Genomic DNA, 64,635 nt, shown 5'->3' with positions numbered 1-64,635 from the left:
GGGGGGGGGGGGGGGGGGGGGGGGGGGGGGGGGTAATCCTATGACCGGGTAAGGCTGCAGGTTTGATGCGGAATGACCTAAGGCAGGGGCCCTGGCAGAGCAAAAGCACTCCCTGACTTGCTACATTTGGCCTTCCCTTTTAACTAAAACAAAAGGGGGAGATGTGGGGAGTGGTGGAGCTGGAAAGGCATTCACCATGGCAAGATGGCGCCTACTTCCACTGTCGACTCCTAGTAAACAACTGTTTGCGCATGTGCGTAGAGTGAAAAAGATGCCATGTCACGGCCCATCCTGGGGTGTTAAGTAGGGTAATGAGTGAACAGCCAATCATGGGCAGACACGCCGCGCTGTGGGTAGACACGCTGGCCGCGCTGTGGGCAGACACGCCGCACTGTGGTGTATATATGCAGTGCGGATTATTTGGCTCGACCCTTTTTTTCCCTATGGATGAGGACAATAAACGTTGCTGCAGAAGGAACCTAGTGCCCGCGTGTCTTCTTGCTGGCTAGACGACTGCGCGGGCTACAGGTAGTGGATCCAATAAGCATTTATCAATATCCAGAATATATAAAGAGTTCACGTAACTCCACAACTCTAAACCCAAACAAATCAGCTAAGAGATGGGTCAAGGAGAGCTGGGGTTGGGGGGATGATTACACATTGGCTGCTCTTATAGAAGATTAGGTTGGCTCACATCCACCTATTATTCCAATTCCAGGGGACCTGATGCCCTCTTCTGGCCACCTTGGGCACTACACACATGGTGCGCATACATACATACATGCGGTTAAAACATACACATAAAATAGTAAGTAAAATAGCCAAAGAAATCAAATAGAAATTCCTCCGAAAGAGACATACATAATGGTGTTTAAAAAAAAAACAAAACAACAACAACAACAAACACAGTTTCCACAGAACAAAATACAAATGTGTTTATGTTTGACTCAAAAATTCCACTTCTAAGTATAACATATCCTAAGATTCTCTGGTACATGGCCTCTGAGATCTGTGTTCCCGAGTAAAATGATGGCTCTATGATGCTAGGCAATGAGGACTCTGAACTCCTCAAGTTCACAAGTTTGTAAAGATGCAGCTATGGGGCTGGAGAGATGGCTCAGCTGCTAAAGGCTAGGCTCACAACCAAAAATATAAGATGCGGCTATGGTTAAGCACAAAGGACTTCACAAACTGTGAGGACACACCTTGTTCAAGAGGAATCTTTTAGGGCAGTGGTTCTCAGCCTACCTCAATACAACCTTTAATACAGTTCCTCATGTTGTGGTGACCACCCCAACCATAAAGTTATTTTCGTTACTATTTCACAATTGTAATTTTGCTACTGTTAAGAACTGCAATGTAAGTATCTGTGCTTTCTGCTGTTCTTAGTTGGCTCTGTGTAAAAGATCAGGGGTCGCAGCATACAGGCTGAGAACCAATGCTTTAGGCTTTGCTGGAGATGGAAGCAGTTCCAGTCATTTGGTCTATGTCATACAGTCACTAACGGAAAACATCGTGTGAGTACACTCATACAAGAAAACACTACCAGAGAAATGCCCACCCAGAATATACTTAAAGACAGACACTTCCAAGGGATAAAGGAGAAAGACAAACTCACACACCCACCTCACATTGCCATGCCCCCCCTCTCTTCCTCTCTCTCTCTCTCTGTCTCTCTCTCTCTCCCTCTCTCTCTCTCTCTCTCTCTCTCTCTCTCTCTCTCTCTCTCTCTCTCTCTCTCTCAGAAGCCGGCAAAGGTGGACAAATGTCAATGTAATCCAGCAGATCACTGCCCACTGGACCTAATTTATGCAGCGCTGCATTCCTTTTTGGAACTCATGTCCATGCACAAAGAATCAACAAAGCTGTTATGGTTGGAATGCAAAGCCCCCATGGATCAGGTGGTCCCCAGTTGGTGGAGATACTTTGGGGGGTTGCTGGAAACTTTAGGAGGTAGGACCTAACTGGAGAAAGTGGCTCACCTGGGGGATGTGACCCTAGGGACACCATATTAGTCCAGTCCCTTCCCGCCTGTCTCTTTGCTTCCTGGACACAGGGCATGCAACTTTACTCTCCCTCACCACCACCCAGAGATCACAAAGAAACCCACCTTGTATTGAAACCTCTAAACCTGTAGAATAAGATCAAATCTTCCTTTCTTTTAAATTGTTACTCTCTGGTATTTATTCCAGTGAAAAACGAACGAACGAAAAACAAAAACAAATAAGCAAGCAAACAAAACCAATCCACAGGTGTCTTAGGAAGAATTTAATCTCACTGTGGTTTCTGCCCTTCCTTTGATCAGTTCCCAGATAAAAGACACACAACTTTTATATTTATAATTGGCCTTAACCAGCACTAGAGCTGGGCTGATTATCCCTCTATGCTATTATGTCTACTTCCCTATCAATAACCTGGAGTTATAACTTGCCGTATTCCACCTGGGCTGCTCTTAACTCTAGCCAGCCCTCATGGCCATGTTTTCATGACTCACCTGCCCCTTGGCATCTTCTCCTCCCTCCACTTTCCTCTCACCTCATGATCCTCCTCGGCCTCCCAAGCCCGGGAATCAAAACTCCACCTATCTCCTTTCTGCCCAGCTATAAGCTGTTGACATCTTTATTCACCAATCAGGGATAAATCAAAGAACAAGATCACATAGCATTACTTGATTTATGTGTGGATCCTTTCATGGGAGGGGGCAGCCGGCCTTGGGGACCAGTATTTAGCATTACAATACATAGCAAAAGGCCAAACCTCAACACACAAGCACTTGTAAAGTCTGAACAAATACGGTCCCAAGACTTCTTACAGAGTTTATCTTATGATCACTGCATACCTTGACCCCGAGAGGGCAGCAGAAACCTCCCGCCATTCCCACACGCTCAGCCAGTCACCTTTTAAGCCCAACAGAGCATTCACACAGCTCCAGTTTCAGGTTTTTATAATTTTTGTTTTGTTTTTTTGGGTTTTTGTTTGTTTGGTTGGTTGATTGGTTGGTTGGTTAGTTGGTTGGTTGGTTGGTTGGTTGGTTGGTTGGTTGGTTGGTTAGTTGGTTTGATTTGGTTTGGTTTCCCCTTTATCGAACTAAACACTCGCTGTTATCAAGGGAAACCTTCCCTAACTGTTGGCCAAGGAATCTGAGATGCCTAGCACAGAGTCTGACTCAAGTAGAGTGCTCAAGTCTGCTCTGTAAGTCAACAGTATTGATGGGAACAGTCTAATCACAAAGGAAAGAGAATGTCCCAAGCAATGAGGACCCATATGCATGGACCATCTGGCCGTATTTGACTGATAAAAGAAAGCCAGGTGCACTGACAGGGGAAGAAAGGAGTCCCAGTCCCTGTAGCGGAAAAGTCTAGAGTTAGCGCCACCTTCAGGAATAGTGCACGGCGCACATGGAGCTATTTATTTCTGTCTCCCTCCATCTCATAGGGCTTTGGGGGCTTCTGTCCTATGCAGAGCATGAGCACTTCTCATAAAACCCAAGAGGACCTCTCCAGCGCAGAGGTGACCATTTCACAGACAAAGGGAACTGTGAGAGAGCCTCCTATGGCTTTCGCAGGTCTAAGTGGGGTTGTGCAGGTTCTGTGGCATCTGCAAAGGGCATGGGCGATTACACCAGAGAAACGCAAGATGAAGACTGATCCTCTACAATTCTCATGATGACACCACTCCACCGCTGCACAAGCTCTTCTCGTTATATGCCAACTGCGAACTCTAAAAAGATAAGAAAGCAGCCACGTCCCTGAGCTGGCATGGGCGGGCGAGTGGGTGGTGTGCAAGGCCAGGATGCAAAGGGAGTGGAGACCCCTGGGGAGAGAGTCAAGGAGATAAGTGATCATGATGGGATTACAGTGGAGAGAGGATGGGGAACACCTAAGGGTTGGCGTAATGTCAGTAGGATGCAGAACAGTAAAGAGGGCGCACCAGAACATCTCCAGGCAGCGACCAAATCCAGGGATGCTGGGAACCTTTACCAGTGTTCTGAAGGCCACAGAGTGAGTTACTTGAAGGATTTGCCTTAGGGTTTCTCTTGGGGAAGAAAGAGCTCGTTCCATATAACGTTCAGTATCACAGTTTATCCTCAAAGGAAGTCAAGACAGAAGCTCAAGGTAGGATCCTGGAGGCAAGAGATGAAGTAGAAGCCATGGAGGGATGCTGCTGCCTCCTGGCTTGCTCAGGATGGCTTTTCACTGGGCTTTCCTATAGTTTTCAGGACTATCTACCTAGGGGTGGCACTGCCCACAGTGACCCACACCAACCCACACCAACCATCAACTAAGAATATGTACCACAGGCTAGTCTGAGGGGGGCACTTTCACAGTTGTGGTTCTTTCTTCCAAAATGACTCTAATTTGTGTTTACTCGATGTAAAACTGCCCAGCAAAGGGGTCTCTGAGGTAATGGGAGAAAGAGTTGCTTTTCAGTGTCAGTGTTGGCTTTATTTCTGTGTTATTTGCATGTTCATTTGCATATTGTTTGCAACTGTGAACAGCCACACCTGAGGGCGGGGGTGGGGGGAGGGTGGGGGGGTAGGGCCTGCACAGCTGCATCTTGGATAGGAGTTCAGCGAGGTCCTCCAGAATGTGTAGGCTGGAAGCATTGATTCCAGTGTGGTATTGCAGAGTTCCTGGAGCCTAGTGAAAAGGGATTAGGTCACTTGGAGCAGCACCTCAGAAGGAATGAATACTGTTCTCTTGGAATGAGTTTGTTCTCAGAGAGTATATTGTTGTGGCCAAGTCTGACCCCTGTGACCCTCCTTTGCTTCTTGTCTCACCAGGCCTGTCAGTCTGCAACACATGCCCTCTCTGATTCTCCAACTGGTCTAGATAGCCATGGAGGCTATCACCAGAAACCAAATGGATGAGGTTAGATATCTTGGACTTTTGGTTTTAGCTCTCTAAAACCATGAACTAAATTAACCTCTTTTCTTTATGAAGTACCCAGCTTCAGGTATCTTGTTACAGCAACAGAAAACTAAGTGAAACAGAAAATGTCTGTAAACGGTATCTGGTGTCTGACTTGCATCTATTCCCCTTAAGTTTTCTGGAGAGCCACTTTCCAAAGTGGGAGGGGTCCTGTAAGGTTGATGACAGCCAGACCCCATGGTGTACATAAGATAAATCCTTAAAAGTATAGTTTCATATTCCTGCCACAATGATTGGTGGACCAAGCCAATGAAAGACTTTCCTAAGATTTCTGTTGAGTCTGATATGAGAGAGAGAGAGCGAGACAGAGACAGAGAAACAGAGAGAGATAGAGAGAATATGAAAGAGAGGGAAGGGTGGAGGAGGAGGGAGGGAGAAAGGAAAAAAGAAGGAAGGAAAGAAGGAAAAAGGAAAGAAAAAAAGAAGAATGGAACTGAGTTTCTCTTTTCTGGTAGGAATGTTCACATGCATCAATCTGTGGGGAATCCTCCCGACAGTGGGCTGCAGAGTGAGCCAGTGAGGGAGAGAGATGGACAGAGACAGAGATCAGTGGGGTGCTTAATGCACCAGTACCCTCTGTATCCAGCTACTCCTGAATTCAGAACCCACCCTTTGGGGTGTTGGGTATAGTCTACAGGATACCCTGCATCCAGAGTGAAGAGCAGCAGGTCTGTGTACCCTCCCTCCCACAGCAAGGGGGAAGCACTGCTGCACATGCTGCCTTCTGTTAAGAAACTGAGTTAAAAGCTTTGCAAGCATGAACAGCCACAACTGAGGACAGAGGGCAGGGGGCAGGGCCTGCACAGAAATCTGACATGCGGTCACCACATTTCTCAGGGCACTGGCTAATTCAGAGAACAACAGAGAGTGTAAAACGTTAGACTTCCCCTGGGCAGAGCTCACCACTGAGGGATAAGAGGCACTGGATTCTGAAAACAGGAAGAAAGCCTTGTGGAGATAGATATGTTCTCTGAAGTCTCCCAGAACTTGAAGAGGAAGCTGGCGTCGGGCAAGCAAGGCAGAGCCCCTCAGGATCTCTCCACGCTGACCTCTTAGATGAGGTTGAGGCAATAGACCGCCATATGACCCGTTATAGAAAAAGAATTAATGAGCGGCTATAGAAGAAGATAACATCTCTTAGAGACTTGATAACTGTTTTATAAATAATGTCTGATACCTTGAAGCAAAAATTCCTAAGCGTGCCAAGAGATAAGACCATATAACTAAAAAATGAGATAATGAAACAACATGGGCCCCTGATAATTCTCTTTCTGTTTAACCCATGGGAGGATGGAATTCTACTATCCATGACTGATACCTTGCTGACACCCTCAAAGCCCTTTCCCACCCACTCCAGCCATCCCAGCTCCACAGCAGACCCTCAGACAGCTCCCTTCCATTCCCACCCATATTCGAGGCAGACCACCTCAAGTAACACTGCCTTTTGCTAAAAAGCCATCGAGGGGAAAGCAATGTCATATTTGCACTTACTCTTGTTACAACTCATTCTAGTTGTTATAACAAAATACCCCATGCGAGAAAGCCCATGGAAACGGGAAGCCATCTTCTATAGTTCCGTAGGCTGAGAAATCCAAGCTGCAAGCCTGGGCAGAGCCTGTGTCTGCTGGGGGCTGCTCGGCAAAATGGACGCCACCTTCCTGCAGAAAGCAAAATAACCTCCCACGGGACTTCGATAAGGGCACTGAGCCCTTGTCACCCAGTCACCTCTCAAAGGCTCTGTGCTTTAAGAGCGTCAGCTGTAAAGGCCATTAGTGATCACCAAGTCCAGGGCACTGGGCATGGGCTTCATCTGGAGGATTTTGAAGGTAACAAATGCCCAGGCCTGGGGTCTACAGAGTGAGTTCTAGGATAGTCAGGGCTGCATAGAGAAACCCTGTCTTGAAAAACAAAAACAAACAAACAAACAAGCGGGCTGGTGAGATGGCTCAGCAGGTAAGAGCACTGACTGCTCTTCCAAAGGTCCTGAGTTCAAATCCCAGCAACCACATGGTGGCTCACAACCACCCATAATGAGATCTGACGCCCTCTTCTAGTGTGTCTGAAGACAGCTACAGTGTACTTATTTATAATAATAATAAAACAAACAAACAAACTAGAAAACAAGCCTGGAGCATGAAGGCTTTTTCAGCAGTATTTTGTTCAAGTTTTGGAACTACAAATTGCACACAGTTTAAGATACTTATAGGAAACGCTCAGTGTTGGCCCTCTGACACAGAGGAATGGCTGACCTGTCTGGGTGACAAAAAAGAAAGTTAAAGATTAGGAAAAGAAAATGCCCAGGCAAGTCAAGAGACATGTTCAGGTTTATGCAAAAGAGGCAGAGTGGCGTCTAGAGGCCAGGCTTCTTGACTCTACTAGACCAGGATCTGTAAGCCCTAAGTTCTGGTTCTCCCCCCAATTCCTTGACTCTGTGACCTTGAGATAGTCAAGCTGCCTCTGTAGGCCTCCACACACTCATCCACCTGCCAAGGCTGGCTCACTGCCCTTGATCTTTCTTGACTGTTCAGAATGTCCCCTATGTGAGATTTTCTTAATCTGAAGTCCCTGGTTGCCCATTTCCATGACTCCATGAACATCGAGTAAGTTGTAATGATCGTGTGAAGGTTGGGCTGTGCATTTCTGTGGCCTGTATCAGTCACAAGGGATTCCATGATGTCCCCTGAATACTTAAGAGCCACCTTAGAGTTATGCTAGGTTAGCAACCATCTCAACAGGCTTCCTTTCTGGTAGGACTGCATTTGAACCTGAATGTTCAAAGTTTAACCCAAGGCGACAATAGTGATTTTAGACACCAGGAAAGGGCCAATGCAGAGGACAGCTTGTCATGCTGACGTTTTTCTTCCTTCAGAGACGGGCTGTATTGATCATGGTGATCAGTATGTCCTTTACAGCTGATGCTCTAGGGAGATGCTTCCACATGGCGTGGTCCCAAGTTGTCTGACCATCATCAAAGTTAGATAGCTAGTACCTCTTCTTAACCTCTTCTTCGAAGAGCTGGACTTGAGATTAGGAATTTCCGAATATTGTCTGTGTGGGTCAGTAGTGTAGACAGCACAGTTGGGGAGGGGCAGTGTCCTATGCACATCTTTTCCTTGTCTGCTGTGCCAGTCAATCTGCCTTCTACATCCTACTTTCTGCAGGCAGTCCATCATAGCACCCCTCCAAGATGATCTCAGTCACAGAGGAGCAGCAGAAGGAGCCAGAGCCAGAGTGTGGCATTAACAAATCATATTTACTCAATAACATGCCCTCCCTCAGTCACATGCATGTTAGCAGGCATGCTGGGGAATCTCTAATCAAGTGCAGCTGTCCTCACATGGATTGCTAGGACACACGCACGCATGCACATGTAGATACACACACACACACACACACACACACACACACACACACACACACACACACTTACAAATGCTTGCTGCCAGCTTCTTGCCTGGCAAACCAGAAACATTTTAGTGGTTTATAAATATGGTCCAAACTCGTCTTGGGACACTTCTCAGGTTCAAGCCCATCTGTGTCAGGTGCTCCCAAGATTGCAAGACTTTTTCCATCCACACCCACCCTCCATCCCACCAGCCTTCCATGTCCCATAATGCATAGCAAAGTCCGAAGCCCCAAATATGTGTGCTGGGCAGTGTCACAGGCTGCATCCTCCTCCTGTCTTGATCTGTTTTTTTTTTAACCTCCTGTGTTATTGAAATATTATTTTTTCCATTTGTAAGCCACCACCTCACACCCCTCCCAAACTGGCCTGCTGGAAAAGATGTTTATTTTGCTTTTGCCTTGGCATAATTTAATATCAGACAAGTGCATCCTTGAGGCAGACAGTATATTCTTGGGGCATATATTTGCGATTCTGGTTGATTTGGAATTACAAATTTGTCATGCAATCCCAGCCAATTTGGAATTTGGCTTCCTGACATCATGTTTACGCTCTCTTGCCTCGACAGTGGTTGCAAAGACTGTTGGAGGAGCTTTTTTTTTTTTTTTCCAGCAATAACTTAGGATTTCATATATCATTGGCAGAGCTCTCAAAGATGCCTGCTCTTTAACATGGACTAACGTATGTTTTCTTTCTTCTTACTGAGTGCGGGCCATATTGGGTGTCACCCAAGTCCACTTTTAAATCATTTCTCCGAATGCCAGACACGGCTTTTGAAGTCGTCTGCACCAGCCCACAAGGAAGCCAGCGCCCTGGCCTCTACCCGTGGCCCCACTGTGTGCCCCACCGCCCATAACAGGAAGCGTGTCAGAGCAGGGTGGGTTGAACAGACCCACGGGGCTCAGTTACACTGAGCGGAAAATCTTCTGACGTGTCCTCCGTGGATGCGTCTGGAGCAAGAGCAGGTCAGATGTCACCCTGGCCTCCAAGTCTCAACACGCCTTTCTAGTCTGCCCTGCTGGCCTTCAGACGCCGCACATGGCGGAGCGGGAGGCTTTCAAAGCCCAGGCCACAGGAAATCGCATTTGAAGTGCCTGGCTTGGAGGGTATTTTTATACCATTCGCTTTTTCCCTTTTCTTTTCATCTGTTTTCTGTATTTTTTTTTCAGATTGCTTTTTCTTCTTGATTTATTGTTGTATTATTCTATTTTTAAACCAAGACATACTTTCCCATCAGACTCTTTAATATAAGTCATATGAAAATTAGAGATGGGTGGACCTCAGCGGGGCAGGGGCTGGGTTCTGTAGAAATCACCTTCCTGAAGTAGCATGTTTATCCCACCCGAATCTGCTGCCGTCTAGGGGCAGTGAGCAAGAGACAGCAATCTCCCCTCCTCCCCTTCACTTCTAGTCATAAAGTGAGTCCCTGAGCCGACCACTTGAGTAGGTTAACAGATGGCCCACTGCCCATCTATGGCTTGGAAACACAGATGATCCAGTCAGGGTCCCAGAACATCCAAGACTCAAGAAGCTCAGAGTTGCCCAGTCCCGCCCGACCACCTGACTACCAACTTCACCGGAGCCAGTTTCCCAAGCAGGATAGATGGGTTCAGGTACACACAGTGACAGTTCCAGAGCCAGCTCATCTCTGAAGCCAGAAAGCTTTGGCAAGCCTCTAGTGACCGTGTGGGCCAGAATGAGTCTCTAACTCCCTGTGGTTTGGGTGTCTGTAAACTGAATGAATTGTCAACTGCCTGAATCTACAAATCCAAACCCATAAACTCAACCAGCTATGGGCTCAAAATATTCAGGAAAAAAGGTTTGCCATAAGAATCAGAACAAAATGTTTTCCATTGTCGATATCCCCCAAGTGATTTGTTGTGATGGATATTTAAGTCACATCTGAGGGCGTTAGGTAAGGAAGCCATCTGGAAGGGACTTGAAGGATGTGGAAGATTGTGCGAACATTCTAAACAAATATCAGTTTATCTTATACAATGAACTTGAGTATCTGACGATTTGGGCATTTGGAGGTGGGACAGGCTCCTGGAAATAGCTATCCATGACCCTCCATGGTTCCTAAGAGGTGACCACTTTTGCTCTAGCATTGAAAAATAAGAAACTATGGCTTGGTAGTATACTGTCTAGTATGAGTGAGGGCATGATTGCATCTCAAGCAACACACATACACACACAAGCACACACAAAGAGTTGTTTGATAAACTAACAGCAAGTACTCAGTAAAGTGGTGTCTGGTCTTCTACAACCTCCTTCATTCTTCTCTTGTCCCCTAAACTTCTAGACACAGACTTGTCAGGGCAACATCCCCCTCTACCTCCCCTTCTTCCTGCAGCCCCAGCATCAGATGGATGGATGTAGCTTAAGTTTGCAGCAGGAATGTACCCAGTGTCACATTCTGCTCTTGTCCCAGAAACATAGGGACCAAGCGGGAACTTCTACAGATGAATGTGGAAGTGTGTACCACTGATACTCCCCAGAGCTGTCCTCCCCTGGTGTCCTCCAGTGGGTGACAGCTGGCAGGTCATTCTTTTGCAGACACGGGAGCTATCCCCAGGAGTTCCCCTTGTCTGCCTCTCTGCTTTCCAAAGTTTCAAGGCAGCAGTTTTACAATTGCCAGGAATTAACAGATCTAGCACTGGCAACAATATAGCAGCTCTGCATCCCCATGAGAGTTGCTCTCACCTCTTCCCTTGCCAAAGAGCTTGAACCGGAATCTGGACAGTCTCTTCCAGCTGCCAGTGCAGAAAACAAGGGAAGAGAGAAACACGGTACCCAGCCCTCTCGGAATACAGACAGCAGACCCCAAGTGAGAGAGAACACACATGTCAATTGAATCAGGTTCATGACCATAACACAGAACAAAGAAAAGGACATGGAGGTAGGAGAGATGGCTCAGAGTTTACCAGTACTGGCTGTTCTTCTAGAGAACCCAGGTTCAGTTCCCAGTGACTACATATGATTCCCAATTGTCTACAACTTCAGTCTCAAGGGATCCAACACCCTCTTCTGGATTCTTCAGACACTGTGTGCATGTGATGCATAGACATATTTACAAACAAAACATCCATACACATAAAATAAAAAGATATGAGGAAATGTTGCAGATCTAAAGAGATTTTAAAATATACCATTTTTAAAAATGAGTAAAACTAATGAAACTCAGTGTACATTTTCTGTCACTATAACAAAATAACCGAAATTGGGTAGTATATAAAGAATGCTTGGCTCACAGTTTGGAGGTCCCAAAACATAAGACCAGCATCTCTCAAGCATGTGACAAGGGCTTTCCTCTATATCCAAGCATGACAGAAGACATTGCACAGTGAGACAGAGCAAATGTGTTCCAAGTCTTCCCTCCCTTTCTTATAAAGCCACAAATGTCAACATGAGTATGATTCTCTAACGATCTCATCTAACCCTTACCTCACAAAAGGCCACTTCCAAACAGAATTAACTTGTGACTTTAGGGGTCCAATTTCTAACACATGAACTTTTGGGGGACTTGTTTGAAACTGTAGCGAGAATCTCACATTTGGGGTATAACTATGCACTAAAACACGTTTGTCTTGGGCAATTTTTAAAGTCTATATCTTTACAATTTAAAAGTCTGAAAAGGGAAAGGTTGGATGCATTTTCTGTCACTGTCAACTACCTACAGGAAGCAATCTTAAGTGAGGGAAGGTATGCCTGGGCTCATGGTCTTAGAGACTGCAGTCTAAGGCTGACTGGCGCCATTGCTTTGGAAGTAGGATGAGTCAGAAAGTCAGGGCAGGACAGAGCTAGCTGCTCACTCTGACAGGAAGCAGAAAGAGCAGGGAAGGGGGTGGGGATGAGAGACAGACTTCCAGGTCACAGCCCATGATTTACTACTCCAACTGGGTTCTTCCTCCTATAGCATCTATCTGTCTCCACTAATGTCATCAGATGGGGCACAATAACACCATGAATAGGTTACTCCCTTAATGTCATATACAGCGTTAGTAGGTTACTCCACTGGGAAGTGCCCTTACTTTCCAGAGCTCATAGTCTGGTAGCCATGCCTTCAGCACTCTAGCCTTTGGAGAAGCATTTCACATCCTAGCCTTTCCGTGGTGATCCTGTTGACTGAATGCATGAGCCTGACAAGCTGAGTGACTAGAGTGGAAAGTCAGCTCACCCGGCCACATCTCCCACTCGGAATCCCTGTGATGCTAACCATGCACATGGGCTTCTTACCAGCCCCACCCACCTCATGTTCCTGAGCACTACCTGGAGCTTGCTGCCAGCTGTGAGTGTCTCCCTGGGGGTTCTGCAGCCATCTCTACTGCTACTGGGCTGGGCCTACCCTGCTGCATGCATGCAACTTTGTCTCTTTAGATGCCCTCCTGCAGCCACTCTGAGTACCTAGAAATTTCTCTGGAGTACCATGTCTCTCACATGAGGGCTCCTGTACCCAAGGCTTAGGTCCTCCTCTTCCTCCTCCACCTCTCTCTCTCTCTCAAATAGACAGAGTCTTACTATGTAGCTTTGGTGGTCCTGGAACTCACTCTGAAGACCAGGCTGGCCTCAAACTCACAGAGATCCACCTGCCTCTGCCCCCCTGAGTACTGGAGTTAAAAGTGTATACCACTACACCAGCCCAATGAGTTCTTTTAAGAGTTAACTCTTCTAGTTACAGTTGTAGCCAGACATTTTCTCATTGGATCTGAAGCCATGCCATAGAAGGGATTCATGCTTGGTCCTATGAACCTAAACAAAGGTCTGTGGCTGGGGACGTCATCATCGGTAGGAAAGGCACAGATGATGTTTAGCGGACATGCTGCGTCAGTCAAATTGCCCTCTAAATATTTATGTTTCTGCCCAGAGACTGGTGCTGCTGCCCTCAGCCTTGGTCAGAGAAGCTTCATTTTACTGTGAGCAAGTTACAGCAGATACTCTTAACTAAACTGGTCATGTGGTGACTGTTAAGGTTACAGCCCTAAGGAGGACCTCTATATTGTCCCCCTCCAGGGTTTGGAGAATGTTGTTAAAGAGGTCAGGAGAGAATGTAAGAGGTGAGAAAGCGGCAGAGTGCTGTGGTCCTCTGTCTTCCAGGCAGGGCAGGGCAGTCGCACTCCAGGGACTCTCCGCAGCTCCTATCATCTGCTTAAGACCTGAGTTAGACTGAGTCCATCAACACTGTCATGGGTGGGGTTGGGCTCATGAGGCCCCTCTCCTCCCTGAGGATGCATAAACGTTTGATGGTTGCTGAGGAGGGAGCACATTGTCTTGGGTGTTGTCCGTTTCCTGTAAAAGATCCCTCAGCCGTGTTCACACAGGCAATCCTAATCCTCTGTGTGTGGGTCACACCCAGAGAGAAAGACATGTAGGTAGAAGGGCGATCAGGAAGGAGTTGGGGGAGAAAGAGTGTCAGTGCATGGGACAAGACAGAGAGGGAAAGGGGGAATCAAAGTATACTATACGAATGTATGAAGCACCACAAAACCTATCCTTGTGTATAATTAATATATGGCAATTGAAAAGAAAAATACTGTTAAATTCTTTTTTAGGTTCAGACTGGGTCCTCTTCCACGCGTCCTTGTCTCTACCAATGTCTTTCCACCAATGCCTGGTGGTCTACCCTCAGGGCTGACTCCTGCTGCAGAGTGTGGCCTTCCTGAAGTCAAAGTGGGTCAGATCTGTGCCTCTGTACTTCAAAGAGCCCTCTTAAAACGTCCATGTCCCTAGCCATGTAAGTGTCTTCTTGAATTTCTCATTTTGAGACTGAGATTCTCTCAGAATGAGGCTCGGACTTGCTCAGCAAACTTAACAGACCCAGATTGGTAAAACAAATACACTTCCCCAGCCAGCTTTACAGAGAGAGAGCTTTGACAAAAGTCAGGGCACAGCCTGGGCCACACGAGTCCCTGTCTCACAAAAACTAAATACATGATTAACCCAGGAGAGTGCCCAGCATGCAATGAGGACTTGGGAAAGAGAGCATTGGCAAGAAGGAGAGTGAATGCCTGGGTGTGAGGTCCGACGTTAGGAGAGTGAATGCCTGGGCGTGTGGTCCCACGTTAGGAGAGTGAATGCCTGGGCGTGAGGTCTGATGTTAGAATTGCTGTCTTTTCAAGGGCACACAGAGGAGGTTGGCAATATAGGTTTGCCTCATTTTACCACAGAGATGGCTAAGGTATCCCAGCTTTACTCACTACTACAGAAGCAGAAAAACTAAAGCTGCTTATCTTCAGTTACTTCATGAAGGCACACACATGCACACGCACCCATGAGCACAAACACACATACATACAAGCATACACATATACATACACACATATCCATACCCATGCACAATATACACATACATATGTATACACATGCATACACATATACTTGTGCACAAACACGCGTGCACGCGCACATACACACACACACACACACACACACACACACACTCACACACTCTCTCCCTTGAGAGCATATAGCCACTGACTTTTAGAAACAGGCGTTCCTTTCTGCTTGACAGACTATGTTCTCTATTCAGGGAATATTAGCCCTCTCCTTGGACTCCAGAAAGTGTTTTCTCCATTCCAGCCTAACCAGGGTGTAGTCATAAAACCCAGCCGCTCTGCTAGGAAGACGGATATCCTCAAAGATTTATGTCTGGCTGTCTCAAACCAAATGTGTAAGATGGAGGTTTCTCAGAGACTTTCTGGCCGGGCTCCACCCCGCACATAACTTCTATTTGTACAAACCTCAGATCAAAACTGAGGAAGGGTTAAGGGAAACCTCGGGGAGCCATGGGCTGAGCCTGCTGGCCTCTCTCGGCTGACCATTCAGATTGGATTAACCGGCCCCTAACCAGCTCGTGGCTGGATCCTGGACGATGCCAATGCCGAACAAGGTCTGTAGTGCAAATGTTTTTTTGGGGGGTATCCAGGTCCATATTTATTTGGAGTGAGGGTTTCAATCACCATGGCAACCAGTCATCTGCATATCCCCCTAACTGTGGCCAGAGATAATGAAAACACCTGCCCTGTGAGTCTCTCCAGGATATGGTGGGGATGGCTGGAAACGTCAAAATCCGAGAACGTGTGGGCGGGGTGGGTGACTACTTTGAATGAACCTGAAAGAAAATACTTTGCGAGCCTTCCTTCAGAAGGTCAGTTCAGCTCCAGTTTTTCCTAAGGTTGGAAAAAGTTAAGCAAACGAGGGCTATACACACTTGTTTATAGAAGGGTTTTCTCTTTAATTGCTGTTTTTGTTTCATGAAAGAGAAGTCTCATAAAATAAAAGCTCATTTGGGGTTCAGTGAGGCAGCGAGACCCTGAGAATGCCACAAAAAGGGGTGGCTTGCCTCTGGCCGGCCACAGGGTTCGGAGGACTTGACCGTCCATATGCTTTCATAGGCGGGTTACTGCCTTTCCCACCCTCCACCTAAAGGTCTCGCCATATGTTTGAGACAGCTTTAACAGTCTGAACTGCAGGAGCGTCTGGTGGCTGGCAAGCATTCCAGACGAGTGGTTTTCTAAGAAGCCAAGTTCGGGTTTGACTCTTTGATTGGAAAAGTATCTATTTCACTAAGGGCGATAGGCCCCTGGCTGCGCTCTCACCAAAACCCATAAACCAATACTTGGAATGCCGGCAGTGAGTAGGGAATTCTTTTGGTTTGCCTTCAAGGACACAAAACATCGCAAAGGTCTTCTCTTTGGCAGAGAGGGGCCTGGCATGGAAAGTTGGCTAGGGGCGTGTATGGAAAGAGTCAGACGTGGGAACCAGCAGACCTGGGTTCAAATCCTGGCTTTGATATCAGCAAGTCAGTTCTGACCTGGGGAGGGGGAAGCAGGAGTGGGGGGGGGGTGTCACTGAATCTAAATCCAGCCTTCCTCATCTATAAATTAGCCTATCTGTACAGTCCCTTTGCCATGCTTAGTGCACAGTAGGTCTTTAATAAACACGCTTACACCCACAGCATACAGTGTTAGCAAAGGAATAGCCACAGATCCTCAGACAAGTCACATACTTTCTTCTGAGGTCACTGAATCTGGTCTGCTTTTGTCTAGGGTTGCTTATGTCCACTGACTAAATCAGCAGATAATCATAGATCCTAGACATGGAGGCCCACCCAGCTCCAGACAGGAGGAATTCTACAGATATAGAAGGTGTTTCTCTTATAGAGGTGCTAGGACCCACCTAAGACTCATCAAAAAAACAAAAAACAAAAACAAACAAACAAAAAAACATAGAAACTGCCACGGAACTCTATAACTAGACAGAAGACAGGATAAGGATGGCAGCCAGGAGCCATCAGGGCCAGGCAGGTAAGCGTCAATGCCTAGTACCCAACAAGAGAACACCTAGGATCCACCAGAACAAAGCCTGAACACCTAGCACACACACACAAGAACTTGGGTAGGTGTGCCATACAAGCACGTGAGTCCATGTGAATGTGTGGAAAAGCTGCTGCTTAAAGCTTGAAGTTCAGACCTTCTGCAGTCCCATGAAAAGGGAAAGATATCTGTGGTTGACCAAAGAGGATAGGACTCTGGCAGGCCTTACATGCAGAATTCAATTTCAACATGCCTATGTGTATTTACTGCACAGGGACCCCTCTCAGTAGTCTTCGCAGCTATGGGTCTGCATCTGATGCCTCTTGTAGCAAGCAGAAAGAAAAATGACATTATCTAAAAAGCAGTTGTAGGGTCTGATGGGATCAAGGTCATCAGATCTGGTACGATCCAGAATCTGGCCATAGCCACTTGCTTACCTAACCCTCCTAACTGCTGTGACTAGGGTTAGTTAGCATTGACAACTGGAAGGCAGCTCTGGCACTCTCCAGTCTAGCCCCTCCCACTCAAGGTGTACCCCACCTTGATATACTTGCCCTGTGACACAACAACATTGCTAGCAGTAAGAAGCAGAAGTGTAGGGCTGCACAGAGAATCAGTGAAGCAACATGAGACCTAAGTCCCCTGAATATACATCTCCCCTCCTACCTCTCACTGGTGGCTGAAGGAGCCCCAGGGTTCAAGTTCCAAACCTCTTGAAGCCTATTCTAGATTTGGCCATCCTTTTCCTGCCCCACCCCATCCTGTAACTCCTTCAAAGGTGCCTTTGAACTTGATTCCGCTTGTCCACAAAACCTGGGAAGTGTCCTGACCACATTGAAAAGTTTCATGATGTTCCTTGTAAAATCACAACCTGACACACGCCTATTCTGTCCATGGTCCTTCTGTTCCTAGCTGCCAGAAACCCAAAGTTGCTTGTAATGAAACAACCTAGCTCAAGTCTACAGGAGCCTCTTTCCGAGCTGTGACACATCCACTTGGCCTTGACCTGCTATCTGGGGTCAGCACAAATTCTCAGCACAAACTCAGACCTCTTTCGGGAGACCCCCTGCCCTCAGTCTTATAGCCACGAGGAAGTGGACATGAGAGACGATTTCGTGGAGCAGAAGTGGAACAGATGAATGAGTTCAGAAATGTACCAGACATGGATGTTTTGATCTTGTATTGAAGTCAAGGGGCTGGTGGCCAAGCCAGACGTTCACCTTTGGCCACGTTTGCTTGACAAATACAGAGTTCTCGCCCATGCGCTTGGAAGGCCATACACTCATAGCTCCTGCACAGGGTCTGCAGGTCCATCTTCCATGGGCTCTAGTCCATGCTCTCCACCTATAGTCACACATGTGTAGGTTCAGAGAGGGAGAGCAATTGGCAGAAACCGTGGAAAGCATGCAGCTTTATCATGCAGGACCAGGACTGAGCCCCAACCCCTTCCCCTAAGCCGGGTTCTCGCATACTTCTCCTTGAATGGCCTCCCTCTTGCTTTGAGAACCCTGGAACTCAACGTGTTCTTGTCACAACTTCAACATCTGCTCAGCAGAAGCCTTGACCCCAGGAGAGGGAGCAGCTCAGACTTCTCAGGAGACAATCTTTCTACTCCCTTCACACTCTCAGCGTGTGTCTTAGAGACCCAAATCACCATGAAAAATAGTAGATATGATACCCTCAGCTTCTGGGGTATTGAATGAGGGCTCCGTTTCTTATATGTAGGACACAGACGTGTGATTCTGCCTCCCCGAGTTGCTTGAACAATTCCCAAAAACAATGACTCTGACCCCACATATGAAAGTGCAGTACAGGGACAGATATCACTGTCCCCATGGGTAGCATTTTCACAGGCAGCTTTTGGTCCTTAGGACATCTTAGTAGACAGGAATTTGAATCTATCTTACTTTGTTTCTATTGCTACAATAAACATGGAGGCCAAAAGCAACCTGGGGATAAGAGGGCTCATTCAGCTTACAGTTGTCATCCATCACAAAGGGAAGTCAGGATGGGAACTCAAGCAGAAATTTGGAGGCAAGAACTGAAGTAGAAAGCATAGAGGAATACTGATAACTAGCTTGATCCCATGACTCAGCCTTTTTCCCTATATACTTCAGGGCTACCTGCCCATGAGTGGTACCGCACGCACACAATGAGCTGAGCCCTCCCGCATCAATCATTAATCAAGAAAATGACGAACAGACTTGCCTACAAGCCAACCTTATACAGACATTTTCTCAGTTAAGACCCCTCTTCCCAGATAGGCCTAGGTTTGCATCAAGCTGACAAAACAAACCAACATGGTTTGCCTCTTGTCAGCGTGACACACAAACACATCACTTATCAAACCACTTATCAACCATTGCTTCCTTTCTTGTTCACCCCCAAGATTTCACATTAATTTCACAATATAAACATAGCAGGACTTTAAAAACTTCATGGTATGCAAATTTTTCAATACTTTTAAAGTCCAAGTTCTCTTTAAAAGTCTAACGTGTCTCAACTGTAGGCTCCTGTAAAATCCAAATCAAGTATTTTCTTATTCTAGGAGGGAAGAACCAGTACATAGTCATAATACAAAACCAAGGTCCAGCTGTGTAAAGGCCAGGGCCAGGCTCGAGACTCTGGACCTTCTGGACTCCTGGGCCAGGCGCTGAGACTCCGGACCCTCTGGGCTCTAGGGTTAGGCACTGAGACTCCAGACCCTCTGGGCTCCAGGGCCAGGCGCTGAGCCTCCCGGACCCTCTGGGCTCCAGGGCCAGGCGCTGAGACTCCAGACCCTCTGGGCTCCAGGGCCAGGCACTGAGACTCCGGGCCTCCTGGGCTCCAGGGCCAGGCGCTGAGACTCCCGGACCCTCTGGGCTCCAGGGTTAGGCACTGAGACTCCAGACCCTCTGGGCTCCAGGGCCAGGCGCTGAGACTCCAGACCCTCCGGGCTCCAGGGTTAGGCACTTAGACTCCAGACCCTCTGGGCTCCAGGGCCAGGAGCTGAGACTCCGGGAATCCTGGGCTCCAGGGCCAGGGGCTGAGCCTCCAGGACCCTCTGGGCTCCAGGGCCAGGCGCTGAGCCTCCAGACCCTCTGGGCCCCAGGGCCAGGCGCTGAGACTCCAGACCCTCTGGGGTCCAGGGCCAGGCGCTGAGACTCTGGGCCTCCTGGGCCAGGGCTTTCCTGCTCCCCTTCCCTGGCTCCTCCCTCTGCAGCAGCATGCATAGCTTGTCTCCTAAGTCAGGATAGCTACACTTCCCAGTTCCTGCTGTCCTTGATTAGCATCCCGTATCTGCAGTCTGCTGGGGCCTTTACTGCAACTGGGCTGTGCCCTCACCAGCAGTCTTTGCTGGACTCTCTTCAGGGACTCTGGACCTACCACATTGGGCCAAGCCTCAGCTTCTCTCTATGATCCCTTCAATCCTGAGGTGTCTACTGCCAACTGAGGTGCACCTTCACCAATGGTTCCTCCTGGCCCCTCACAGTGCCAGGCAACAGCTGCTCTCAAGCACTCAAAACCAGAGAATTCTGAGACATTGCCAAGCTTAGCACCAGCACCAGGTACAACCTCGGCTACCTCTGGAACAACAGTATTTGTGTGTTGACTCTGAGGGAACACTTAGCAGAAGAATTTGCCTCGAAGATACCCCCCAACACCTCTCTCTCTCTCTCTCTCTCTCTCTCTCTCTCTCTCTCTCTCTCTCTCTCTCTCTCTCTCTCTCTCTCTCTCTCTCTCTCTCTCTCTCTCTCTCTCTCTCCCTCTCCCTCTCCCTTCCCCTACCCCTCCCTCTCCCCCCCCCCTGCTTTTCCAAGGCAGAGTTTCTCTGTGTGACCCTGTCTCTAGATCAGGTTTGTCTCACACTCAGATATCTGCCTGCCTCTGACTCCCAGCTCCCAAGTGTGGGGACTAAAGATGTGTACCACCACAGCTGCACTGTACTGGTCTACATTGCAGCTAATTGTTTAGCCCCAGTTGACCAGAACCATAAATTCAAAGTATTCAGTGGCCCTCTATAGCATCTTGTAAGGGATTCTCAAATTCCCTTTGAAACTCCATAAGCCAGGCCTCCACCATCTGCGCAGCTCCCAGGATTATTTTCTAAGTTCCCACAATAGCTCCTTAAGCTCTGAACACTCAATAGCTTTCCTGGTCTGAAATTCCAAAGTCTTCCCATCATCCTCCCCAAAACAACATGGTCCGATTTGTCACAGCCTCACCCCCACTCCTGGTACCAATTTCTGTCTTACTTTGTTTCCTTCTGCTGTGATAAACTAAAAGCAACTTGGGGAGGAAAGGGTTTACTTCACCTTACAGCTTCCATCATGAAGGAGAGTCAGGGCAGGAGCTCAAACAGAGGCCATGGAGGAATGCTGCTTACTGGCTTTCGTATATACCCCAGGTTCATCTTTCTAGAGGTGGCACCACCCACTATGGACCAGGCCCTCCCATATCAATCATTAATCAAGAACATACCCAACATACCCATACCTATAGATTTGTCTATAGGCCAGTCTTACAGAGGCATTTTTCTCAATTAAGTTTCCTTCTTCCCAGATTTATCTAGGTTTGCATGAAGTTTACAAAAACCAACTAGCGCCTTATCCTGACCACATAGATAGCTCATAAAGTACAGGATGTGGCCCAAGGTCTCACAGTCCCTTGGTGGGGTTTCTTTCAATGCTGCTTAGAGGTGCAGCTAAGACCCATCTCCGTATGCCACCCCAGAAATCCTAGAGCATGCATACATATCCCTTCCTCTTTGCACACTGCCTCAAGACAGCTTCTGTTGCCAACACAGAGCCTATCCCACTCCTTTGCATGCCCGAAGAAGCCACTCTGGCTGCCAAAGACTGGGTGCTCAGCCAGGGTTCCCAGGAACAGTAAAGCCATGGATTTCAGACTGACTCCAGGAGAAAGATCTCTCATGGCAAAATAGACATTTGCCTTTCCTTCCAGTCTCTGGAAGAATGCTTATACTCTCCAGGGACACTGCTTCACCACCAAATAGAAGCCCTCCTCCCCCACTACCTGGCATCAGGTTGCTCCTAGGAGGGAGCATCTCTGCACAGTCAGGCCTCAAGCCCTATTCCAATGCTAATTTTCTCTGAGGAGTCTCAGTGGGGAGCAAATGGCCTTAGGAACTCAATGGCCCCACTGAGGTCTCTCCCTCCCCGCCAACGAACTGCAGTATTTTCCACTCTGACTCCCGCAGGTGGCTGCTAAAGTCACGTGCAGCAGGACTCAGGTGTCGGGGAGTCTCAGCACCCTGCCCTTGATTCATTTGTCTGTAGACATTCTAGACTCTCTGTCTCCGAGACAGGCCACGACAGAGTGTGTGACGAGGTGAGCCCGCCTGATTTTTCCGGCCAGCTTTCCCCTCCACCCTCCCCCACCCCCCCTTTTCCTTCTTGGCCTCAGGACCCAAAGTGTTCTGGACATATTTTTCATTTTTCCAAATATCAATTGCTTTTTTATTCCCTCTCTGAAGCAGTGAGTAATAAGAGTTGTGTCTGGTCCTGAAATTCCGACTGAAATAAATTAGCCCAATGACCAACGGGAGGTGCCTAGAACAATACACAGGGATATTTGGCTTGTTACAAAAGAGCCCCTGGATGTTGAAGTACAGTAAGTCTAGAAGCACATTGCAGAGCTGCGTTGCCAGAGCAGGGGTGCAATGAGCCATCCAGGCAGCGGAACGCCTCGTAAATTAATCCTGCCTTTCTTTCCCTTTTGGTCTGCTCCTCTGTTCTCTTGACCTTTTGATTAATGGGGCATGCAGTAGGAGGGTTTTTTTTTTTTTTTTTTTTTTTGGTGCAGCCTGTGTCCTTGGCAGGCAGCATATGCCAGAGCCGTGTGTAACATATACATCTGTCCCTCTTACCTTCTCTGGCATTGAGAATCCACTTGCTGCATTGATGGGGCAGAGGGGGAAGATAGACCTGGGAGGGGCAAGTAGTTGACAGGCAGTGAGTGCCTACTAAGTGCCTGGAGAGGGGAGAGAGGTGATGAGAGCTAAGGATGTCTACCCTGTCTCCTGGTTGGTCCTTCCTGGGGCTGCTGAATGAAAGCAAGCATGGAATGCTCACCATCCTGAATGCGCTTACCCCTGACATCCCATTCAGGAAGCCTTAAAGAGTGGCACAGCCCTGCCCTCTACTACAGGAGCTAAAGCTGTTCTGGCATCCTCTCTACCACTTGCCATTAGGGGTCAAGCCCTGGGCAAGAGTCAGCCTAGAGCAGCAGTCCCTCATGCTCTGCTGACCCCCAACCATAAAATTATTTTCATTGCTCTGTTATAACTGTAATTTCGCTAATGTTATGAGTTGTAATGTAAATATTTTCAAAGATAGAGGTTCACCAAAGGGGCCTTGACCCACAGGTTGAGAAATACTGGCCTAGAGGCACTCCCTATTCACAACTCTGAGTCTTGGGGAACTGTTGCCAAAACAGGAGGGCTGACTAGGAAAAGTCTCCCCCAAAATACCCACATCCTAGCCTCTAAAATCGGTATTACCTTGTGTTGCAAAGGAAGAATGTAAATGTCTTTAAATTAAAAATGTTGGAATTGGGACTGGAGAGATGACTCAGCAGTTAAGAGCTCTTCCAGAGTTCAATTCCTAGCAACCACATGGTGGCTCACAACCATCTGTAACAGGATTGGGTGCCCTCTTGTGTATCTGAAGACAGCTACAGTACTCATATACATAAAATAAATAAATAAATCTTTAAAAAAAAAAGAATTTTGCAATTAAGAAAATTGCCATGAATTCTCTGGCTGGCCCCAGCACAATCCCATGTTTCCTTATGAAAGGATGGCGGAAAGATCTCACACAAGGAAGAATCAAGGGATGTGCACACAGAGGCAGTAGCCTGAAGTCAAAGACAAAGGCATCCTCCGGAAGCCCAAAGAAGCAAGGACAGGGTTCTCCCCAAGAACCGTGAAAGGGAATGCAGTCTGGCCAACTCCTTCACAGCTCCTCCCGCTAGTTTTATGTCAACCTGACACAAGCTAGGGTCGTTTTGGAAGAGTGAACCTCAACTGAGAAAAAGCCTCCCTAAGATTTGCCTCTAGGCAAGTCTGTAGTGCATTTTCTCAATTAGGGATTGACTCTGGTCATCACCCAGCCTTTGTGGTTGATGACCCTCATGGGCCGGTGGTCTTGGGTGCTATAAGAAAGCGAGCTGAGCAAGCCACAAGGAGCAGGCCAGTAAGCAGTGATCTTCCATGGCCTCTGGTTCAGTTTCTCCCTCCAGATACTTGCCTGAGTTCCTGCCCTGAATCTTCCTCAGTGATAGACTGTGATGTGGAACTATAAGCAGAACTCTTTCCTCCCCGTGTTGCTTATGATCGTGGTGTTTCATCCCAGCAATGGAATCCCTATCCAAGACAGTACTTCAGACTGAAAAAATTATTCTCTGTTGTTCTAGATCCTTCAGGTGTGAGAACTGAAACACAACCCATAGAATATAGGGAACATGAGAGTTTAGAATTCCCCCGGGGTGATGGAATCTATTCACCCAAAGCAGAAGCTGGCCTGGTATAGAGTTCTGGGTCCAAAAACACCCAAAATAACTCTCCCCAGGAAGCTGCCATTCCACCTGGGTGCTCAGCCTTCCGACAGGTCCTAAAACTCTTTGGGCATCCCTTAGGACCCTTTCTAATTTCATGTAACAAAGAAAGACGGTGACTATGACTTGCCATCCTGAGTAACTCCATGAGGCAGGACGGTGTTGAATATTTGGGACAAGCCACATATGGGCCCAGCACAGTACCTGTGCCAGCAGACAAACGATCAAGCAGAGTTCACACACACCACCTGCATTTCGTCCACGTCGGGTATTTCCTTCTTACATTAGAGTTGCTGCCAACATGAATGAGTCAGTTGACTTCACGTGCAAGACTGAATTTCTAGCTTTTCTTGAACATAATTAGAAGATCTCAAGGTACTGGGTCCTCATTCACAGGGCTACAACCAGCTGCCTTCCTAGACTTGCACATTACTGACCTGCCTCAGTCCCACCCTGCTCTTTTGTAACCCCATGTCATCCTATGTATCATTCCATACCTCCATGCATCTCATGGTAAGGCTCACAGCCTTTGTCCTCAACCCTAGTCCTTAGGCCCCAGGCTCAAGCCATGACTATGTCCTATCTTAAGGCTCGGCTACTGAGGTCTTTACCAAGAGTATCTGTTTCTTTCCAAATCCTTCTTTCTCTCTTCTGCTAGTCAGAGTGCCCCTGCCTTTATGAAGCCACCTCCCTTCTCTGTCCCACTCACCCCTACCAAGGCTTGTGGGTCTCACTGCCCTATCAGCTTTCTGCATTGGCTTGTCATGCCCAGGTGTTTAGACCCAGATTGGAGAGCTAAATTGTCCAGGAGACATGATAGCATTTAGAGAAATGAGATGGATGCTAGGAGGAGACAGGAGGAGGAGAGAACAAGAGGGTTCATCCTATTAGGGTCTCCCAGTGACCTCACAAGACCTGCATGATGACCAGCCTCCTATACAGACCCAGTCACCTTTTCAAGTATCATGTTGCAGTGGCATCAGGAATGGACCCAGGTGTTTTTGGAAGACAGGACTCAAGCCCATAGTCCTACTTTGTTTCCTCTTGTTAAGTTTAGGGCAGACTTCTCTCTTGCTGCTCTGTGGGTTTCAAGATTAGGTATAGGCTTGGCCTGCCATATGCATTCACTGGCTCCCCATTCATTCTCTTCCTCCCCGTTTATTCCTGAAGTCACTTAGGAAGCCACACCCCTTGCTCCTCCTCCTTGGCCCAACCCCTGGCCTTCATCTGAGCCAGCTTCTGGGTATGCTTCAAGGGCAGAGTAGGCATGCTTTTCCTGCCCTAATGCCAATCTCCATAAAATGACCCTCAAAGCTAATGCCGTGGGTTTTTCAGTGAGGTTTCCTGGAATAATTCATCATGTTCCTAGAGTTTTCAAGACTGGTGGGTTCCTCTTTCTGTAACGGTAGCCCCTTACTTTCAATGTGCTGCAATGAACTCAGAGGGCAATCTTTCTGTACCTACACTTGACATCATAAATGTTTAAAAGAGCTGGAGAGATGGCTCAGTGGTTAAGAGCACCGACTGCTCTTCTGAAGGTCCTGAGTTCAAATCCCAGCAACCACATGGTGGCTCACAACCATCCGTAACGAGATCTGACACCCTCTTCTGGTGCGTCTGAAGACAGTTGCAGTGTACTTACATATAATAATAAATAAATCTTAAAAACATTTTAAAAAAATCAGATAAATGTTTAAAAGATAAAGTTCAAGAGGACAGGAAGTATGTTGACATGGATATAGCCATTGTGGAACCTTGAATAAGAATGGCCCCCATAGGGCTTACATATTTGAGTGTTTGGTCTCCAGCTGATGGAACTGTTTGGGAGGGATTAAAAGGTGTGTCACTGGGGTCAGTTGTCACATAACTTCAAGCTTTGAAGTTCTATTCCCAGTTTTCTGTCTGTCTGCCTGTCTGTCTATCTGTCTCTGTTTCTCCCCCTCTCCCTCTCCCTCTTCCTCTCTATCTATCTATCTATCTATCTATCTATCTATCTATCTATCTATCTCCTACTTGTGGATCAGATGCAAGCTCTCAGCTACTGTTCCAGCTCCATTCCTGCCTGTCTGTTGCCATGTTCCTCACCATGATGATCATGAACTCAAACCCCCTGGAACCATGAGCCCATACATTCTTTTATAAGTGCCCTTGGTATTAGTGTCTCTTCATAGCAATAGTACAGTCACTAAGACAGTCACGGGCATGATGCAAGTGGCCTTTTAAAGACTGCCCACAGGTGGGAAACAGGAGCGTTGAATAAGGTCCCTTTCCTCTAACTGGCTTGGGTAGTGATAAAGTGGCCTTATTGCTGTAAGCTTCAGTCTCCTGCAAAATGGGGACAGAGTTGTTCAGCACAGAGAGCCAATATATGGTAAGTCAGTGAATGTAAAGCAGTTTGACTAGCATGTGGCACTTAGAAATGTCTAGAAATATCTTAGCTGCATGTGGTGCTAGTGGCGCACAAGTGAACACAGGGAAGGAGTAGGTGAACTCAAATACCTGAGGTGCCAACTGGAATGGGGGTGTGGGACCTACTGCAGGGCAAAGAGGATACGTGGTTATGATTGACAGCTGAAAACTGAAGTGGAAATCCACACTGTACACAAAAACTGATGTAGGTTTCTTTGCTTTGGGTTGAAATTATACAAACTCTTTGCAGTAAACTAAAAGGTGTTGGAGTTAAATAGACCTATACTCAGAGAAGGTGTGAGATGCTGAACTACTGGATTAATGTTCCCAGCACACCAGGCCTCCAGCCTTTGTGAGGTAATGGTGAGGATGGAAGGAGGTAATGCACAGAAAGCACTCCGTGTGAGTTTGGCACACAGTAGGTACTCAGCAAATAATAACTGTAGTCGCTAGTGTCCTTCCTTAGCCGTGGTAGGCCTTTTCTTCTTCAGTGTTAAAATGAAAATGATAACTGTTATGACATTTTTTGGTATAAATGTAAACAGTTAATTAGTCAGATGGCTGAATTTCTTTACTTTATGCTATTCCCCAATCCTCACACAGAAAAAATAGGATTTATTTAAACTACACCTCTGAGCAGTTAAAGGGTCTTCCTTTACCTCCGATGCTAATCTGGCTACCTCCCAGCTCCATCCCTTAATACTTCTTCATGGCTCCAATTCCACCCTCCAGCCAGCTAATCTGAATCTCCCTCTCTCCTCCCTCTAGTTGGCGGACGTCCCGCCCTCTTCTTTATTCTACCCAGCCATTGGATGATCAGCATTTATTGACACGGCAAAGAATAAATGGTGGGAACTGTTTACACGAATTTGACACAGGAGATTCTTGGTATAAGCATTACAATGACGTGAGGGCTGAGAAATCAGCATTAGAATAACCCGAAGGTCAACTTTACACAGTGTACAAAATAGGAAATAAGAAAGGAACTGAGTTGGACGTTACAGCGAGCAGCAGTTAGCGAGTCAGCTGTGTGTGGCAGAGAAGAGTTGGATGAGCCGCTAGCTCCTGTCAGCCCCGTGAACAGCAGAGAAACGTGAAGTGCTACGTAACGATGCAATGCTAGAGTGTGATTGGCTGTATTGTGACTGCCCCTTGTAGCTAATGAAAGCAGAGGCTCCCGCAGGCAGGCATAGACCTTGGTGCTGCGACCTTGAAGACCGGTGTGCTGTCTTGCTCTCTGACCAGAGGACAACTGACTGCCGGTCCGGCTGCACAGAGGATCCAGAGGAAGGACCCGCCACCCAAGACACACTGAGAGACAGACAGATGGTGAACCTTGCCTGTGAGCCTCTCTGCCACTTGCTTCTGAGTCAGGTACCTCATGGGTGTGTTGTGGACTGGTTCTTGTCATTGTACTGAATAAACCTTGAGATCAAATGATATCTGGACTCTGTCTCTCCTGCCCAACCTTGAGCTGGGCATGACTCGTGACAACCACACCCTGCCCATGGCCTCTCCGAGCCCACAGTTTGCTGCCTGTCTTTATTCATCCTTTCAGCAAAGGTTTCACACATAACAGGCTGCACAGTGGACATTAGAAATACAATGACTGGAAAAATAATTCAGTACCTGAATATCTTCAGAACTGTAACCTACCAAAGCTGCAGCAATCAAGCGCTATGTCTAGTAGACGACAGGTGTTAATAAATATTGCGTATTAATTAGATGCTAGCTACAGTTTGGAAAAGTCATGAAAATATGAGAATTGAATGATTCCTTCACATAATTGCAATATAACGGAAGCTACCCCCCAAATAAAATATATATGACACCAATTACAAACAGAGAGGAAAAAACTCTAATCTTAACAGAAAAGAAGCCATGATCATGGACTGACACAGCATAGTAGAGATGTCTGAGCTCCCAGATTAGTAGGATTGGGTCAGTCCTCACCAGCAAAGGTTTTTACAGACAGACACACTTATTCTTAAGTGTATGTGTTAAGGAAAGACCCTAGAAGAACTGATCATCTTGACGTGGAAGAACAAAAAGAGAGAGAGCACTGTGTTTGATATGTCTGCGGTATAACTATGGCGATCGGGGCAGTGGTGTGCTGCAGAGAGTGACACATGGACCACTGCAGCAGGATTTAGACCCACCAATATGCTCAGCTGGTTTGTGACAAAGGCTTAGCAAATGCTGCTGGAGCCATTGGACATCCACAATGCACAGATGTATGCACACATGCAATATATGAACACATTTCTTATTTTAGTTTATAGTTTGTGTGCCTTTTGTCTGCATGTGTACCCATGCTCTGTGTGTATGCAGTGTCTACAAAGACCAGAAGAGGGTGTTGGACCTCCTGAAACTGGAGTTACAAATGGTTTTCGGCCACCATGTGGGTACTAGCAAAGGACCAAGTCCTCTGGAAAAGCAGCCAGTGCTCTTAACTGCTGAGCCATCTCTCCAGCCCACAAATTGGCTTTAAAGAAAAAAAGAAAAAAGAAAGGAAGGAAGAAAAAGTACAATTCTGAAAAGAGAAAAATTGATGAATTTGGACCACACTAAAAGTTCAAACTTCTTATCTGTAAAAGTTCATATTAATAGAATTTTTTAATGGTCTATAGACTTGAAACAAATCCTAGTTTACCATCTACCAAGAAAAGAATTTGTTGCCAGAATATTCAAAGACCTTTTAACACTCAACTGTAGAAAAAACAATACAATTAGAAAACAGGCCAAAGACAGGAACAGTTGGCTCTCTAACAAGTGCTCATGAGGGCCGTATAAAGCACATGGAAGACGTTCAAGACGTCATCTACCAGGAAATGCACTTTCAAACAGCAAGACAGCACCTATAAGAGAGCTAAGATTTAAAAAGAAAACGAAAACATCGTTGGTGAGGACAGGAGGAACTGAGTCCTCCTGCACAATGTTCATCATCCTGAGGGACTCCCATGATCCTCCTAAAACCATCATGCACTGCTGCAGAGGCAGCTCAATGGGAGGAGCGCTCACTCCTCCTGCAGAGGACTCAGGCTAGGCTCCTAGCACCCACAAAGCAGCTCGCAACTACCTGTGACTCCAGTTCCAGGGGATCTAAGCCTCTTCTGGCCTCCACAGGCTCTGGGGGAGAGCGGGTAGTGCACACATACACATTCAGGCACAAGCACTTAGACACAAAATGTTTTTAAAACCTGTGCAATTATATACAGACTACCAAATGCACACTAAGATATTTACCCCAGAGAAATGAAAAACACTCTTTATATAAAACCCTATATAAGAATGTTCCTATTACCTTCATTAATAAGAAATCCGAGCCAAACAGCCTGGATGATAGTGTGTGGAGCATATCTTTTGGGGGCCAAATGGTTAGAAATAATGTAAGATACACATACATGGGGGGGGACGAGGGAGTACACAGACAAATAGATAATATAGACATAGATATGTAACATGAAATACCATTCAGCAAAAAGGATGTCCTAGTCGGTTTTGTGTCCACTTGGCATAAGCTAGAGTCATTTTTTTTTCAAAGTTCAATGAAGAAGTTGTCCTCCACTAGATTGACCTGTAAACAGGCCTTTGAAGTATTTTCCTGAATGACATGAGAGGGGCCAGCTCACTGCGCATTGTCACCCCTAAGCTGGTGATCTTGGGAGCTGTCAGAAAGCAGTCTGAGCAGTCCAGTATGCAACATTCCCCCATGGTCTTCACCCTTGCCTCCAGGTTCCCACCTTGAATGCCGGCCCTGACTTCTCTGGATGATGGACTATGAGCTGTAAGCTGTAAACCCCCATCCCGCCACCAAGTAGTTGCTAACCATGGTGCCTTATCACAGCAGCAGAAACCCTGACAAAGGATAAAGACAATAATCTGGATTATTCTCCGAGGAGTCATACTGAGTTCCCCTCTTTCACCATGGGTCAAAACCACCCATAGATAAGACTACCCAGACAGCACGGCATCTATGCTGAACGTATAGACTTCCCCTTGCCTCCTCCCCTCATTCAGCCATTCACACTGCATTGATGTGGCACTGGAGATTGCCAAAGATCTAGATATGATTTACAGTCCTCAGGAAATTATGTGTTGGCTACTGTGCTGTTTTATACAAAGGTCCCATGCATCCTTGGCACGCGTGTGCTTTTAGAATTCCACATATTGGCAGTTACCAAACCTGCAGATGGCATCAGTGTTAGAAATTAAACACACATGGAGACACACACATGCACATAGAAATAAAACTGGGAAGCCTGAGTAAGACAGGTAGGTTAAAACCACGCCCCCAGCCATGAAGCCCACAGTAATGCCAGCTGATACCGTGGGTAGAAACGGGAAAGGGGACAGAAACTGGGCCAGGGCAGATTCATTCTCCGTGCTACTCCTTGCTGCTTCCAACTGGGTGGGAACTTACCATGGTCTCCATAGATTTTTCCATTTGTATTCAAAATGGCTTTGGGTTTTTTTTTTCTATCTAAAGATTCACATTTTAGTAATAACTTGCAAATTGACATAAAAGAGAAAAATCCCCATCTGAAAAATTCACAGCATCTCTTCCTAATGCTCTCTATGTGTGTGCACGTCTGTGTATGTGTCTGTATGTGTATATGTGTGTGCCCGTGTGTGTGTTTGTGTCTGTCTGTATGTATGCATGTATGCATGTATGTGTGTGCATATGTGTGTGTATATTTGTGTATATATTTATGTCTGTGTATCTGTGTGTGTGTCTGTGTATCTGTGTGTGTGTCTGTCTGTGTATGTCTGTCTGTGTGTCTGTCTGTATGTATCTGTCTGTGTGTGCGTGTCTGTATGTGTTTGTATATGTGTGTGTTTATGAGAGACACTGGCTAAGTCTCAGAGTGGTGGGGCTTTTCTGTCTTCTGCCTTCTGTGACATCAGAATCCATGCTTGCCTGATGACATAGAGTGGGGGAGGGGAGTCATCTACCTGCCTGTCCACTGAAAGTACTTCCATCCACCCCAAGACTTTGACCCGGAGGAAAGACATGACAATCCAGAAGACAGGTGGCAGAGGCCAGGTAGCAGCTGAGCTACTTGAACAGAGAAGAGGCAGCCACCACTGTGATGACAGGAAGCAGGTGAGGGCAGGCAGGGTGCATTACCTGAAGGAAGTCAATTCCCCTCCAGCCCCAGCCCCAGGTAGAGCCAACCTCTGGGTCTCAAGCATCCCTCTCCACCCTCTCTTCATTCTCTCTCATGGCAAATAAGATAGTGCCAGTACCATCCTTTAGAAACAGAACTCTGTCTCCCAAAAGTCATACATTGAAGGCCTAGCCCCAAAGTGACTGAACCGGTAGACGGTGCTTCTAAGGAGATGACTACAGTTAAGTCTCTCGTCTCATGGGCCAACTGAGCCCTTATTATAAGAGACAGCAAGGAGTACATGGGTCTGAGGAAAAACCCTCTGAGGACACAGCAAGAGGTAACACATGAGAGCCTCAGAGAAAGGCTCTATCCAACAGCATAAACTGATGGAGAATTTATGTCTACTGTCCAAAGCCTCTAGTGTGTGGTATGGTGGCATGGCATGGCTAGCATACTGATTTAGCATCAGCGAAAGTCAGATACGCAGAACACTGAAGCAACAGAACCCAGGAACACCCACGTGACACATGAAGGCCAGTCACATAATTCAACAAGGCAAAAGTAGTCTTAAAAATTATGCAGGGGGTTTGGGGATTTAGCTCAGTGGTAGAACATTTGCCAATCAAACACAAGGCCCTGGTCCTCACATCTGAAAAAAAATGCAGGGCCACTAGATACCTATATTTTTAAAACTCTCCATTATACATTATATATAAAACATTTACTTTAATATGGATCATACACATAAATGTAAAAATCTAAAACAATAAAATGTTTAGAAGAAAATTTAAAAAAAAAAAAACAAACCTTAGAATAGACAAATGTTCTAGACTTCACAGAGAAACACAGACCCTAAAAGGATGAGTTGGGATTTATAAAAAGAAACCTGTGGACTGGAGAGATGGCTCAGCAGTTAAGGGCACTGCTGCTCTTCCAGAGGTCCTGAGTTCAATTCCCAGCAACCACATGGTGGCTCACAACTATCTACAATATGAACTGAAACCCTCTTCTGGAGTGCAGGTGTACATGCAGATAGAGCACTCACTTTTCATAGACATAAAAATAAAATTTTTTAAAAAAATAAAAAAGAAACCTGTTCATTTTCAAAAGATACTGACATGAAAATGAAAAGATAAGTCAGAGTTGATAAAATATTCACAGTGAATATTTTCCAACTACTTTGATCCAAAATATTCAAAGAATTTGATATCTTAATCAAAAGATAGTCCAATAAAAAAAACAAATGACTTCAATAAACATAATGAAGATGTGTAGATTAATAGTCACCAATAAAGCCATGAAACAAAGCTAAGCCTCCAGTTGGAGGGACAGCTCAGCAGCTAAGAGCATCTGCTGCTCTTGCAGAGGTCCCCGGTTTGATTTCTAGCACCCACACAATAGCTACAAGTATCTATAGTAACTCCAGCTCCAAGGGATCTGAAGCTCTCTTCGAATTTCTGCCAACACTGGGTATGTACATGTTTGCACATGCATACATGTGGGCAGAACCAATTATACATACACATAAAATTTGAAAAACACTTATAAAATAGATTGAGATGCCTCTACATAAGAACAACAGAATGCCTAAAATTGAAGTTGACAATCCTAAGTGCAAACAAAGACACAGACCAACTAGAATTCTCTGACTAGCTGATGGGGCAGCAGAGCAAACAGCGTCAGAAACAGTCCTGAATATTGTTCTAGAATTAAGCATACATTCACCCCATGCCCTGGCATTTCTGTGTCTGAATAGTCACCCAGCAGAAATGGGAACCATGCCCACATAAAGACAAGGTACATGCATGTTCAAAGCACCATTGTCCATGACCACTTTGAACTGTAAACCAGGAGGGGAGGATTACTCATCAATAAAACTGAACATACAAAAGCATGGAGCCACATCACAAACATTATACAAAAGACTCTGTCGACTCATTTCCGTGAAACTCATGAATGAGCACCATGTGACCGTCAGTACCCCAGTGGACTGACTGAGAGGGGCATGGAGGATCTTTCAAGACGATGGAAGGGGTCAAATTTTCTTTGGGGTCACATGTAGGCACTTGTCAAAACTAATCAGACAGTGCATTTAAAGTTTGTGAATTCTCTTATATGTGAATTATACCACCATAAAGTGGGGACTTCCCACAATCTGATTAGAATAGAAAGACTTTAAGTGATTCAGAAGAACATTGGTGATGAATTTTTCTTCACAGAGGGGAAGGGGAGAAGGGGGAAGACATAAATATCAGGGCATTGTCCTGTCACCTGTTTCTGCAAAGATTGGAAACATGTGTGACTTAGATAGTGGGGAATGTCTACAAGTGACGATTAGCTCCTTTGTGACAGGGTCCCTGTCACGGGTGTCGAGCCTTCTATAACCAGGAATTCACCTTCCCGTCCCCTCCCTCCTTTTCTCATTCCAGACGCTGTTAGCACTGCTCGTTCTGGTGTTGTACCTGGGCACAGGGATATCAGGTGAGCATTCTGGAACTCCAGGAAGGAGAAACCAAGTACACAGAGTCAGGTGGAGGTCCTGAGGAGGGGTGCCTGTGAGCAGCCCCTCGCCCTGCTTCCCCTCCCACTAGAGAGACCATTCATCCACACTTATTTGAACTGTGTTTGTTAAGAGGTAATACCTGTGCCTGTTTCAGGAAGCAGCTGGGAAGTGTCAGGACGGAACAATGACTGCAACCACTTTCAGAATCCTGTGACATCCCAGGTAACATTCAGAGATGTGCTAAGGAGCCCAGGCAGGCTTCTCAGAGATGTCATCAGCGAGCTAGTTAGGGATGAATTGGAGCTGGTCAGGTGGGGTAACCCAGGCAGAATGAAGAGCATATCATATGCAAAAGCCCCAGGGCACTTTCTTAAACAAGAAATCTGCCTGAAAAGTCGAAAGACACATATTTGATGTCTGCCTTTCAGGGCTTTGAATATCAGACCAAGGAACCTGCAGAAGAGCCATTAAGGACCCTCAGGAAGTGGCTGAAGACAAACTTGCATGGATTTTTGGAGAAGCTAGAGAAGGAAGTCAGAGAGCTGGAGCAGCTGGTGCAGGACCTGGAATTCTGGCTTGATGCGCTTCTAGGAGAGCCATACCCTGAGGATCCCTGCTTCACCTCAAAGGTCATCTGTGAAGGGCAGGTGCTAGGACCTGGGGAGCAGAAGAGGAGGTGATGAGGTCGGGCTCTGACACTTGCTGCTCCAGGCAGGCTGGAGAAAATAAAGTGACTGAGAGGTGACCAGTGCTGCTCACTGCTCATGTTATGGGCACTGAGAAAGAACAGAGGGACTGTGGGGGGAGGGAGCCATGCTTCAAGCTCATTTCTTCTTTTCTACTTACTGGAAACACTGGGCAAATTTCCTTAATCTCTCTCTTTAAAAAACTATGTACATACGTATATGCATATTCATGTGCATATGCACGTGTGTGTATGCATAGCCACTTTTGTTCATGTATGGACACATGCACACTCACAGGTTCATGTGTGACTACATTCTTCACATGTGTATTTATCTGTGCACGAACGCTTGTGTGTGTGCTCACATGGATGCTCAGGTCTGTGTCTACGTATATATGTAAATCATGAGCCTCACCAGACTTTAACATCTGCCAGTATTGCTGGCAATACATTATTACTACTTTTGAACTTCCAGATTAAGGGATTTGGCTGTAGCTGCCTGAAGGAATGGAGACATTCTCTTCCACGTGATATGAAGAAGCCTGAAAGCCATGGTGTTCTACCTAAACAAGGTGCTCACTAGGCGGGGCTGGCACATGAATCCCTTCAGTGCTGTTGGTGACAGTGTTACTGAGCAGGCACAGAAACTCAGGAGCAGAAAAGGAGAAGAATGTGAGAGACAAAGCTGTCAGGATGATGATGACGAAGCTGCGCACAGAGGCAACTTTAAAACCTATAAAGAGAACCCCCTCTCCTTCAATTTAGAAGATCAAACAACCTCTGTTTAACACAGGATTCCCTGTCTCTGTAACCTCCAGGAAACAGAAGCATTTGCTTGTTTCTAATTGGAATCATGTCAGCTTTGCTGTCAGGGGCTATTCATGGTGCCCTTTCAATTATTTTTGGTTTTCCTGTTTTAACACAATTGCTACATGTATGCCAATTGTTAAAGCTACTCAGGCTTTTTGGAAAATCATGAGGGGTCCAATCAAATGATTCCCGGGGGACAGCTGTCATCCAGGGAATGGCACCGCAGTTGGTGTGCCCAGAGGAATTAACCAACTGCCATTAGGGATGGAAAGTCTTGCGAGTCACAGTCACGATGTTTTCACTCTGGGTATTTGGCAGGGACTTGGAGCAAAGTCTGTGTCTTCCCATTTGTGTTTCTTTGGCAAACACTCTCTGGGGAGGGGTTGGTCCTGCTTCCATCGATCGCTGCATCCAGGGTTGTGGCTGTACCAAAGCACATGTGCTCCAGGGACATAGTCTCTGAGACACACACTTCACACTCAAGTCTCCATACCTGAAACCCATGTGTGTATGCACGTGCTTGTTTTCACTTTACATGTATTTATATTACATAATGCAGATAGCTTGTATCACATTATATTATATATCATGTTATAGTTTATGTTATTCAACCAGGTTATTTCTGCGTCTGAAAATTCAAGACCTGGAACATTCCCAAGTCTGAGACTTTTTGAGCACAGCCACAGCCACAAGTGGAAAGTTCACAACTGTCCTCATGAGAAGCACAGAACCTAAAAATATTGTATTAAGTGAGCATGGCTGTATGGGCATTTTTGTACATGAATCATAAACTATGTGGTTCGTCGGTGCCCCATCCCTCAGTCCTCTCCTTAGGTAATGCAAATATTCCACAATTCAAAAATTATCTAAACCCTGCACAGGTCCAAACCAGATAAGGTCCCAGAACAGAGAGGGGAAAAATGGACTTAAATCCCAGTCCCTAACTAGAAGATGTCTCCAACTGACAACTACTTAGAAAGGAAATACTGGTTTTCTCTAATGGAGTCTTACTTGGTATACAAACCATACTTCAGATCAGGCCCAGCAGGAAATGGCCAACACGAAATGAACTCAATGGTATTTTTTTTTTTTGGAGTTTTTTGTCATAATGCTTTGGGGATATTTATAACCTTACTCGTCTTTTGCTTATCTATTATGGCTGCTGGTTTTGTGTTTTTATGGTTTTTTGTTGTGTGTGTATGTTTCTTTGTTTTTTCTTTTCTTTTCTTCTTTTCTCTGCTTGCTTGTTTTGTTTGATTCCGGTTTGTTTGTTCATTGACCTCTTTGTTCTCTAAAGAAAGGAAGAAGGCCTGGAGTTGGGTGGCTGAGGAGATGAGGAGGTTCAGGGGAGGCGATGAGGGAGAGGAAGCCATGATCAGAATATACAGCATGAGAAATAAATTCATTTCAATTGTTTTTTTAAAAACGCAAAATAAGCCACAGCAATAGCTGTGGATTCTTCAGTTTTGGCCCTCTGCTCCTGGATAGGGCTAATAAAATTACAGAAAGTGACCTTCTGGCCCCTTGACGTAAACCAGCACTGGGCAATGGGAGACAAGGCATCTCCATAGCAAGATGGCTAGTCAGACTAGCTGTGCCTAAGAGCTCTGGGCTCAACTGAGGGGCTGTGTCTCAATGAATAAGGTGGAGAGCAATCAAGGAAGATATCTAATGCCCAATGCCAACCTCAGGTCTACACGCACACACGCACGCACACATCATACATATACATATATATATGTATACATATATATATGTATACATATATATATGTATATAAATATACATATATATACACACACACACACACACACACATATATATATATATATGGAGAGAGAATCACATGCATGCCACATAGGCATTTTTTACAAGTATTGGACTGTATGTGTCAGTCACCAAGGAATAAGATCACAGGCTAATGAGAAACTGAAGGAAGGTAACTTCAGAGGGCAGTGAACAAGAAGATCATGGAGCAAGCAGCTGCAGTTTCCAGAGAAGAAAGGGAAGAATTGGGTGGACACTGTGCAGTGGGCAACGACATAGGCAGGGCTGAGAGAATGATAGCAGGATGCTCTAAGAAAGTCCAGAGAGCTGCTCCCCAGGCCTCCGGACTTGCTTTCTTCTGCTCATAAGCTAAGCAGTGGTTTGAGGTCCTAACTGCAGCAGAATGGAACAGGGCAAGAGACGGGCTTGGTCTTGTTGGGATGAAAGGGGCCAGTGGGGAAAATGTCAAGACTCCCAGTTACCTACATTTCTTCTCTTTGTCTTGGGGATCTAGAACATGAAGTCAGCATTGCAGATAATTAAAGCCTTTTAATTAGCTTCAACTGACGGGGTCTCCTCTGTCTTTACTCAATAAACACATTAGGTAATCCTCTCTAGCGTCCCTCTACCGTCCCTCTACCGTCCCTCCGGCTCTTCTGTTTAGCTAACACCAGATAGTCTGGAGGGAGGGACTGTAGAGGTGGTTCAGCTATTAAGAACACTGACAGATCTTGCAGAGGACCTGAATTCAGTTCTCAGCACTCTATCAGGTGGCTCACAAATTCTTGTAAGTCCAGATCCAGATCCAGGGGATCTGATGCCCTCTTCTGTCCATACACATGATATGCATGCACACACACAGATATATGAATAAATCTTTGAAGAATGAGAATCCAATTCTCTAGATGAAATCTATTTTGGCTCTGTCCAGTTAGGCACAGGTGTGTATACTTCTGAAGACTGGGGGTGGCTAATGTTCAGAGGCTGTTTCCTGTGCTGTGGTAGGGATTTGGTCAATAGCTAGTGATATTTCCAGTTCATGAAGTGGAGACTGAGGCACCTGAGTGGTCACATTAGCGTTAGCCTCTCCTACCTATAAGTGGGAGCCAGGTTTTAAGCCTGCTTGGCATCGAGGCCACCATTCTCTAGGTTTCTTCTGTTCATTCAACCTGGCCAAAATAAGCTCCTTTCTCTCTTAAAAATTTGCATTTTAGTGTTGAGTAATCATATGTCAATTAAATTTATAAGGGCATAAATATTCATTGCATGCTACTACATGTAGGGCACACATACAGCCAAGTAGAATCATGTTTCCTGCCCACTAATAGCTTGTCCTGCTATGGGGAAGCCAAGAAACAGAGGTAGGAAAAATGAAATATCTACATTGATTTACAAGCCATTGAATGGAGTGCCAGAGTCGCCTAATTAATTACCAATGAGCTATATAAATATTTATTGGCTAACCTCGGAGTTCAGAGAAAGGATAGGGCACTGGGGTTGACTCTAACGTGTTATATCTGCTAGTCCAACCACGGGGCCTGGATCATAAACCAGGTTACAGCCTGTGGGAAAAGGTGGGAAAGCTGAATTGAACGCAGGGTGGGGCAGAAAGCATCCGTATCTCAATGAGGGATGCTAAGGCTCAGCCTTGACCTGAGAACCACAGTCCAGCTCTCAGATAAGATCTGGAATCAGACTTCCCAAAAGTCTCAGGGAAAAAAATCACCCTGGAAAAGAAAATTCTGAGAAGCAAGAGTTTGGGATATACTATGTCTATTCTAAGACCAGGAATGTCCATTTTCAGTTTGCATGTCACATTTTTGATGATGCCAAATAAAAATGTGGATTTAATTTGTTCCCTTAATCCACAAATTTGTTCAACAAAATTGTGAAATGTATTAAATCCAATTTGGTTCCAATCCGGCTGTCAGGAGGACAATTGACGGTGATGAGGGATGGAGTCACAGACGCCTTCCCAGGGCACCAGAATCCCTTCTGTTGTGACATTTCCATGAGCAAACACTTCCCTGCCTGCAGGCAGGGAAAGGCAGAGGCTCCCTTCAGACGCCAGCCTTCTGAGCAGAGCACCCCTGTCCTTCCCATGAAACATTGGGAGTCACCTGTGTTCTGGCTGGCCCACCCACTCCAGGCCTTGAGGCCTTAGTTTCTTTTTTTTAAGTAGCTATCGGTCTATTGAGAACACATAGGTCTATAAAGCTAGACACTTAGTGCTAGATGCAATCATAGAAAAACCCAGGCCAGCAACCTACCGTGGACTCTGGGCCAGCCCCAGCTCCAGTGAGATTGTCCCTGTCACCGAGGCTTCATTGCAAGATGACTTCAAAGAGCCCTGCATCTCTTCAGAAGGACAGTGTCTCTCCTCCAGTGGCTGTGTCCTGTGGCCCTTTTACACTGTGACACATGCCCATGCTCTGATTAGCCAGACCTGTGTCGTGTTCTGTTCCTCAAGCCAGGAGTGGGGTCAGGTCTGTCCAAGCATGGACAGAATGGAGAGAAACCAGAAGATGAAGAAATGAGAGTTAAGAAGCCATTTGTTACATAATGACAGGTTGTACAACAACAGACCTGTAAAATTATATATTAGAGCCCAAACCTTCCTATTCCTTATCACTAAGGAATGTCTGAAGCCACTATCGTGTTATGGTCCAGTGCATTGCTTACATGTGTGGTGATGTTGGTCATAGGAAAACACAACAGCATTGTGATGTGCTATGTGTGCACTTGAAATGGCACCAGCAGACCTCACGTGTGGTCATCGCAGAGTTTAACCCTCCCACTTATACCAAAAGAGTGTACCTGAACTGCCTCATATACCCCATGTTCACAGTGTCTCTTAATGGCACCAAGCAGCCATGTCAAGTGACTGGCCTCCAGCCAGTGAGATGTACGTAAGTCCGTTCATGGTCACAACATGTTCCAACTTAACAGACACAGGGCTGCCCTGGTACACTGCCCTCATTTTGCATCCCACTCAGGCTGCATAAAAGTGCTTCCCCAGCTATGCTGACCTCACTCAGGTCTTGATTATCCAGACGAATAGTTCTTTTTAACATGCTGGTGCATGGGCCATTGCTGCAGGATGTGTGCCTCTTGTTTGAGAGTCTAAGTGGAACGTACAGGGGCTGGCACGAAGAGCTATTCGGTTAGGGCTTTGGCCTCAAACAGACCTGGTCCTTGCCTTTCATTCCTATGTCTTTGCTGGGTGACCTCAGACAGGTCTCGCCGTCCTCTGTGCTCTGTTCTGCTTGCCTATAAAACGGGGTATGTCTCCACATCTCCTGGGCCCATTGAGAGGATGAGGTAATAAAAGCCAACTTTTACTTAGTGTTTACTATGCTCCTGGCACTCTTCTGACTGTTTTACAGGCATTAGCTCATTCATCACAGGGCTACAGGATAGTCACCATCCGTACCTTCCCGCACACTGAAAGAAACTGGGATATAGATGCAGAAAGATTCCAGGGTCACACAGTAAAGTGGCAGGGCCAGGGTGCAAACTCAGACAGGCGAACTCCTGCCACGTGCCCGGACCCCACCCTGGGCTCCTTCCGGGATAAATGAGGTAATATACACACAAGAGCTATGTAAACTGCAACACACTATATAAATGTCACTCGTTATTCCTTCTCTTCTCTCACCTTGGTCATTAAAGCCACTCGAGACCCAGCGAATCTATCGTTCACATATTTCCCAGTAGCCCTGCGCTGGGCCCTGAGCCTGCACTTCCCTTCAGCCTGCTTTGACTCCAGGCCTACACCTGAAAACTAGAGCGGCCCACCATTTCTCTGCTGTAGCTAGTTACAAGGGACAGAGAGGAGCTCACGAAGCTGGGGTAGGAGGAGAGGATCAGACAACCAGTAGAAATTCAGCTTCAAACTTTCTGGGCACACATGTGCTCATCATTAGATAGCGCTGGTGACTACCAGAGTGAGTCGAGCTATGGTGCGCAGGAGGAACATTTTGGAGACTGGAATCAACACAGCTTGTGACCTCATGAGTTCCCAGGGGTGGAAAAGCAGACAAAACTGGCTCCCTCCACTGAGCTCTGGTTAGATCCTGGACAGCTCACAGAGTAGCAGCCTCTTTCTCAGAGCCTGCCTGCCCGGGGTAGCAAAGGTCACCTATGAGTTATTGTCCCTAGAGGAGCCTTCCCTCCTCCCTCTGATCCGGTGCTCAGGGACTCATCTCCACACTTACATCCTTTCCAGAAAGCATCTTAGTTTCTGCTTTTTAGCAAAATCGGAGAGCAGGGAGCAGGTAAAAGAAGGGATTTTTTGTTTGCTTGCTTGCTTGCTTGCTTGCTTTTTAAAGCACACTGGAGACAAGAAACACAGCAGTAGCTTGCAGTGGCTTCGGGGGCTGGCAGAGGCGGAGGCAGAGAGAGTCTTAGCAGATATAGAGCTTCCATTTGGGGAGACAAAGCCTTCCAGAGTCACATAGTGATGGTTGGGAAACATGGAAAATGGACGCAGAGCCACCGAGCTGCACGCATTTGTATTGTATTTGAGGATGACCACGGTTCAACCTATTCAAACAGTGATCCATGTACCACCCCAAACCCCAAAAAAGCATAGTTGTAAAGAGTTAAGGTCATAACTGAAAGTACATTTTGTATCCTCCAACCTGCCAACACACACTTTTGGACAGTTTGCATCTTTCCTGTACACTATTAGACATTTCAAAGAACTCTTCAGTGATATTAGTAAATATGTTAAGAAAAAGAAAGAGGACCAACCTAAAAACAGATTGAATATTCTGAATGAAAGCAGAAAGATGGCTCATCGGGATTTTTTTTTCAGATGTATGCTTATGAGACACACAAATAAAAGACCCAGAGAGGCTGAAAGTAGAAAGAGAAATATATCTATGAAACACTAAAAAGTAGATTATAGATCATTTTAAGTAATAGATGTATCCTTACTAACATCAGGTAAATTAGACTTAGAAGTGTTGGTAGGCATAAAGAATAATAATTTGGCACTGAAGAGATGGCTTAGCAGTTAAGAGTATGTGCTTTTTTTTTTAAAGGACCCAAGTTCAGTCCCTGGGACCCACACCCAGTGTCCCTGGAACACTGAGGGCTCACAATCAACCTGAAACTCCAGCTCCAGGGAATCTGATGCCCTCTTCTGGCCTCCACAGACACCCGCACTCACATCCACACCCAGATACGCACACACACATAATTTAAAAATGCATAAAAATAAATCTTTAAAAGGGAAGCATTCATAGTCATGTAGGAGTCAGCCCAACCATACGTTGTCATTTAAAATACTCTTCTAACATGACCTCAACACCATAGGAGCTGGGGGAGAAAAGGTTCATCCCACACCACACACTGGGCCAGACCCAAATCCATACAGGGCCTTGGTACAGCACAGGCTGTGTGTCAGAGCTGTGTGGAAAGAATGAAGTCATCTGCAGGCCATGCTAGATCAGCTGCACCTCTACAGCTATGCAGACATCGGCTCTGCCCTCATATCTCATGTAGAATCTGATTTCCGTGAAGAGAGTCTGTCGGGAAGGGTCCTGGGACATGCCTGGGAACCTGCTCGTGCTGCAACAAGGCTTTTCTAAAACACAAAGACCACTAAGCATAAAGTTAGATTCATAAGTTAGACTTTTCCAAAGCTTAGGAATGGCTGCTCACCAAATGACAATGCGAAGAAAGTGAAAAGGCTATCAGAGCCATGTTGTACATATGTAAAGAGATCTTAAAAATCAACAAGGCAGACATTATTTCAAGCACCTCATATGGATTTTTTTTAAAGGTTCATTTATTTATTTTATGTATGTGAGTCGCTCTCTTCAGACACACCAGAAGAGGGCATCGGATCCCATTACAGATGGTTGTGAGCTACCATGTGGTTGCTGGGAATTGAACTCAGGACCTCTGGAAGAGCAGTCTGTGATATTAACCTCTGAGCCATCTCTCTAGCCCCTCACATGGATTTTGAATCAAAAATCTTACTCCAAATATATGCTTTCAAAAATACACACACAGGAGCCCTCCACATCCCAGAGTCCCCATTTGTGAGTTCAACCACATTTTCACAGAACATAGACAGACTTTGTCTTCTCACCATTCAAATAGAGTACGGTATAAAAACTAGTATGTCGACAGGGGATGCGGGTGGGAGAGGGATAAACAACAGTAAGGGTTTGGAAAAGCATCATAGAAACATACTTTTAAAACAAGCTTTATACTAGCTGGGCTTGGTGGTGCACAACTTTAATCCCAGCACTCAGGAGACAGAGGCAAGCAGATTTCTGGGAGTTTGAGGCCAGTCTGGTCTACAGAGTGAGTCCAGGACAGTCAGGGACTGTTACACAGAGAAACACTGTCTCGAAAAACGAATCAATCAACCAATCAGCTTCACACATATACTTTGTGTGTGTGTGTGTGTGTGTGTGTGTGTGTACACAAGACAGTTTATTGGGGTCACCCTACACAGGGGCCAGTGTTCCTTGCAGAAGACATACTTGGCTAAATGGAAAGCCCAATGCTACATGTGAGGTACCTTCCTTTGACTTGTTGGTCAGGGGTGTCTGGGAGACTCCAAAACAACACAGACAGCTGTCACTGCTCATTTGTCCACCAGGACTCAATGGTAAGGCCCTATTACTGAAGACAACACACACTTTGGTCATAGGATAAAGAGAAACCAAGTTGATGCTGACCAGGAAGCTGCCCCTGCTGGCTAGCTTTCACAGTACCAGAAGGTGTCATATAGGCTGCTGGAGGGGAGGGGGTCAAAGGCGGGGTGCACATCAATGGTCTGATCCCCCTGTGAATCTGGGAGCTCCAATAATAAGAGGCAACTCAGGAAATACTCACGGGTACAATAGTGACTAGAAACATACTATACAGTAAATCTGACCAAGAGCCATGGCTGTGAGCTCCTGAGCCCCAAGGATAAGACTACTACTGTTCTGCTAAATGAACATGGTGTCAAACTGCCCTGTAAACTGTTATCTTTCCACCCAGAGATTAGTGCCGCTCTTACACCTCACCAGAGATGTTTCTCTGTGCAGCAGAAGGTGGCTAATACAACAACTCACAGCTGCTCAAAGTGAAGACAGTGGAGTGCCCAGCCACAAATGCTACAGCTGTATCACTGCCCCCCTGCAAGGCTCCCAGCCATCTCTGCACGGGAAATCCTAAGAGCAAAGGTTGAAGGGGACCAAAGTGAAACATTGTATTCTCTCCATGGCTGGACTCAGGACTCAGAGCGGCTGTGACTGTCCACACAAAATCAAACCAGTGAACATTCTAGCATGGGGGAAGGAGGGACTTGTGAGCCCCAACCCAGCTGAGAAGCTATCAAATATTGATAGGTTCTAGGGGGCGGGGAGACTAAGTTTTAGTTAAAGGTGTAGCCCCCAAGTAGATACATTAAGGTCTAGTGCCTGGTCCACACCGGTGAGTATGTGGGCAGTACAAATTGGACTAAGTAATTTTTTTTTAAAGAGTAAAGTCATGAAGTTGAGAGGGCAGGGGAGCTATAGGAGTGGAATGAGGGATAATATGATTAAAATACATTGTACAAAATTCTCAAAGAATTAATAAACATTATACTTCAAAACTATTACTTAACATTTACATCCTGTTAGATATTACATATAAATATTCTAGAAACTTTAAAATATAAAGTTGAGTAGGATAATATGCAAGTCCTATGTATGTGTGCACTTGTGTGTACTTATGCATGTGTGTGCACATGTGTGTGTCTGTGTATGTACCCACATGCATTTGCCCTGGTGTGCACACACTCATGTGTAGCTGCACAAGGCAAATCATATATTGCTATAGACAATCTGAAGCAGCCCCATATCCCACACCTGGGATTAAAGCAATAAAATATTTTTATACTATTTCTGTGTTTTTTTAAAAAAACAAAAATTCCAAAATTGTCACTACATTCATGCATGTATGTACATGCACATATAGATGTGCCTCTGTGCGTGTGTGTGTGTGTGTGTGTGTGTGCTTGCATACTATACACCTCCTAAATCTTTGTATTCTGTAATCTGTGGATCCTAAAGCTAATCCTTCTTGGATGCTGAAGGACAATTATGCATATGGACCAAAACTGATGATCAAAATTACCAAAGCAGCATTGTTCTTAGCACTGAAGTACTAGAAGCCATCCACAACTTCTCAGAGCAGATTGATAGTATTCCATCCATTCATATAATGCTGTGCTGGTGTGTTATTCAGTTATCTTAGTTAGGATTTCCATTGCTATGAAAAGACATTATGGCCAAAGCAACATTTATAAAAGAAAACATTTCATTGGGACTGGATTACAGTTTCAGAGGTCAGTCCATTATTATGGCAGGAAGCCTGGCAGCATCCAGGCAGACATGGGGCTGGAGAAGGAGCTGAGAGATCTACATCTTGATCTAAAGGCAGCCAGGAGAAGACTGACTCTTCTGCACTAGGCAGAGCTTGAGAGTAGGAGCCTTCAAACCCTGCCTGCATAGTGACTCACTTCCTCCAACAAAGCCACACCTCCTAATAGTGCCACTTCCCATGGGTCAAGCATATTCAAACCACCACACCAGTTGTCTAGCTCCTAACCCAAACAATGCACAGGTATGCCTGGAATTAATTCACCAATCTCTTCCCTTAAAGGTCATGCATTTAACTGGATCATAATCACGATTCATTCAATAAGCTCAATAATCAGCATGACACTTCTTAGAGTGTAGGTTTTATTCCTTCATGGTCAGTTTCAAATGCTCTCTTACGTTGCATAATGATTTCATCCAATAAGCCAGCCTTGGTGGCTTCAGGCCAAGCAGCTGGGTTCTTGCTCTACACTCCCTCCTCCCTGAGATAGGTGGGCAGTGGGGAGGGAGGAACATGTGTAAGAGAGACTCCAGCAGGGAAAAGCATGGGGCACAGTTACAGTCTGTGCCTGTGTGGTACTCCATCGGGGCAAAGTAGTCCCAGAGAAATGCAGGGAAGTGGACCTGGAGCCAGGACAGGAATCAGGGGCTTTGGTCTCCTACCTCACAGTGACAGTAAACAAGTCTCTTACCCTTCCTGGACAGCTGTCTACTGATCTATAAAGGCCTTTTCCAGTGGCAGTTAGCTGTGATCACACCTAGACCTGTGGAGCAGTGTTTTAAATGCTTTGCGGAGCCATTTGCATAGAAGGTAAACATCTTACTATTACACCTTGGTAAGGCAAAGGTGTGAGCTGCAGAAGAGACCCACAGGTAGCAGGACATAACAGGAAGGGACTCCCATGGGAGGAAAAGAAAACCTTTGATTTCTCTGAAAGAAAAAAAGGGAATCCAGAGAGACCCCGGTGGTGGAAGGCTCTGTGGTTTGGAACACAGCTGCTCTTTATGACCTCACCAATCATCAACAATGTCCCTAAAGTCATGACATGTTGGGGACAGGCTTTCTTGTGGGAACTGGTGAAGGTGCCAAGCTTTCTTCACAGACAGAGATGAACCAGATCCAGATCAGCCCATGGGGACATGAAGATAGAAGATGGCATAAAACAAAAACTGGCCGCCAGCGACCTGGTAAGACCAGAACAGGAATTCCTTACAAAGGACAGGAAATTGGGACCTGGGTTTAACTGATTCCCAGGAAACAGTCAAGCCCATGATAACAAACACATAACATATTTTACACTGATGATGGCAACTCATGGCTTTAACCTGCACTAAGTAATCCTAGAGCTATGTCCTGGTTCACATTTCATTTCCCTCCTCTCTCTTTGTAACTTTAAAAAAAAGTGTTACTAGCACTATATTACTACGACTACTACTACTACTACTGCTACTACTACTACTACATTACTACTACATTACTACTACTTTACTACTGCACTACTACTACACTACTAGTACTATACTACTAATATGTTACTATGCTGCTGCTGCTACTACTACACTACTACTATTATACTAATACTATGCTACTAAGCTACTACTACACTACTACCACATTACTACCACATTACTACTGCTACTACTACTACTACACTACTACCACACACTACTTACTACTACTGCTACTACTACTACACTACTACTTCTACTATGCTACAATTACTATACTATTACTACACTACTACTATGCTACTATTACTATACTACTACTACACTGCTACTACTATGCTACTATGCTACTATTACTATAATGCTGCTGCTGCTACTATGCTACTACTATACTATATTACAAGTAGTTCTATACTACTGTTACTACTATGCTGCTACTAGTACTGCACTACTACTATCCTATTGCTATATTATTACTATACTGCACTACTACTACTATGCTACTACTACTACTGCTATGCTGCCACAACTTCTATGCTACTGTTACTACTATGCTGCTGCTACTACTACTACTATACTACTACTATACTACACTACTTCTATACTACACTACTATCCTAACCTTCTATAATACATTACTACTATTCTACACTACTCCTACACTACACCACTACTTTACTACTACTACTACTACTGTTAGTATTACTACTAGTGTGTGTTTGTGTATACACCCATGTCAGAGAGCAACTTTGTGGCGTCAGTTTCTCCTTCTGTCTTTACATTGGTTCTGGAGACGGAACTCAGGTCTCCAGGCTAACTGTGCAAGTACCTTAGCCTGATGAGCAATCAGTCGGCCTCCTCTCCATCCTCAGGGAAACCCCCTCACTAGCCCAGTAGCAGCCATCTTCCCTTCCCCACTGGTCCCCACACTCACCCCTAGCCCCTTCCTGTTCACGAGCTGGCTGTGGGTGTTCTGTAAACACATGGGAGTGTGTGGAGCGGCCCTTCCAGCCAGCACATGACCTTTGCATCTCGAGAACTATTTCCCCTCCTTTGATTGGAGACAAAATTGAATTCATAATTTTACGATTTTTTTCAGAGCTGCCTAACTTTGAGGGGGAAAAGGGAGCTTTGGGTAACCCCTGTTCAGTAGCCAAGAATTAGCAAGGAAAACACTGCTGGCCGCTCTCTAACTGATGCCTCTGCCAAGGCTGCAGGTACGTCGCTCCTGAGCGTGTGTCTGGGGGAACTGCTCTGTGAAACACATCCTCTCAGGACCTGTTTCCTACCACCAAGAGGATTCCTGCAACGCAGAGCTAAAGGCTAATTTTCTTAATAGAAACCCATATCCTTAAAATAAAATAAAAAATGACCTGTTAAGCCCATCCCGACCTCTTCTTTTTTTTTCTTCCTCCTGAGAAGCACATTAAAGTAAACAAATATGAGCTGTGTAATGAAAACAGACCGAAGGCACCTGCAGGGTTTTACCAGCTCACATTACAAAGCCCCATCTGAAGTAGCCGGGGACTGTTCCCATGACAAGCATGACAAACAGCCAGCTCTCTTGAAAGTTAGGCAAAAGCCAAATTAGTAAGATTACATCAGGATATATTTCCCTGGAGCAGAAGGTCTCTTTGGAAACACCTGCCTGACATATTTCAGACATGTGCAGAGGCGCGCGCAGACCCTTGGCGGGACCCAGGGCTCGCCAACGTCTCAACAAAAATGGGTGTTTGGGTTTTACTGAGTAAAACTGAGTGAGATTGGCTGTGTGGAATTTGAGTTGCTTTCTGGCACCTCTTACATGACAAAGTTTAACCAGCTCTTGTCCTGGTGCCAGGAAGGTTTTGGAACTCAGACAGTCTGCAGCTGGTCCACCTTCTCGGGGCAGCAGAAAGATGCTGGGGTTGGAGACTCTGAGGTCTTTTACCTCCTGGACAGAAAGGCTAGGATAAAAGGCAGAGGCAACAGAGGAGCACCTTCCCAACAGAACAGATACTGCAATGGGTAACGTGGAGGTCCAAGCTAGAGACGTGCAATTCTCTTTTCTCAAAGTCTAATTAGTATTCTGCCTTTGACAGCCTTCCTCAATTTATTTTATTAGCACTTGGTAACCATGGGTAATTAACTTTTTCAAATGATCTGTGTTATTGAGAAAGTGCCAGTCACATGGGTTAAATAAATCATGGCAAATCCATAATCTGGAATACTATGTGACCATTCATATGAATGAGAGAGACCCCCAAGGATAGAATACTATGTTATCATTTGTATGAACTGGTGAGACCCCCAGGGACTCAGGTGAAAAGACTTTTAGGATACATGTATTGACACAAAGTTAAGTTACGAAACAATACAGATGTGACGGTTCTGCCTAGGAAGGAAGAAGTACCAGAGCTATCCTGACACACAGACTTAGTTGACACAGAGAGACTGGGAGAACGGACAGATGCCATCTCCAGGAACAGTGGAGGCAGGAAGGGGATCTTCCCTGGTTCTGATGCTTCAAATATTTGCAATGAGGAGAGTAGGTGTGATTTGGGTGAAAAGAAACGCCTATCCATAATAATACAGGATGGAAAAAAATGTGTGTCGAGAGACAAGACATCCTGCTTGACCTGAATTATTGGATTTTTTTTCATTCCCTGGTTCCTCCATATTCTGGCCCTCCATGCACAGTAGTAAGATCACAGGTTCTAGAGAATGTTTATCAGTGGCAATAATATGACTCAGAAATGTTAGGTCTTAAACCCAGGGGAAAAATGGCTGAGGTGCCTATTTAACATAGTGGGCCTGGCTGTCAGGTTTTCCCAGCATCCCTCAGTCCTGGTTGGCACCCTCCCCCCAACTCTTCCCTATATAATCCAACCATTTTGTACTTTGGGCCTGCTGTATGTGGTCCCCTTCTTGCCCCTCTCCCTTCCCCCCGTTTCCCCTCTCCCTTACCTTCCCCCTCTCCCACATGGACCAGCTCAGGCTCCTGTCCACTCTGGACTCTCCCAGATGTCCCTGCCCTGTGGGCTCTGCTTGCCCACATATCTATAAGAAACTCTCTCCTCTCCTCTACCTAGGAAGAGTCACACTTGCTTTATTTTTCATTTCTTTTTTCATTCAGTAATCAAGCAGGCAGTTCAGCTCTGGATCGGCCAGCCTGTGTTCATATCCTGACTCACCCACCATGAGCAGAGGGTCTGACAGCAACACCACCAACAACAACAACACCCCCCCATCCCTTTGATCCCTGTGTTTGTAGTAGAAGCCCCCTGATAAAGTGGTCATGGGGGTGACTCAGTTGAATAAAAAAACCACTTAGCACAAGGCCTGACACATGTGGACACCCTAAAAATATTACCAACAATTGATACTTCCCAAGGGGATATGCATTTTACATGTGTGTTTGTAAGCAAGCACCTGGCCCAGGGCCCTGTTCAAGGGGGTTTGCAGGTGAGCATGTCTTCAGACACTGTAAAATGAGTTTTGCCCAATTCTGAGAGAAATCACACTGATAGTGGGGTAGGATGTGCTTCTCTCTAGAGGATAAGCCAATGTGAGGCATTCTGGGTATCCCCAGAAGCCATGAGCAGACAGTAAAGTTCCAGGGATCCAGCACAGACCCCACATTCCAAAGCCAAGGAGGGCAGGGGTTTGAAGGAGGAGTATAGGGAGGGCAAAAGGAGGGCTTTCCACACCAGCTTGGCACGTTGCTGCAAGCATGCCAATGGAGTTCAAAGGCCAGGTTTGAACTAAAGAGTCTGTATAAAGCTAGGAACTGATTGACTTAGAGAGTGTGGGAGAGGCGATAGTAGGAGGGCATCAAATGCAGCCTACATGGTACAGCTTGGCTCCCCTCCTCAGTGGCTGCAGTGGTGACTGCATGTTCCACACTGAACCCCTGAACCCCTTTGTCTCCCTCATCACAGCTGAGACCATCCGCACCGTCCCCTCTCCTCCCCACAGCATTTTATGACGGCGGTGATGTAAGGGTTAGGAAAAACACAGCTGGTTCCGCCTGCATTTACAGAGGCTGGGGCAGACTGTGTGCTGTCCCCAGCCGCCAGCCCTGCACAGCTGCTCAGCCCCCCTCTGGGGGCCGAGCGTCCCCACCACTTCTCCTGGAAGGAAACACATGGTGCAGAAATGAGACATTTATTTAATAATAATAATAAAAAGTCAAATGTAGACCTTCAAGACTCTGAATTGTTTGGGGCCCTGCTTTGCTGTCCCCATAACCACCACCACCCCACCCTACCCAGTGCTCTCATCAACTTTAACTGTTACCATTTGTCCTCTGTACCCTGGATTCTCCATGTGCAGCTCAACCAATCACAAACCGAAAATATCCAGAAAGAAGTGCCGGGTACTGAACATATGTGAATTTTGCTGTTGCCTTGATGCTGTGGTTAGAACTTCTTACACAGTGTCAGGATTCCTAAGTGACGTAAAGGTTAGGTACCCAAGGGACTGTGCACAGGGCCTGAGCACCTGTGGCCTTTGCATCCACAGCCGGCCTGAAGCCAGTCCCCACACACACACTGAGGGATGACCATACCGATCTATCTGTACACACACCTCCTCCTGGGTGTCATTCCTGGCATGGGTCTCATTATCTCCCAGAAGTATCTAGAACCTCCTTCAGCCTTCGGTCTTGGCTCCTCCCATCAAGCCCAGCCAGTAGCCAGAGGGACTATCACAGGCAAAATCACATCCTCCCCTCCTCTGCTTGAAGCCACCTGCAAACAGATGTCTGCAAGTCTCTGGTCACTTTTTCTTCTATTCTTTTCTTTTTTAAATTGTTTTAACAAGTGCTTTGAAGCATGAAAATTGCATGTATCACTGGAGTGCTGTGTCATATTTCAGTATGTGTGTACGTTGTGTAACATTCAAATTGTCTTAAACCAATCTGTCTCCTCAATTTCTCCTTCCAGCAGTTCTGATAATCAAACCCAGGGCCATGCAAGTCCACCATGCTAGACACAGCCCTAAACATCCATCTTTTTAAATTTGTGTGTGAGCACACACATACACACACACACACACACACACACACACACACACACACACACACAGGTCAAGAATAATACTCGGGAGTCAGTTCTCTCCTTCCACTGTGGCATATGGAGATCGAACTCAGGTCCTCAGGCTTGCATGACAAGCACTGTTACCTGCTGAGCCATCCCACTGTGTTCTTGGTCATTGCTCGCTCCTGCCTACCCATAATCCATAACCGAGTGCTCACTGATCAACCTTTCCTGCCCTTCCCCTGACCCTCAGCATCTTGTTATGGTGGTTCTACCTCCAGCTGTAGGAGGTCAAACTTTTCTGACTCTACCTGTGAGTGAGATCAGGGACCGTCTCACGATCACATTTTCTCAACAGATTCATACAGTGTGTAACCTTGTATGTCTGTTCCTGTTCTATTATGTTCACCTATAGTACATACATGAGTATACACATGCGTACACGTAACACTTGCTTTTGTTGATTAACACTGAGCTCTCCGTGGCTCACAGCACCACAGCTCAGGCCTAAAGGAGGCTCTTCTAGGTCATGTGTCTCCTGAATAAGCTGCATGCCCACCTTCCTTAGGGATCCACAGAGGGATGGATTCAGATCCTCATGGATGCTAAAATCCAAGGATGCAGCATTTGCTGATGCCCTGTGCATATGCTGGTGATACCACCGATCACCTCCACGTCTGTCTAATAGCCCACGCAGTGTAATGCAGTAAGTGATGTGCTGTTTTGTGTCCACTGTACAGGCAGCAATATAAAACGTTAGATCTTATGTATTGTCTAGAGAGTACTGGCAAGGAAGAGAACTCTGTCCATGGTTAGTTCAGATGTAGTCCTTATAGGCTCAACTCTACTTCCAAAGCATTCTTGATCAAACCTGCTGCTGGAGAAACCCACGAACTCCCTCCAAGAACTAGCGCGCTATGTCATTGTTTCTTAAAACAGGGTTCTCATTCTGCAGCCCTCCAGACTAGCCTGAAACTCACTCTGAAGCCAAGTTGACCTTGAACTTATGGAAATCCTTCTGCCTGAACATCCCAAGTGTTGTGCTCCAGGATATGAGCCTCCAGGATATGAGCCACCACATCACTTCTAGCTGTATCGGCTACCACTGATGACCCAGCCGAATGAATACAAAGATGGACACATGATTTCCCAGACCCTTGGCTACAGTGACAGGTCCAGAGACTGTCACACGATCCGGTCACGCGGTCAAGGGAGACACCTTGAGAAGGAATAGAGTCCTGGTCTCTCTGACCATGCTCCTGGCCCATTGGTCACCTGTAGCAAGAAAGACTGCAATGAAGGATGGGAGACAGTGAAAGAGTAGACAGTTCAGGTGTGGCCGTTGAGTTTCTGACCTCAACACTCAGGCTTACTCCAGTCTCGGCACACTAATGTTTGTCACATTGCTATCAATTGGTGGCCTTTCAACAGCTGAGAGGATCCAGATGCTAGTTTGGATAATGGCTCACCCCTGCTAAGATCACAGTGAGATTTCATTGAGAGGTGGGGCCTCTAAGAGGCAATTAGGTCCTCCTTACATTCCACCCCACTCCCAACATGCACCACTCACCCTGCCCCCTCTCTGCTACGAACTGAAGCATCACAAAGCCCTCAGGACACGAGCCCATCTGACCCTGAGCTTCCAGCATCCAAAGCCATCTACCAAGAGATAGCTCTTTTTTCTTTATAAACTTCTCAGTCTCGGGTTTTCTGTTCTAGCAGCAAAAATAGACAAAGATACCAGACTAACAGTTGCTGAGGCCTTTCATGGTCTGGCCCCACACAGCCTTCCTTTTATCACACTCTGACTTCGAAACAGACATACTTAGACCAGCCGGCTTGCTCTTGACTGCTCCTCGTTACCCCCTGTGCTCAAGCTGTGCCCAAGAGCAGCAACTGGAAGTCCTGCATCACAGGGCAGTTGACTCCTGAGCCTTGCAACAACGCTCTTTCTAGAACCACCCCACCAATCAGCTTCCCCCCAAAGCTAACCAGTAGGGCCTGTTTCATGAAGAGTGGGCGCGGGGCTACAGCTGTGACATTTGTGTCCCAGCAAAGCACCACAGGGTGCTGCTATCATTCTGTAACTATAGCAGTGCGTCTCCATAGGACTCTGGACTGGCTAGGGTGGATCAACATGCTTGACAGACGTCCTCCCCACCAAACTGGTAACAACTTGCCTGTAAGTGTCAGTTACCCGATGCCGAAACAACAGACCAATTAATGAGATTCCACTGGCCAAGGCGGTGGAAAGAGAAAATAAACAAAGCCAGTTGTCTGCAAGAGATGACCCAGTTGAGCACTGCCTCTGCCCGGTCCTTTCAGTACACCGGGTAGCAGCAGATTCAGTTGTGTAGCCTCGGGGGGTCCTCAGGAGACCCAAGGCAAAAAGAGTGGAAGCGGTCAGTTGCTTTGTCAGCATGGTCTTCGGTGGCTTTATCCCTCCACTTTGAATGACAAGTCAAACGGATGACAGGAGCTGTTCTGCCCGTTATATAACAACTGCCCTGTTAAATGCTTGCTGGGAATCTGTTTCCAAAGCCTTCAGCTGCATTATGTAAGAACCCCGGTCCCTGCCTTTCGGACTAGACTGAGGCAAAAATGGCCTTTAAGGTCTTGCACAAGTTTTAAACTAGTGACTCTGCAAATAAACAATGATTTTTAAAAGAAAGGGGGAAAGGGAGTCTATAAACGCAATAAAGATGTGGCAGGGGCCAAGCAAGATGAAAAGAAGACCATTAAGGTTGTGGTCAGCCACCTTCTGACGCCTTCAGAACACTCCAATCCAGATTGATTCCTCACACAGAGGGAAGGGGCCAGAGTCTCAAAAATAACAGCCGGCTGCTTACCCACCCTCCGCCCCACCCACTGCCACCGCGGAACTCTTTGGGTTCACTGTAAAAAGTACAAAAGAGCAAGTGGAGTAAGGAGGCCGCAGGAAGGAAGGCTTGCCAGTTCTCTTCCTGGCCAGTGTGCCTCACCCGGCTGGCGGAGAAAGAGCTAAGACTGGGAGATAGGAAGCCATACCCTGTGCTCACCGCTCACTCAGCTCCCGGCAGCTTACCTCCTAGAGCAGCCAATCACAGCTGGCGTTGTTGATAAGCAGCACTTGCTATGGAAGCGACCGCTCCAGCCATCTGCACATCTGCATTCTGCACCTAATGGGTCTGCCCAAGTGAAGACACAAAATCTTCAGGAGAGACATTTCCCCTTTTTCGTTCTCCTGAAGCACTGGGGTCTAACAGCTATCTATACAGCATGCACATTACATAAGGTCTGACATTGTTTAATGTATATGAAAGCACACAGGTTATAAGAAGATATGCCACTTTATTGGAGAAATGAGTATCTGTGGGGTTGGATAACCTCAGGTCCTGGAACCAACAACTCTCCATGATGCTAAGATACAACTCCATGTGCAATCTCACCTAATCCTCATAAGCCTTCTGATAGCTGCCATTACAAACCTACTTGAGAACACAAGCATGTAGGCACAGAGTGCTTTGTTCCCTGGTCTTATGGTGATAGAAATGGGATTTGAAATCTGATTCCAGAGGCCAGATGAGGGTCTTTGTTCTGAGTTCCCATTCTCAACCCCAGACTCTCAAGCCGTTGAGCCATTCTCTGCCTGTCATGAGCTTTTGAATACTCTTCTGGAACTTTTAACAAAGATTTGAACTATGACTGAACACCCAGGAATGGCCAGCAGGAGGGGCCGTCAGGGGTGGAGGGTCCTGGATAGAAGAGAGGAGATGCTTGCAAACACAGAACCAAATCTTTGCACAGGATTAGAAAGGGCTTAATAACATTAAGATCTAAAATTCTGGGCTGGCAAGATGGCTCAGTGGGTAAAGGTGCTTGCCACTAAGACTGATGACCACTGAGACTCAAGCCCCTCCGCCCACGTGGTGAAAAAAGAGAACAAAGTCCTGAAAGCTGTCCTCTGGTCTCCATCCACATGTGGATCATGGTACACATCCAAATGCATACACACAGAGACAAATAAATACATGTCATTTAATTTTTGGAAGGAAAAGGAAATTTATCTCTCTTTTAAAAAACAAAAATGCAGTCAGGCAATAGTGGCAGATGCTTTTAATCCCAGCGCTTGGGAGGTAGAGACAGGTAGATCTCTGTGAGTTCTGTCTAAGACAGCCAAGGTTACACAGACAAACCTTGTCTCGAAGAACCAAAGCAACAACAACAAAAACAAAAACAAAAATCAAAATGCTTCTAATAAATTAAGCTGGTTTAAGATAGCCCAAGTGTCTGTCATAGAAAATAGACGAGGGAGGGGGCTCACTTCAAGTTTTATTTATTGGAACTTTTAGTGATGTCTCAAGGACTTGGGGCTCTTTGGTCTTCCCATCCCTAGTCCACAGAGTCAACTCCGTCCTGAGAAGGTGCCTCTGATGGATGCAGGATGGCTATGAGTTGCCCTTTGACATGCTCCTGTGAAGAGAAGCTCACTTCCTGGGGTGCTCCAAAGCTTTAGAAAGCTTCCTTTCTCAGAAGGCCCCTCCCCTCCGCTTCTGTGCTGCTGTCATCCCAGCCCCACATGGACTGCTGGGAGCAGTTGGGGTCCTGTACTCTCATCCCATGTCTGCATCTTGAGAAGGTCACTGTGGTGTTGACCTTGGTCCTGAGTACCCCTGAGCAGCTTTCTAAGCAGCAGCCGTTATCAAGGGAAGCGTGAAGTCATCCAAAAGGATGGTTTGTGGATCCACATGGGACACTCATAGATTCTCTAAAGTCAGACAAGCACCAAGGAGCCCAAAGCCCTGTGCTGGATGTGCATTGGAAGTAAAATACCTTTGTGCTGCAAAGCCAGAAAACCCTGGGAAATCTGGGTTCCATTTGTTTTCCTGAGTCCCATGAAGCCACTTGATTTTCTACCTGCTCCACAGGCTTCTCCTGGACACATGTGCCCCCTTTGCCCCTCTGGCTCCTTGCAATGGGTAAGAACTACCACCACCACCACCCCCAGCTCTGTGGCACAACCTATTCCAGATGGTCAATTATCTGTCTCCCACTTGGGAGAGGCTCAGACACCAATCAACTCAATTTACTCATTAGCTGGCACTGGAAGAAAGGATATTGGCTTAAGTAACCCAGTTTCCAGTCTGGCTCCAACTATTACAAGAACCCCATTTCTTTTTTTCTTCAGCCTTAGTCTTCTATGTGCCTCCACCCAGATAGTATTGGTTGGAGGAATGCAAAGGCCAGAAAATAGCCACCCCCACATGACTTGAGGCATCTGTTATTTTTCTGTTGTTGTGATATGACACCAAGAGCAAAAGCAACATAACTGAAAACTCATTTGTTTTGGCTTCCAGTTCCAACAGGATAGTGTCCATAAAGGAGGGCAGACATGAGGGGCAGGGCTGTCTGGTCACATTTTGTTTGTACACAGGAAGCAGATGAGAATAGGAAGTAGGGCAAATCTTTTGATTCCCAAAACCTACTCCCAGTGATATACTTCTTCCAGCAAGGCTGTACCCCCTAAACAGTCCCTAACTTCCTCAAATAACACCATCAACTGGGGACTGAGCGTGGTAACTACAAGAGTCTATGGGGGACAGTTCTCATTCAAACCACCATACCAGGCAATAGGCAAAGAGAATCCTTAACGACACATTGGTAGATCTGGGCTATCTGTGAGACCCAGACCCTCACTCCCAATACTTCATGACACCTCCTGGCTGAGACTCACTCTATGAGTTAGTTGCCCTTGACAAAGACTCTCATCTGGAACAAACTTGATTTAGGCTTTCCTGAGCCTTTTGTTTTTCTGGACTAAGTCTGTCCTTCTCTAAATGGTGAACATAAGAATCTCACAAAGTCTACTTAGCAAGAATTGCCAGCCCTGGGTGTCTGCTCACCTCCCTCAGCCTGCCAATCAAGCAAGAATTTCCCCACCCTCCACAGGTCCTCTTAGTGGGTTCTCCACCTCTCAATCTCTCCATGGAGAATGGTTTATAAATCATCAGTGTATTAGGGTCCTGTTGCTATGATAAAACACCATGGCCAAAAACAACTTAGAGAGGAAAGGGTTTCTCATCTTACACTTCCAGGTCACACTCCATCCATGATGGAAGTCAGGGCAGAAATGCAAGGCAGGAACCTAAAGGCAGGAACTGAAGGAAAGAGAAGCTGTAGAGGACCGCTGCTTCCTGGCTTGCTCCTCATGGCCTATTCAGCCTGCTTTCTTATACAGCTCAGAATTACATGCCCTGGGGCGGTACTGTCTTCACACTTCCAGAGGCTGGGCCTACCCACATCAATCCCTAAACAAGAAAATGCACTACAGACTTGCCCACAGACCATCTGACAGAGGTATTTTCTCCACTGAGGTTCCTCTTTCAGGATAACTCTTAACTTTTGTCAAGGTGACAGAAAAAACAAAAACAAAAAAACCCAACCAGGATACACACTGTATTCAAAATGAGTCAATCTCAGTTTGAGGCCAGCCTGGTCTACATAGTGAATTCCAGGACAGCTAGGGCTACACAGAGAAACTCTGTCTCGAAAAACCAAAACCAACCAAACAAACAAACAAAAATGAGTCAATCTCACTCCCCTGTGATGTCTTACATCAGTTCTTTCATCATAGCAGATGTCACAATACTTTCCTTTATTACTGTCATCCTCAGGTTCAACTCTCCCTGCAGAGGATAACAGGTGGCTGGTGCAGGGACACCAAACTTCAGACTTCTGATTGCCAACTAAGCCATCTGTAAAGGGCATGCCTACCACAGGCACACCCAGAGCCACCCCTGGGTGCTTGGCCATATGGCATCACCATTGGACTCTTGCTCTTTCTTCCCTGGTTCCCTTCTCTCTAGATAGATGTGCTCCCAAGAGATCTCCCCAGTGAGTCCTGTCTGCCTCATTGGCTCTCTTCTTAGCATCCGGCCTGAGATGGTGGGCGGAGGCAGACTCCGCCATGGAAGGTTAGAGCTAAGCACTTCTGGGTAACTGTTTGACCTGTGACTAATGGAGTGTAATTTGTCACTGCAGGAAGACTGCACTGCTGTGGCCTGATCCTTTACAGTCTTGTGGGATGGTAGGCGGGCAGGAAACACATGAGTGGGCGCATTGCTGTAGACTTTGGAGAAGTTTGGGACCACAGGACAGGATGGTTGTCATGGAGATGATCATCGATGCTCTTGAGAAAAGCTTTGAAAGGCTAGTAGTGACAGTCACCCACCCTCTGCAGCAAAAGCAGCCTCTCATGGAAACATCAGAAGCTGAAGACTGCTCCCAGTCGTAGGCAGAATTGTTAAGTCAAGGGCTGGACCACTGAGAAGTAGTACCTTGAGTCCTGGCTGGAAACATCTAGATTCAACAGCTGAAGTCCCCTGAACTCCAAGGCCTGCAGAAGTGGCCCCCACCTCCCTGTTGGAGGTATCAGTTCTTCCCATGCCTGAAGATGATATACAGGCTCTTGCATACAGGACAACACGCCACCTGAGACCATGCTTTCATGATTTCTTAGCCACCCACAATGCAGGCAGAGAAGAGCTTGGCCTGCTAAGGGTAGAAAGAGGCTTCGCCATGAAGGATCTGAAGAGCTTGGACAACGAATGCTGTAAACAGAAAGAGTCATGTGCCGCATAAAGTTGGTCAATGTGTGTCTTAGTTGGGGTTTTATTGCTGTGACTGTCACACCATGACTGTGGTGGGGACCACACATGGCATCTTATAAAGGAAAACATTTCATTGGGTCTGGGTTACAGTTCAGAGGTTCAGTCCATTACCATCACAGCCCGAAGCATGACAGCATGCAGGCAGACACGGTTGTGGAGTGGTGGATGAGTGTTCCACATCTGGATCTGTAGGTAGCAGGAAGAGACAGTGAACCACTAGGCCTGGCTTGAGCTTCTGAGATCTCAAAGCCCATCCCCCAGTGACACACTTTCACCCATGAAGGTCACATGGACAATAATGCCACTCTTTATGTGTCCTTAGGGCCACTTTCATTCAGGTCACACAATGTGGCAGCATTCTCTGACAATAATGCTTCCCTTAACAATACAGCAAACAATGCCCAAGAGAGGAACAGAGGCATCAGTGAAGCATAGGTCAAGACTATTGGAGATCACAAATAAGTTCTGGGACAGCAACAGGATCATAAAATAATAGAGGTGGGGACAGGAAAGACACTTATGTGTTAAGAGCACTTGCTCCTCTTCCAAAAGATCTGAGTTTGAATCAGGTGGCTCACAACTACCTGTCACTCCAGCTCATGGGGATCCAACATGTATGGTACTGAGTCTGGCCAACAGGGATACAACAACAACAACAATAATAGTGTAGAGTGGTGCTCCTCATGGCAAAACAAGGATGCCTCAAAGACATGTGACTTCCCAAAGTAAACAACTGAGAGAACATGAAGATAGATACCTCAACAGGAAGCTCTAGATGCCTTTCTCATACATCGAAAACTATCCACAGAGGAGAGTCTGTGATGGTCCTGTAACAGTCTTTGTGACAGTCCCTGTGACGGTTCCTGTGACAGCCAATTCTGATTATCAACTTAATTGAATTTAAAACCACCTAGCTGATGAATCTTTGTGGTATCTGAGGTGGCGTTTCCAAAGAGGCTTACCTGAGGATGAAGACCCACTTTGAACATGGACGACACCATTCCATGAGCTGGGGTCCTGGTCTGAATCAAAAGGAGAAAGCGAGCACCAGCCTTCCTCTCCCTCCACTTCCTGACTGCAGATGCCATGTGACCAGCATGCCTTCGTCTCCATGATAGGCCGCACCCTCAAACTTTGAGCCAAACTAAACCCTTATTTGCTTAAGTTGTCTTTGTCAGTGACTAGTGGTCACGTAGGAACCATTAAATTCGCACCTATCCCTTGACCAATATGTTAAAATGTTACAGTACTGAGAAAGATAACTAATGCAGTCCCCATGAGGAAGACGTCCCCAGGGACATCACAGGGAGTCAACACAGTATGAACCCTCTCAACCATCTGCTCTGCATCCAGAGCCAGGTACAAAGCTGTGTTTCTCAAGACTGCTAGATGTTGCTCTGTGCTATAGCACTGACAGTCCCCTGACAGAGGAGAGGCAGAGGGAGCAGGAAGAAGAGGAGGTTCTAGGGGACACTTCTGGTCAATTCCTGTTTCTCAAATATGAACATGGAATGCACACTTGTGGCATTTAGAATCCTGCAGGGGTCCCTGGCAGATGACCCTGCCTAGTGGAAAAGGCCAAATAGGAGCCTTTAAAAATGCACCCATCCCTACCTAGGCCAAGATGTCAAAATAGTATCATATCCAGAGATTAGTGATACCCTCAAAGAGGTAAAGGACGAGAAATAGTCCTGTCATGTCACATGCAGCTCACCCTATAGTCTCCAGGAAAACCTGGTGGACTTTAACGGTGCTAGATCAGCCACACGCACAAGACTAGCAGACATGCTGAGGAGGAGGCTAAGGGGAGAGGGAAGCGAGTGATGACCACAGCTTCTACCCTCTAGACTGGCTGCAGTGGAGGACTGAGTTCACTCCCTCTCATCGAATGGGCCCAGCAAGATCCTAACATAACTGATTCTAATGGCATAGACTTACACAGAAGCACACAGCCTGCATTGCCATCAGCCATCACCCCCAGGCCCAGGGAGCACCACCTGCAAGTGGCTCAGAGTTGAGTCCCTTCGTCGCAGCTCTGACTCACTGTGATGGCCCCTGCCACTGGGTCACTGAGGATATTCAACCCCCCCCCCCCCGCCCTGCTTCTTCCTCAATCCAGGACAACTCTGCATGGCTATTCTGATTCATGGCTCCGGGAAGGACTATTTGAGGCCTCTGTGGCAATTTGGGGGTAACCTATCTTCTCCCCGGCTAACTTCCTCCCAGAACACCCCTCCATACACCTTCCTTCATCTTTGAACCTGTTTCCTAGCAACTCAAAACTCATGTTCATCTGGAGGACAGGTGACCAAGCCCTCCCAGGGATGTCCTGTGGGGGTGCATGCCCGTGCCCTCGGTGAGAGCCCCAGGAATAGGCAAATGCAGTCACATGAGTTCACTCATAGTACCAGCCCTTGGGTCCTTCGGCTTCCTTTGAAACCCCTGCCAGACAAAAACTGAGTTGTGTTCTCACTAGAGTCTGTCCAGGGAACACAGTAAATGCTCAATAAAACTCCAGACTGTCTGGAAAGAAAGGCTCATGTGCTCATCAAGAGGGTATGCAGTCAGCCCGGGGTTTCCTGCCTCCTCGCAGAAACTTGGATGTACCTTGATCCTCGTAGACCGGTTAGTCCCAGAGGGCTCATCACCTGCCCTGGCTTCTTCTCACTCGGTGACCACTGAAACAACACACACCAAACACTCTCCGCACCAGCTCCCAGTGAGCAGGATTAGGGTGGCTCTGACTGGTGCCCCCTGTTCCCTGTCATCCAGCAGGCTCTGGCATCATCCAGCTTCCAGGCTTCAGTGAGGATAGGAAAAGTGTTGGTGGCTGCCCTGGGCAAGCTCCTGAAACAAATAACACAGCTCAACAACTGCAGAACAGATTCCCACCAGCAGCCATTGGGGCCCTCCCCCGACCTTGTCCAAAGCAAGGCAGCCATCCTTCCAGAACAATCCTGCCCAGAGCAAGAGTCCATGACAGTATCCAAGCACAGTATCCCAGAGTTTCAGGGTGCCATGTGGCTGAGTTCCTATCCTGACCCAGCTTCTGTGTGCCCCTGAGCACCTCGGAGCATCCATTTCCACAGAGGCAAAAGGGAGTGCCTGCTGGCTCCTCGGTAGGATAAAAAAGAGTGCGTCTGGCACAGAGAGGCACTTTTGAGCTTCCTTACCACAGTGCGATTAGCTTCCACAGAACTGCAGTGTGTCAGAGCTGGCAAGAGCCACCAAGTATCTTGTCCAACTTTCAGTTGAGTATTCAAGGGTTTCAGCCCCTGGGGCTTTTGTCTTATGGCTGACCTCATCCAAAACGGATCTCAACAAAGGGAGAGTCAGAATTTTTACTCAAAAGTAAACCACTGGAAGGTGTATTCTCCGACCCTGGACTTGCGAGTCTGTTGTAACCACTGGGTTGGTCTGATATATATCATGACGGGAGAGAGGAAGATGGGGGTTGAGGCTCACTTGATTCAGTGACCTCCCTCATGTGTCCCTCGAGTCTAGCCCAGGGCTATAACTCAGAGACTACATCAGCAAGATGGCCTGAAATGCTTCCAAAGAGCTGAGCCCGGTGGAGGCATGGCTTTCTAAATCACTAAGGCACAGTTTGTTCCCAAGTAACACAAAACTAATGAATTAAGAGAACTCAAGGGCTCCTGCAGTGGAGAACACAGAGGCTTCTGGGTAGGTTTAAGCAAAGCTTAGTCTGTGGCTCAGTCGAGTCTCCAAGCGCCTCTCTTTCTAGGTCTCCACTCTGTCTCCTGTGCACGCCTCCCTCTCGGCCACAAAATGGCTGCCAGTAGCAACAGCTATCTCCTAGTCCAGTAGAGAAATAGCTCCTCCAAGCGAACTCCTGAGAAAGAACAACCACCAGAAAGCTTCCATCTCAGAAGTTCCCAGCAAACAGGACTCTGTCCAGTGACTGAGGCCAGAACATTAAGCGGGAAGCATCCACTGAGACCAACAAATCTCCTGGAGAAGGACAAGGGGCAGCTTTCTCCTTGAAACACAGGGCTATGTGACAGATGCAGATCCTAACACCCAAGGCTATGCTGTGGCTCTGCAGGTCGCCACTAATGTGGAGTCACCCCAAGTGAGGTCACTTCATCCTGCTCTCCACTCTCATGAGGTCAGTGGGGCCAACCTGGCCTATCCTCTGCACAAATGCAGCTTTCTGATGGACAGATGCTCAGTGGGAGAAGCTCAGGACCTCTGGGTTCTCAAACTCCACTGTTTTCCATATTGTTCCGGGAGCAGTAACAGACACCTTTGTAAACTCGATAGAAAGGGGCGGCCTGGAGACAGAGGAAGCTGGATAGCCCATGTTGGGTCTCCTTCTTATCTTTGAGGCTCACATGCTGGTCTATGGTCCCACCTTAGGCCATGTCTCCTGCATGTCTCATTCCCCACAGCACGTTAAGTCCATTCTGTGTCCATTGCCAACACCAAATCCCTCCTGCCTCTGCTTCCAAAGCTTGCTTCCTGCTCGAGAGTGACCTCAGGCCTCAGACCACCTCACTAGTTTTTGCTTCCCTTGTGGCTCTGGGATGAGTCCACCCCACCATGAGCCACCATCAGTGTTCAGCTGTAGCACTGGACTCACCTTGAACTCATCTATCTACCTGAGTGAGCCGGGGGGGGGGGGGGGGGGGG

General features: G+C 46.6%; 1 protein-coding gene and 3 long non-coding RNA genes across 4 annotated transcripts; all 4 read left to right on the top strand.

The window, feature by feature from the left end:
* Positions 1 to 31,533: 31,533 nt before the first annotated feature.
* On the top strand, positions 31,534 to 34,974 carry Smim23 (small integral membrane protein 23). The gene is made up of 4 exons (XM_031352647.1): positions 31,534 to 31,719; positions 34,156 to 34,207; positions 34,384 to 34,451; positions 34,658 to 34,974. The coding sequence occupies exons 1-4, from the start codon at positions 31,627 to 31,629 to the stop codon at positions 34,907 to 34,909; spliced, it is 465 nt and encodes a 154-aa protein (XP_031208507.1). The 5' UTR covers positions 31,534 to 31,626; the 3' UTR covers positions 34,910 to 34,974.
* Positions 34,975 to 46,894: 11,920 nt separating this feature from the next.
* Positions 46,895 to 48,700, top strand: LOC116078269. The gene is made up of 2 exons (XR_004113470.1): positions 46,895 to 47,054; positions 48,415 to 48,700. It is a non-coding gene; the product is annotated as an uncharacterized LOC116078269 (long non-coding RNA).
* A 1,028-nt stretch (positions 48,701 to 49,728) lies between these two features.
* LOC116078270 lies at positions 49,729 to 50,634 on the top strand. Its single transcript, XR_004113471.1, has 2 exons — positions 49,729 to 49,842; positions 50,431 to 50,634. It is a non-coding gene; the product is annotated as an uncharacterized LOC116078270 (long non-coding RNA).
* An 8,374-nt stretch (positions 50,635 to 59,008) lies between these two features.
* On the top strand, positions 59,009 to 59,967 carry LOC116077967. The gene is made up of 2 exons (XR_004113390.1): positions 59,009 to 59,286; positions 59,553 to 59,967. It is a non-coding gene; the product is annotated as an uncharacterized LOC116077967 (long non-coding RNA).
* Positions 59,968 to 64,635: the final 4,668 nt, after the last annotated feature.

The sequence above is a fragment of the Mastomys coucha genome, unplaced genomic scaffold, assembly GCF_008632895.1.
Source record: "Mastomys coucha isolate ucsf_1 unplaced genomic scaffold, UCSF_Mcou_1 pScaffold5, whole genome shotgun sequence".
In the NCBI taxonomy this organism is placed as follows: Eukaryota; Metazoa; Chordata; class Mammalia; order Rodentia; family Muridae; genus Mastomys; species Mastomys coucha.
Note: the sequence above shows the minus strand (reverse complement) of the source record. Positions and strands in the feature narration are given on the sequence as shown.

What these genes read in the sequence shown, in the direction of transcription:
- Smim23 (XM_031352647.1), top strand. Translation starts at nt 31,627, where the DNA reads ATGACAATCCAGAAGACAGGTGGCAGAGGCCAGGTAGCAGCTGAGCTA. An exon ending in ACTGTGATGACAGGAAGCAG is followed by an intron (nt 31,720 to 34,155) that starts GTGAGGGCAGGC and finishes TTCTCATTCCAG; the next exon opens with ACGCTGTTAGCACTGCTCGT. An exon ending in CCTGGGCACAGGGATATCAG is followed by an intron (nt 34,208 to 34,383) that starts GTGAGCATTCTG and finishes TGCCTGTTTCAG; the next exon opens with GAAGCAGCTGGGAAGTGTCA.